Source organism: Dipodomys merriami, unplaced genomic scaffold, assembly GCF_024711535.1.
Source record: "Dipodomys merriami isolate MVZ:Mamm:240054 unplaced genomic scaffold, mDipMer1.0.p SCAF_8, whole genome shotgun sequence".
NCBI classification, from domain to species: domain Eukaryota; kingdom Metazoa; phylum Chordata; class Mammalia; order Rodentia; family Heteromyidae; genus Dipodomys; species Dipodomys merriami.
The window spans coordinates 33,758,308-33,828,409 of record NW_027206401.1 but is presented as its reverse complement, the minus strand read 5'-3'; the positions used below and the strand labels follow the sequence as shown (position 1 = coordinate 33,828,409).

The 70,102-nt window shown below is 48.0% G+C and overlaps 2 protein-coding genes across 5 annotated transcripts; one reads left to right on the top strand and one right to left on the bottom strand.

The window, feature by feature from the left end:
- The first annotated feature begins 11,349 nt into the window (after positions 1-11,349).
- Positions 11,350-27,596, top strand: Mtres1 (mitochondrial transcription rescue factor 1). Of its 3 annotated transcripts, none has more exons than XM_070011040.1 (4): positions 11,350-11,414; positions 17,055-17,530; positions 19,811-19,883; positions 27,180-27,596. In XM_070011040.1, exons 2-4 carry the CDS (start codon positions 17,067-17,069, stop codon positions 27,357-27,359), a joined length of 717 nt encoding a protein of 238 aa, XP_069867141.1. In that variant the 5' UTR covers positions 11,350-11,414; positions 17,055-17,066; the 3' UTR covers positions 27,360-27,596. The 3 variants fall into 3 exon arrangements, with proteins under 3 accessions (XP_069867141.1, XP_069867143.1, XP_069867142.1); XM_070011042.1 differs by lacking the exon at positions 11,350-11,414 and adding an exon at positions 13,131-13,251; XM_070011041.1 differs by lacking the exon at positions 11,350-11,414 and adding an exon at positions 13,288-13,512.
- Positions 27,597-38,496: 10,900 nt separating this feature from the next.
- On the bottom strand, positions 38,497-67,398 carry Bend3 (BEN domain containing 3). Of its 2 annotated transcripts, none has more exons than XM_070010161.1 (4): positions 67,186-67,398; positions 54,433-54,480; positions 53,043-53,245; positions 38,497-44,328 (listed from the first exon to the last, which is right to left on the bottom strand). In XM_070010161.1, exons 2-4 carry the CDS (start codon positions 54,467-54,469, stop codon positions 42,085-42,087), a joined length of 2,484 nt encoding a protein of 827 aa, XP_069866262.1. In that variant the 5' UTR covers positions 54,470-54,480; positions 67,186-67,398; the 3' UTR covers positions 38,497-42,084. The 2 variants fall into 2 exon arrangements, with proteins under 2 accessions (XP_069866262.1, XP_069866263.1); XM_070010162.1 differs by lacking the exon at positions 67,186-67,398 and adding an exon at positions 66,119-66,357.
- Between the last annotated feature and the right edge of the window lie 2,704 nt (positions 67,399-70,102).

Genomic DNA, 70,102 nt, shown 5'->3' with positions numbered 1-70,102 from the left:
CCCCTGCTGGCCACAGACACTCTCTACTCTTATTGTCCAAAAAATCTCTCCCTTATGCTATATAGAAAGTCTTTTGCAAGGTGCTGGTGTGGTGGTTCATGCCTATAATCCTAGCACTCAGGAGGTTGAGATCTGAGGATCACAGTTCAAAGCCAGCCCAAGTAGGAAAGTCTGTGGGACTCTGATTTCCAATAAACCACCAGAAAACCGGAAGTGGTGCTGTGGCTCAACTGGTAGAGCACCTAGCCTTGAGCTGAAGAGCTCAGGGACTGCGCCCAGACCCAGAGTTCAAGCCCCATGATGGACCAAAAAAAAAAAAGTCCTGAATTTTGAAGCCTAAGGAAGCTAATACGCCACACATTCCTTTTACAGTTTGTTCCCCTTTGCACTGTATAGTTAGTTGCTCAGATTATGGTGGGTCTTAAACCTCATCAAACAAGAAAACAAATGGAAATAGAAAGAATTGTGACTTTTTTTTTTGTCAGTCGTGGGGCTTGAATTCTGGGTCTGTCCACTGTGCCTCAGCTCTTCAGTTCAAGGCTAGCACACTCTACCACTTGAGCCACAGCGCCACTTCCGGCTTTTTCTGTTTATGTGGTGCTGAGGAATCGAACCCAGGGCCTCATGCATGTGAGGCAAGCACGTTACTGCTGAGCCACCTTCCCAGCCCCTGTGACTTTATTTTTTGTCTCTTCTTTTACAGTGCTGGGGATTGAACCTAGAGCCTCATTTTTACCCCTGAGCTAATCCCAACACTGTGACTATTTTTAAATGCATCTTAGGGCTTATTGCTGTTGTTTTAGAAATGAAGTAAAAAGGAAATTTTAATCTCTTCAGCCAAATTTTCAATCCTTTCTTGTCATTGTTTTATAAATGACGTGAGAAGACAGGCTCTCCAGGAAGCTGATGGGATTAAATAAAGGACCCTTGACTTCTGTCCACACTGATGTTTCATGTCTCTTTTTAGGGATTTAGCCTACAGATCAACTCCAGCAAATTCAAAAGGATTTATGTTCGAGGGTTCATTGCAGCATGTTTGTAACAGTAAAGGACTAGAGATCACCTAATTATCTAAAAATAGAGGTATACAGAAATGACAGCATGTCTGCATTATAAAATATTATGAAGTTATTGAAATGCTACTCGCACAATATGTATCATGGAAGAAGGATATATATATAATTGTGTATAATATTGTATTATACAGTGGTAGAGTGCTTGCCTTGCATGTATGAGGCCCTGCATTTGATTCCTTAGCACCACATAAGCAGAAAAACCCAGAAGTGGCACTGTGGCTCACGTGGTGCTAGCCTCAAGCTGAAATGCTGAGGGACAGCACCCAGGCCCAGAGTTCAAGCCCCGTGACCAACAAAATAAATAAATAAAATAATAAAAGCTGTGTGCTCGTGGTTCATGCCCCAGATCCTAGCTCTGAGATGTGAGGATCATAGTTCAAAGCCAAACCAGCAGAAAAGTGTCTGAGATTTTTTTTTTTTTTTTTCGGTCGTGGGGCTTGAACTCTGGGCCTGGGTGCTGTCCCTCAGCTCTTCAGCTCAAGGCAAGCGCTCTACCACTTGAGCTACAGCGCCACTTCCGGTTTTCTAGTGGTTTATTGGAGATAGGAGTCTCACGGTCTTTCCTGCCCGGGCTGGCTTTGAACCGCGATTCTCAGATCTCAGCCTCCTGAGTAGCTAGGATTACAGGTGTGAGCCACCGGCGCCCGGCTGTGTCTGAGACTTTTATCTCCAATGAATCACTGAAAAGTGAAGTTGTAGGCTTGTAGCATAAATGAAGCTGATGCTCAAGAGGTAGAATGCTAGCCTTGTACAAAAAAATAAAAAGCTCAAGGGCAGCACTCTGGCCACGTTCAAACTCCAGGATTGGCACAAATAAATAAACCAACAAGTAAATATTTTTTTTAAAGTCCAGTGCCAGTGGCTCATGCCTGTAATCCTAGTTACCCAGGAGACTGAAATCTAAGGATCCCAGTTCAAAGCCATCCCAGGCAAGAAAGTTCATGAGACTCTTATTTCCAATAAATTATTTTAAAAAGAAAAAAAAAAGCCAGAAGTGGAGCTGTGGCTCAAATGGTAGACCACTAGCTTTGAGCATAAAAGAAGCTATGGACAGCTCCCAGGGCCTGAGTTCAAGCCACAGGACTGGCTAATAATAGTACTAATAGTAGTAAGTAAATAACAAGAGAGCCAGGGGCTGGTGGCTCACACCTGTAATCCTAGCTACTCAGAAGGCTAAGATCTGAGGATTCCTGTTCAAAGCCAGCAGGCAGGTAAGTCATGATACTCTTATCTCCAATTGACTACTGAAAAGTCAGAAGTGGAGCTGTGGGTCAAGTGGTAGAGCACCAGACTGAGCAGAAAAAGCTAAGGGACCTGAGTTCAAGCCCCACTACTGGCACACACAAAAAAAAAAAAAACAGTCAGAGCTGGGCACCAGTGACTCATGCCTAAAATCCTAGCTCCTCAGGAGGATGAGATCTGAGGATCCCAGTTCCAAGCCAGCCCAGGCAGGAAAGTCCCTGTGAGACTCTTATCTTGCTAGGCAAGCACTCTACTACGCAGCCACATTCCCAGCCCTTGTTCATTTGTTTTTATGTGTTTTCAAGACAGGCCTGAGCCTGTCCAAGGCAGACCTTGAACTCTGGATCTCTTAAATGCTGGAATTTCAGGAGTGTTTCATGTCAGGCCTATTTGCAGACTTTGAGAAGTCCCTTCCAAATCCCTTACAATTCTAGGATGCACTCAGTATGGAAAGCAGACACTGGGTCTATCTGGTTTAATATAGTAAGCTTTCACTCTTAGGAAACATTTTGTTCTAGTCACCCAGCAAAATATGATCAAATGAATTTAATTAGTTGAGGTAAAGAATGAATCCATAAATTTCTAATTTTAAAAAAAAGTTCCCAAAATTCTTTTGTATATTTCTTTGTCAGATAAAAATAAGACAAGCCAGGCACCGCTGGATCACTCTTGTAATCCTAGCTACTCAGGAGGCTGAGATCTAAGGATCACAGTTCAAAGCCAGCCTGGGCAGGAAATTTCGTGAGACTCTTTTTTTTTTTTTTTTTTTTTTTTTGTCAGTCGTGGGGCTTGAACTCTGGGCCTGGGCGCTGTCCCTCAGCTCTTCAGCTCAAAGCAAGCGCTCTACCACTTGAGCTACAGCGCCACTTCCGGTTTTCTGGTGGTTTTATTGGAGATAGGAGTCTCACGGTCTCTCCTGCCCGGCTGGCTTTGAACCGCGATCCTCAGATCTCAGCCTCCTGAGTAGCTAGGATTACAGGCGTGAACCACCAGCGCCCGGCTCGTGAGACTCTTATCTCCAATGAACCACTGGAAAATTGGAAGTGGCGCTGTGGCTCAAGTGGTAGAGCACTTGCCTTGAAGAGCTGAGGGACAGTGCCCAGGCCCAGAGTTCAAGCCCCACACCGACCAAAAAAAAAAGTGTGTGTGTGTGTGTGTGTGTGTGTGTGTGTGTGTGTAGCTTGAACTCAGGGCCTGGCCCTATCCCTGAGCATTTTTGCTCAAAGTTATCACCTTGCCATTTGAACCACAGCTTTATTTCTAATTTTTTTTTAGAAGTTTATTGAAGAAAAGGTTCTCACAGACTTTCTTGCCTTGGCTGGCTTCAAAATGGGATCCTCAATCTCAGTTTCCTTAGTAGCTAGGAGTACAGGCATGAGACTTCAGCACGGGCTCATTGTCAGAAATCTTGATCATAACAACATAGCGGTTCTGCAGAAAGGTGAGAAAAGTTAATTTACAAATAAGGTGCATGAATTATGGGCATTTCACCAGCATCCTTCATATATGATCTGTGGTTTCCTCACTGTTGAACTTGCTACCCCATCCTCCACCCTCACCCCTCAGCAACAAACTGCCTTTGCTCTTTCTGTTCTCAGACCCTAGGGAACCTGCTGGTCTCTCCCATCTTGAAAATAGCCTGGGTTCAACAGAGAACCACCTCCTCTCCAGGCTCGCCTAACTTCCAATCCATTTTAGGTCCATTATAAAGTTTTAGAATAGTAGCTTCCCATGTCTCCCGCAAAGTGACCTTCTTCCAGATGGCTCAAACCTGTAATCCTCACTATTCCAGAGGCTGAGATCCGTAGATCCTGGTTCAAAACCAGCCAAGCAAACAAATTTGAGGCTTTTTATCACCAATTAACCTGCACAAAGCTTGAAGTAGATGCATGGCTCAAGTGGTAGAGCATCAGCCTTGAGCAAAGAAAAAGCTAAGTGAGTTCTAAGCTGGGAATGTGGCTTACTGGTAGAGTGGTTGCCTAGCATGCATGAAGCCCTGGGTTAGATTTCTCAGTACCACACACATAGAAAAAGCTGGAAGTGGCACTGTGGCTCAAGAGGTAGAGTGCTAGCCTTGAGCAAAAATGCTCAGGGACAGTGCCCAGACCCTGACTTCAAACCCCATACCAAAAAAAAAAAAAAAAAAAGGCGCCAGTGGCTCACACCTGAATCCTAGCTACTCAGGAGATTGAGATCTGAGCATTGAGGTTCAAAGTCAGCCGAGGCAGGAGAGGCCATGTAACTCTTTTTTTGGGGGGGGGGAGGGGTCCAGTCGTGAGGCCTGAACTCTGGGTCTGGGTGCTGCCCCTCAGCTCTTCAGCTCAAGGCTAGCACTCTACCACTTGAGCCACAGCACCACTTCCGGGTTTTTTCTTTTTGCTTATGTGGTGCTGAGGAATCGAACCCAGGGCCTCACGCATGCAAGGCAAGCACTCTACCACTGAGCCACCTTCCCAGCCCCTCCATAAGACTCTTATCTCCAATAAAACACCAGAAAACCAGAAGTGGTATTGTGGCTCAAGTGGTAGAACACTGGCTTTGAGCTGAAGAGCTTAAGGACAGTGTCCAGCCTAGAGTTCAAGCCCCATGACCGACAAAAAAAAAAAAAAGTCATAATAACAACCCCTAAAAGAGAAGAGGAGAGGGTAAGATTTTTGTAACAATAGCCAGGAAATAAGAAGCAAAACTGGTTGGACTTACTTAAGAGATTCACCAGGAAGAGAGAAAGAAGCAAGTTAAAGGATAGCAAAGGCACCTGGAAAAGCCAGGGATAATCTTGCTGAGTGCCAGATACATGCCAGCTGGGTGCTAAATCTGCCCACATGTTCATGCCTCCTTCTCCTGCATAACACACTGACCAAAGCCGTATAAAGGAGATTATTTAAACGAGACTCTGATACTGTAAAGATTTCCAAATTCACGAACCAGGCACAAAACTGTTCCTGCCTCTCCCTTACTGACCCTCCCAATCACACCTTCACCTTCTCAGCACAGCCCACTTCTCAGCCTTCTAAGTAGCCAGCATTACAGGAATGAGTCACCAGCACCTAGACATTATGTTTTATTTTATTTGTGGAGCCTGAACTCTGGGCCTGGGTGCTGTCCCTCAGCTCTTCAGCTCAAGGCTAGCGCTCTACCACTTGAGCCACAGCACCACTTCCAGCTTTTTCTGCTTATGTGGTGCTGAGGAATCGAATCCAGGGCCTCATGCATGCAAGGCAAGCGCTCTACCACTGAGCCACCTTCCTGGCCCTATTATTTATTTTTGATGCCTATTTTAAGACTTAAACTCAAGGGCTGGGAAGTTGGCTCAGTGGTAGAGCGCTTGCCTTGCATGCCTGAGGCCCTGGGTTCGATTCCTCAGCACCACATAAGCAAAAAGAAAAAACCCAGAAGTGGTGCTGTGACTCAAGTGGTAGAGCGCTAGCCTTGAGCTGAAGAGCTGAAGGACAGTGTCCAGGCCCAGAGTTCAGGCCCCACGACCAGACTCCAAAAAAAAAAAAAAAAGACTTAAACTCGAGGACTGAGCACTGACCCTGAGTTTTTTCACTCAGGGCTGGCATTCTTTCTCTTGAACCACTCTACTTCTAACTTTTCAGTAGTTAACTGGCAAGAAGGGTCTCATAGACTTTCCTGCCTTGGCTGGCTTTGAACCACAATCCTAAATCTCAGCCTCCTGAGTAGCTAGGATTACAGGTGCCCAACTCAATGTGTAAGGTTTTGTTTTTGCTAGTTCAGAGGTTTAAACTCAGGGCCTGGACCCTGTCCCTGAGCATTTTGCTCAAGGTTAGTTCTCTACTACTTGGAGTCACAGGGCCACTTCCTGTTTTCTGGTGGTTAATTGCAGAGAAGACTCTCATGGACTTTCCTGCCACAGTTGACTTTGAACTGTGATCCTCAGATCTCAGCCTCCTGAGTGGCTAGGATTACAAGTGTGAGCCAGATGACTTTGAACTGTGATCCTCAGATCTCAGCCTCCTGAGTGGCTAGGATTACAAGTGTGAGCCACCAACATCCAGGTCAATGTGCAAGTTGTTTTTTTTTTTTTAATGTATATTTCATTACAACACACATCCCAGACAGGCAGATGCTTGGACACCTGAGGAGGTGCTTGCTCCCTATACTAACAAAGCTGTGCTGGGGACAGGCGGCATTCACAGCACTATGCCCTCACACTCTACATCATCTACCCCATTCACATCCTGGATTGTACGGACAGACATAGTCTCAGTTCTACACGTGACAATTAAAACTGCGTGGCAGTGGATCTGAGTCCTTTTTTTTTTTTTTTTTTGTCGGTCATGAGGCCTGAACTCTGGGCCTGGGCACTGTCCCTCAGCTCTTCAGCTCAAGGCTAGCGCTCTACCACTTGAGCCACAGCGCCACTTCTGGCTTTTTCTGCATATGTGGTGCTGAGGAATTGAACCCAGGGCTTCATGCATGCAAGGCAAGCACTCTACCACTGAGCCACCTTCCCAGCCCCTCATTGAGTCCTTTGTGACTGCCTGTATTCTCATTCTCCCACAGCCAGAGCCATCATTTTGCCTACCCTTGTTTAAAAGAAAACAGTATCTTACAGTTGGACCAAGCAATCCTCCGTTTAGATGAAAAGCAAAGATGCATTTCTGATCTTACTTTAACGACTTATCCAAAGTTCTACATTTACTTAGTTGTCTTGCATTTTTAGGATTTGTTCATGTATAATACAACTACTCTACTCTTCTCCAATTTTTCTTTCCTTTAGAAAAAATGAAATCTTTATGACCATGACATAGGGGTAGGTTCTATGTAAACTTTAATTATATAAATTTGAGTCAAATGAAATAGCTATTGTTTAATTTTAAAAGATGGTGGTTCACACCTGTAATCCCATCTACTCAGGAGGTTGAGAATTGAAGATCACAGTTGGAAATCAGCCAGGGTAGGAAAGTCTATGAGACTCTTATCTCCCATTCACTAGCAAAAAGTGCGAAGTGGAGCTATGGTAGAGGACCAGCCTTGAGCAAAAAAGCCACAAGAGTGCATGAGACCAAGTCCGAGCCTCAGTACTAGCACACACACACACACACACACACACACACACACACACACACACACACACAGTATAAATCCACATGACATATGAATTATTGCAGTCATCCTTCAACCTTATGGATTACTGTAACAATGCAAACAATGAAAAGCCCCTGTTACCTGGACAATAATCACCCAAATACAAAGCTTAGAAGTTGTGGAACAGTGCCAGTTGCTGGTGGCTCACCGTATAATCCTAGTTACACAGTAGTCTGAGATCTGAAGATACAGATCAAAGCCAACTGGGGCGGCAAAGTCCTTGAGATTCTTATCTCTAATTACCCAGCAGAATTGGGGAAGTAGTGCTGTGGCTCAAAGTGGTAGAGCACTAGCCTTGAGCAAAAGAAACTCGGGGACAGCACCAGGCCCTGAATTCAAACCCCACAACCAACAGCAACAACAATAAAAAGAGGTTGTGGAATAGAGAAAAGCATGGCTCCAGTGGCAGAGTAAGCATGCCGAGTGAGTGTAAGGCCAAGAGTTCAAATCCAGGTACATCAAAACAATTTTAAGAAAAAAGAAGTTGTAAAATATCAAGAGACTGAATGGAAATTATACAAATTATAGACTCAAGCCCTGAGCATATAGAAAACATGAAACCACATAGTTCAAAGCACTGAAGAGACTTCTCTCTAGCCACAGAACTTTTCACTTCCATTTTACCTGTGAGCACTAATTTCTGGTTCATCCTTTAGCCTGGGTGGAAGACAAGTGAAAGGTACACTTCTTTATTTTATTTTATTTTCTGCCAGTCCTGGGGCTTGAACTCAGAGCCTGGGCACTGTCCCTGAGTTTGTTTTGTTCAAGGCTAGCACTCTACCATTTGAGCCACAACACCACTTCCAGATTTTTCTGTTTACTGAGGAATTGAACCCAAGGCTTCATGCATGCTAGGCAAGCACTCTACCACTCAGCCACATTCCCAGCCCCAAAGGGACATTTATAAAGAAAGCTGCCGCTTTCCTGATAGAATACTTAAGGAGCTATTTGGAGGTTTCTTGGTCTTGTTCATCTTTTTCTGTTCAAGGCTTCTCTTCTACCCTCTGAGCCATTCCTCTACTTCCAGCCCTGGTGGATCAATTAGAGATGGAAAGTTTCAGCTTTGTCCTGGCTAGCTCCAAACCACGATCCTCATATCTCAGCCTCCTAAGTAGCTAGGAATTACAGACATATGTCACCAGTGCCCAGGAAATGTATAGTTTCAAATGCTTGTCTTATTTTAGAAGGTTAGAAGAAAGAAAACCAGGAAGTTACATTAGCTAAACACTCAGCTAAAGACATTAGAAAAATACAACAAAATAAAACCAAAAGAAGTAAATAAAAGCTGGGTGCTGTTGGCTCATGCCTATAATCCTAGCTACTCAGAAGCTGAGATCCCAGGGTTGCAGTTCAAAGCCAACAGGAAAATCTGTGAACCTCTCATCTCCAATTAACCACCAGAAGATTGGACGTGAAGCTGTTGCTCAAAGTGGTAGAACACTAGCCTTGAGCAGCAAAGTTCAGGGATAGTGCTCAGGCCCTGAGTTCAATGACCAAAAAAAAAAAAAAAAAGTAAAAAGAAATATTAAAGAGGGGGCTGGGAGTGTGGCTTAGTGGTAGAGTGCTTGCCTAACATGCATGAAGCTCTGGATTCGATTCCTCAGTATCACATAAACAGAAAAGGCCAGAAGTGGTGCCGTGGCTCAAGTGGTAGAATGCTGTCCTTGAGCAAAATAAAAGCTCATGGATAGTACACCAGGCCTTGAGTTCAAGCCCCAGGACTGGTAAGCGTCTACCTAGCATTTATTTGTTCTTTGGTGACCCTGTTGTCTTGATCTTACCCAGGCTAGCCTTGTACTGACAGGTAACAACAAGCCAGAAGCGATGGGAAAATGCAAAGGATTTGGTATCTTAAGATTTCTGAGAGAGGGGCTGGGAAGGTGGCTCAGTGGTAGAGCGCTTGCCTTGCATGCATGAGGTCCTGGGTTCGATTCCTCAGCACCACATAAGCAAAAAGAAAAAAGCCAGAAGTGGCGCTGTGGCACTGTGGCTCAAGTGGTAGAGTGCTAGCCTTGAGCTGAAGAGCTGAGGGATAGTGCCCAAGCCCAGAGTTCAGGCCCCATGAAAGGACCCCATCCCCCCCCCAAAAAAAAGATTTTTGAGAGAACTTAAGCTTCCTGACATACTTAAGTGGCCCACCTAGATAACAGAATGTCACAAAGTGGGTTTTTGAGAACTCCACCCAACTAAGGATTAATGCTAGGCTTCTTTCCAGTTGAAAGTGCATCAACAGTTCCTACAAGAGCAAATCTTTATGTAGGCCAATAAACTGTGCCATAGAGGTTTAATGTAATTCGGTAAAACTTCCCAACCCTTGAAATGCAGACTCTGCTCCCCAGCTGGTCCTGGGAGGGACCTAACACAGTTCCTTATGCTTCAATAAAAACCTGTGCTGGTGAAAACTTGTCCTTTTCACTCTAGAGATGACCTGAATTATGTATTCCCTCAAACATCAATAATCTCAACTGAACTAACATGAAGTTATCATTTTAACGCTAGAAACACGTTTTTGTTTTTCTGGTCCTGGGGCTTGAACTCAAGTCCTGGGCACTCTACCTGAGCCACAGTTCCACTTCTGGCTTTTTTGGTAGCATATTGGAGATAAGAATCTCTCAGACATTTCTGCTCAGACTAGCTTTAACCATGATCTTCAGATCTCAGCCTCCTGAGTAGCTAGGATTACAAGTGTGAGACTGGCTTACAATTATGTATGCATGTATGTATGTATGTATACATGTATGTATGTATGTATGCATGCATGCATGCATGTATGTCAGACATGGGGCTGGAACTTAGGGCCTAGGCACTGTCCCTGAGCTCTTTCACTAAGGCTAGTACTCTACCACTTTGAGCCACAGCTCTACCTTTGGTAGTTGATTGGAGATAAAGAATCTCATGGGCTTTCCTGTCAGACTGGCTTTGAAAAGTGATCTTCAGATTTCAGCCTCCTGAGTATCTAGGATTACAGAAGTGAGCAACTGGAGCCCAGCTAGAAATGATTTTCTAACTGCTGTTTCTTGTGGTACAAGTACCACCAAGAAGCCATTGGGTGAAGCTGAACATCAGTGCCTGTGTCAGACTGGTGTGCAGAGCCCAGAATAGAATGTTCTGAAAGCAAGAAACAAAATTGCTATTTCTAATTTAGTAGAAATTAGAGCATATAGAAGCATATATGCCTGCGAGCATTCATGTCAACATTTATGAAACTTTATGCTATAGGTTGACCCACAGAAATCCTTCCTTTAGTGTCTGCTTCATCTAATTGCCTCTCAGGTTGCTTACAGAGGCCCACTGTTTTCACCAAACTTCCAGGCTTTTTCTGTTATGCAATCATTTACTGCATCATACATCAATGGGACACGTGTGTGTCACTCTTCTTTAAGTGGCTTTATTTCTTAGAGGATGTTAACTTTTTTTTTTTTTTTTTGAGGAGTAATACAGGTCCTGGGGCTTAACTCCTGGCCTGGGCGCTGTCCCTGAGCGGCTTTTGCTCAAGGCTATCGCTCAACCACTAGAGCCACAGCACCACCTCTGGCTATGAGTAGTCTCTTGGAGAGAAGAGGCTAATGGACTGCCCTGCCCGGGCTGGCTTTGAGCCATGGTCTTCAGATCTCAGCCTCCTGAGTAGGTAGGCTCGCAGGCATGAGCCACCCGCACCCGGTTAAACTTTTAAGTCTTCAGTCCTCTCGGGTTTCGTACATCGTTCATAGTCAGTTTCAAAGATGTTCAAAGACAAGTTCAATCGGGATTTAAACCTAAACTTTCAGGAGCCACGTGGGTGGGGGAATCCTCCCAGCCCCTCTCCCTGCGCGGTCCTCCGAGACACAGCGTCCAGCAGGGGGCACTGCGTCGCCGCCGCCGCCGCCGTGCTCGTGCGTCCTGCCCCCGTCGCTCTCGCGCGCCGCTACCGCCGGAAGGGGCGGGGCAAAGGCCAAGGCTGGGGCCGCGGGGAGGGAGGGGCGGCCCGGCGGCCCTGATGTCCAGGTGAGTGCGCCCCTACTGGCATGCTGCGCCCCCGGCCCGCGCCCCTCCGTGGCTTCACGGCACTCAGGTCCGCCCCGCCCGTCCCCCGCCCTCGGTCGGGCCGGGGAAGCACGTGAGTGCGGCGTCCTGCGGTGTGCCGCGAGGCCTGGGGCGGCCCGCTGACCCCGGGCCGGGCCGGGCCGGGCGGGGCCTCCTGCGGGCCGGGCCGCAGCGCGCTGGCCGCCCACGCGGATCGGGGCCGGCAGCTGGGGTGTCCGGCTTCACCGACCTTGGGGACCTGGGGCGGGTGGGCCGGTGTCTGCCGGCCGCCCCGAAGTCTGCAGAGAGGAGACGGGTCGCTGCGGCGACCTGGCCGGAGTCACAGCGCACGCCTCCCCGGGCCCTGCAGGGGGGTCGGGGCCCGGAGCGAGGGCCGAACCCCAGCGCCCTGCGGCCCGGCGGCGTCGCCTTCACAGCTCGTCCAGGATCTCCGCGGAAACCTGCTGAGGGGCCTAAACTCGCGTCCACGCCTCCGACACGGATCCCTCTCCGATTCCGCTCAGCTCTGGAATTCCGGGGCTCCCGTGCTCTCTAGATCAGGTCCCCACTCGGAGGCGCATCGCCCTGGGGAATCTAAGCCGCCGGCCCAGCCATCCGGCGCATCCACGAGATCTTTTCTGGATTTATTCAGATGTAGCAGTCCTACTTGGATTGCAACAGAGATTTTTCTTTGATTTTTTTTTTTTTTTACATTGGTGGGTTTTTTTTGTTGTTTTTTTTGTTGTTTTTTTTTTTGTTGTTTTGTTTTTTGGTACAGGTCCTGGGGGCGGAACTCAAAACCTAGATCTGCCGCTGAGCTTCCATTTACTCAAGGCTAGCACTCTACCACTTTGAGCCACAGTCTGGCCTTTATTTATTTATTTATTTGGTAGTTTAGTGGAGATAAGAGTCTCCGGAATTTTCCTGCCCAGGCTGGCTTTGAACCGCGATCCTCACATCTCAGCCTCTTGAGTAGCTAGGATTACAGTCCTGAGCCTCTGGTGCTCAGCTTTGCTTTTGTGTTTTTGAGGCACAGTCTCACGTGTAGCCCAGGTTAGTTTACAGCGTGTCCGCCTCCTTCCTTAGCCTCCCCAAGAGCTGGAATTACACCATTTGGGAAGTGGGGGGCAGTTGTGGGGCTTGAATTCTGGGCCTGGGCCCTTCAGTTCAAGGCTAGCGTTCTGCCACTTGACCCACAGCCCCACTCACGGTTTCCTGGTGGTTTATTGGAAATCAGCCCGGGCTGGCTTTGAGATCTCAGCCTCCTAAGTAGCTAAGATTGTAGGCAATAAGCCACTGGCACCCAGCGTGTAAATTTTTTTTATATCTTTTTTTTTTAATTCTGCCAGTCCTGGGACTTGAACTCAGGACTTGGACACTGTCCCTGAAATTCTTTTGCTCAAAGCTAGTACTCTACCACTTGAGCCACAGTGCTACTTCTGGTTTTTTCTGTTTACGTAGTACTGAGGAATCAAAGCCAGGACTTCATCATGTTAGGCAAACACTTTAGCCACTAAGCCACATTTCCAGCCTGAGCAAATTTTTTTTTTTTTTTTTTTTTTTTGTCGGTCGTGGGGCTTGAACTCTGGGCCTGGGCGCTGTCCCTCAGCTCTTCAGCTCAAGGCAAGCGCTCTACCACTTGAGCTACAGCGCCACTTCCGGTTTTCTGGTGGTTTATTGGAGATAGGAGTCTCACGGTCTCTCCTGCCCGGGCTGGCTTTGAACCGCGATCCTCAGATCTCAGCCTCCTGAGTAGCTAGGATTACAGGCGTGAGCCACCAGCGCCCGGCCAAATTTTTAATTAAGCATTTACCTTGGGGTAGGTATCTGGGTAACTTGGACTTCAGCAGAGGAATCAAATAGTGGTGAAGAATCAAACTTGTGGGCATTATATTTTTGTGAGGAACAGTCACTTCAAACAAAAGCATTCTGCACATTATTCAAATACATGTGATGGGAGAAAAAAAAAACTAAAGGAGACTGATAGGGCAAAAGAAAAAATAGAATTGAAGTAGGTGAGCCTCACTGAGAGGCCTGTAAGACTAAGAAAGTGAGGAGTTGACATTGCAGGTATCATCTGGTAAGTGTTCTAGGCCCAGCTGGAACAAGTCTAGTATGGTTTGAATGTGATTTCTCCATTTTGTGTGTGTGTGTGTGGGAGTGTTGTACCACTTTGTCCCCAGTGCTTCAGTGTTGAGAGGTAGGACCTGGGGAGGTGATTGGGGTATGAGGGCTCTGCTGTGGTGTACAGATTGATCCACTCACGGATTAATGAGTTATTTGGGGAGTGACTTTGTTTTAAAACTCATGGCAAGCTTTCTGAGGCATGCTTGCTCTGTGTCTGGCATATGTCCATGTTCCTGGACTTCCCCAGCCTTGAGAACTGTGAGCTGAATAAGCATCTGTTCTTTGTAAATTGCCCATGCTGTAGCATTCAGTTGTAGCAGCAGAAAACAAAGATAATCAATCCATTGTATGTGGGGGGTATGAAGGCCAGTGTGAGTGGAGGTAAGTGGCCAAACATAAGAGGAGGAGGAGAGTGCTCAGTGTTTTTGTAAAGTTTTGAGGAAACAAAGTATGATTTTGAATGCTGTCATGCCTGGTCCAAATGACCTATTTATTTATGCTTGAACTCTTTGGCTTCGCTCATCTAAGCCACGCTCCCAACTTGCAGCTTTTGCTGGTTAGTTGGAAATAAGAATCTTGAGGCTAGGCTGGGCATGGTAGCTCATGCCTCTAATTCTAGCTACTCAGGAGGCTGAGATCTGAAGATCAGGTTCAAAGCCAACCCAGGCAAGAAAGTCTGTGAGACTCTTATCTCCAATAAACCACTAGAACTAGAAGTGGCACTATGGGTCAAGTGGTAGAGCGCTAGTCCTGAACTGAAGAGCAAAGGGACATTGCCTAGGCCCAGAGTTCAAGCCCCACGACCAACCAAAAAAAGAAAAAAGAATCTTCAGGAGAATATGGCTTAGTGGTAGAGTGCTTGCCTAACATGCATGAAGCCCTGGGTTCAATTCCTCAGTACCACATAAACAGAAAAGGCCAGAAGTGGCATTGTGGCTCAAGTGGTAGAGTGCTAGCCTTGAGCAAAAGAGGCTCAGGGACAGTGCCTAGCCCCCCCCCCCCCCCCCCGAGTTCAAGCCCCAGGACTGGCCAAAAAGAGAGAAGAAAAAGAAAGGGGGGAGAGAGAGAGAGAGAGAGAGAGAGAGAGAAAGGAAGGAAGGAAGGGAGGGAGGAAGGAAGGAGAGAGAAAGGAGAAAAGAAAATTATCTTGGGGATTTGTTGCCAGAGCTAGCTTTGAATCAAGATCCTCAGGTCTCAGCCTCCTGAGTAGCTAGGATTAAAGCTGTGAGCCACAGTGCTCAACTAAAGCTAGGACTGTTTCCCAAGATTGCATGCACTCAGGACTGACAGAAGAGGCTTAGCTTCTGCCTCTGGCCATGGGCATTTCCATCCCCCTGGGTGTCTCTTATTTTGGGGTGGTCCTCCCTCTCACTCCCCTGCCCCTGAAACACTCCATTCTTTCTAGTATTACAGCTGATGAAGTTAGCTTTGTTCAAGAAAAAAAATTACTATAGAAATTAGGAATATTTATAAAGTCTACAAACTCCCGAAATAGGCCTTTTTTGTTTCTTTTTCACAGCTGAGTATCAAATCCAGGGCCACACACATGCTAAGCCAGCACTCTGCCGCTGAGCTATATTGCTAGCAAGAGATAAGCTCTTTTCTTTGTCCTTGATTTTATAAAATTAAATTATTTCTTTGAATAAATTTTGTTCAGTCTATTGAATTACAATGTATATATATATATATATGTATATATGCCTCCATATATACATATATGTAACTTGTTGCAGCATTTCTCTTGAACATGATTCAGGTAGTTTCTAGTTATTTTAAAGTACTCTAAATTTTTAAGGCATTTTAAAATTATTTCAACAGCAACACAAAAAAAAGATTTAGACTGGGACCACACAAGAGTTGTAGAATAAGAGTTGAGCTGTGTTGTCTGTTCATGTATACAGGAAAATAAGTAGTGTGTGCAAAACATAATTGTTATCAACTATGTGGTTGATGGAAAGTAAAACTATGTGGTTGATGGAAGGGAAAAAAATAGTAAAAATTATTACCAAAGACATCAGTTCTAAAGTATAATGGACACAGCTGGGCGCCAGTGGCTCACGCGTGTAATCCTAACTACTCAGGAGGCTGAGATCTCAGGATCACGGTTCAAAGCTAGCCTGGGCAGGAAAGGCTGAGAGACTTTTTTTTGGGGGGGGGGGAGGGGTCTGGTCATGGGGCTTGAACTCTGGGCCTGGGTGCTGTCCCTCAGCTCTTCAGCTCAAGGCTAGCACTCTACCACTTGAGCCACAGCGCCACTATCGGCTTTTTTTCTTTTTGCTCATGTGGTGCTGAGGAATCAAACCCAGGGCCTCATGCATGCAAGGCAAGCGCTCTACCACTGAGCCCCCTTCCCAGGCCTGCTGAGAGACTCTTATCTCCAATAAACCACTCAAAAACTGGAAGTGGCGCGGTGAGTCAAGTGGCAGAATGCTAGCCTTGAGCTAAAGAGCTCAGGGACAGCACCAAGGCCCAGAGTTCAAGTCCCACAACCAAAAATAAAATAAAATAAAAGTTTTAATCAGTGCAGTCATATTAAGGGTACATTATATAAAAGGTGAACTGAGTAACTTGAGGGTGGGGTTGGAATGGGGAAATGGAGGATGATGGAAGGGGTGACATTAAGAAGCAGTATCCTCATAGCCAGACATATGGAATTGAAACCTTTGTACAACCACTATTCATTGGCTTTTGAAATCAGTGCCTTAGTACCTCCGGAAGTGATTGCCTAATTTGTTTATTTTTTCCAGTCCTGGCATTTGAACTCAGCGCCTGGCCACAGTCCCTGAGTTTCTTTTGCTCAAGGCTAGCACTCTACCACTTGACAGCACCACTTCCAGCTTTTTCTGTGTATGTGCTACTGAGGAATCGAACCCAGGGCTTCATGCTTGCTAGCAAGCACTATACCAGTAAGCTGCATTCCCAGCCCTAATTGCCTAAATTTTGTGCCTCAGGTCCCTTCCTCTCTGCTAAAGGCTCTGTTCAGCAGTGGGAAGGAGACTTAAAAGGAGACAGATGATCTGATGCAATTCTTTATTGCTGACTTATTTACTGGGGTTGGAGGTTGCAAGGAAGTTTAGATTCACTGAATTTCTGAAGTCATGATCTGCCATCCTCGGACTGGCAGTGTCACTGTGGCAAGGATAGAGTGTGTGCCAGAAACAATTTTTCTGTCCAGATTTTTCTGTCTTTCATCATTGAAATTACTGTTAGCCATTTTTCTTTCAGTAACAATCTGAACTCAGTTAATAGAAGCAAAAGCATTTTTTCCACACATACTTGTACCCTCTGGACCCTCATGACAGCCCTATGAGCTAAGCCTTTACATTTGTCGCAAGGAGGCAGCATGGCACGGTGTGAGGCTCTTGCCCTGTATCTTGCTGATACAGCCTGGCATAGGGGAGCATAAAGTCCAGTGTAACAGCAGAGGGCTTGTGGCACATATGGTTGTAAGAATAATCTGACACTGAAGTAAAACTGAATTATTGTCTGTTTCAGGTCTTATGCAGCATGGCTGTGACAGGTGTCCGATTGCTCAGTGGTGCTCTAAGGAAGTCAGACACCTGGATCCGACTGTGGGGTGTGCTTCAAGGAACACCTTCACACAGACTGTATGTTTCCTGGAACCGACACTTATATCTTTCTAGCACCAAGTTAAATGCACCATATTATAACACACTTTCCCAACATAGTTTTTCTCTCAGACTTCCTGGGCTTTTAGTATCTCCAGAACATATTCCATGTTCTATAAGACTCAAAAGCAATATAAGCTCTAAGAAATCTGCTAAAAAGACTCTGCAAAAAGCAGATGAGGCGGACTCTGATGATGAGGGTGCTCGCAGCGAGAGGAGTGAGCAGGAAGAGGAGCTTGAGGAGGACCCCAGTGTGCCCAAGGACTACAAAGACCTGGACAAAGTCGTGCAGTCTTTTCGGTATGATGTCATCCTGAAGACTGGCCTTGATATTGGGAGAAAGTGAGTATGGCGTGTTTCATTGTGAACTCACTGGTCTGCTTATTTTAATGCATCACTACAAATCATTCAACCCTTATGACAGTAAGGAATAACCACAGATATGAAAGGGCTGTGTGAAAATTTACTTCAGTTATTTCATTGTATAGATGAAAAAACTGATCCCCATAGGCCATATTTCCTTTGGTTCTAAGACACAGTTGAGTATCTGATGAGTCATTGAGAGAGAGAGAGAGAGAGAGAGAGAGAGAGAGAGAGAGTGTGTGTGTGTGTGTGTGTGTGTGTGTGTGTGTGTGTGTGTGTGTGTGTGTGTGTGTGTGTGTGTGTGTGTGTGTGTGTGTGTGTGTGTGTGTGTGTGTGTGTGTGTGTGTGTGTGTGTGTGTGTGTGTGTGTGTGTGTTGGGTGGAACCAGGACACCAAGAAAAAGAATCACATATTACATATACTACATATATATCAGGTGAAAAAGCACTTGGATTTCACAAATACTAAAGTGTGAGAATGTATCTTCCAAAGTCAACAAGAGAAATAGAAGGTAGTGGTTAAGAAGGCAGATTCTTTTTTCTGGCAGCATTGGACTTTGAATTCAAGGCCTTGCAGTTGCTAGGCAAGCACTCTATCATTTTACTCATACCTCCAGCTCTGTTTGCTTTACACTATTTTTTTTCTTTTCTTTTTCTTGCCAGTCCTGGGGCTTGAACTCAAGGCCTAAACACTATCCCTGAGCTTCTTTGGCTCAAGCCTAGCACTCTCCCACTTGAGCCATAGCTTCACTTCTGGCTTTTTTTGCTTATGTGGTACTGAGGAATCAAATCTAGGGCTTCTTGCATGCTAGGTAAAACACTCTACCACAAAGCCACATTCCCATCCCCAGGGACTAATCATTTGGTCTGTGCTTCCCTCCCTCCTGGGTAGCTGGGATAACAACTATACACAACCTGTGCATAGCCTGGCCGTTTTTGTTTTTGTTTTTTGGTGTCCATATGGGGGCTTGAATTCAGGACTTCATGCTTTTGCTCAGCTTTTCTTTCTTTGTTTTTCTAAACTAATTTTAATGTTTTTTTCCTCTTAATTTTCTTCCTTTATGCTTTATTTATTTACTTATTTTTGTCAGTGTTGGAGCTTAAACTCAGGGCCTGGACCCTGTCATTGAACCTCTCTGTGCTCAAGACTAATGTTCTACCACTTGAGCCATAGCACCACTTCTGGGTTTTTCTGTTTATGTGGTATTGAGTAATGGAACCCAGGGCTTCATACATGCTAGGTAAGCACTCTACCACTAAACCACATTCCCAGTCATTATTTAATTTTTGTTAAATGGTACCAAAGAATCAAACCCTTTTACTGAGAAATCGAACCCAGGGCTTCTTGTGTGCTTGGCAAGCATTCTACCACTAAACCACATTCTCAGCCTTTTCTTTTTCTGTTTGGTGTTGGTCCCAAGGCTGGTGCTCTTCCTTTTAAGCCACAACTCAACTTCTGGCTTTTTATTTTTTTGCCAGTCCTGGGGCTTGAACTCAGAACCAGGCACTGTCCCTCAGATTCTCTTTTCAAGGCTAGTACTCTACCACTTGAGCCACAGCACCACTTCTGGCCTTTTCTGTTTATGTGGTACTGAAGAATTGAACCCAAGCTTCATGCATGCTAGGCAAACACTCTACTACTAAGCTACATTCCCAGCCCTTCTTTTGCTGCTTAACTGGAGATGATTCTATTTCATAGACTTTCCTGCCTGGGCTGGCTTTGAACCACGATCCTCCAAGACTCACTATCTGATTTTACTGTTCTTTTGCTCTTCATTTTTTTGTTTTTTGTTTTTTTTTTTCTTTCTATCCTGGGGCTTGCACTCAGGGCCTGGGCACTGTCCCTGAGCTTCTTTGCTCTAGGCTAGCACTCTACCACTTGAGCCACAGCACCACTTCCAGCTTTTTCTGTTTATATGGTACTGAGGAATGGAATCCAGGGCTTCATACAAGCCAGGCAAGCACTCTACCACTAAGCCACATTCCCAGCCTTGAATATATTTCTGTATTGGTTTTGTTTTTGTTTTTTGGTCAGTCATGGGGCTTGAACTATAGGCCTGGGTGCTGTCCTTGAGCTCTTCAGCTCAAGGTTAGAGCTCTAGCACTTGAGCCACAGTGCACTCTGGCTTTTTCTGTTTATGTGGTGCTGAGGAATCAAACCCAGGGCCTCATGCATGTGAGGCAAGCACTCTACCGCTGAGCCACCTTCCCAGCCCCTATATTTCTGTATTTTAAAATGCTTTTCTTTTTTTTTTAATAGCAAAGTAGAAGATGCATTCTACAATGGTGAACTGAGACTGAATGGGGAAAAGTTATGGAAGAAAAGCAGAACGGTGAGAAATTAAACATATAATGAGAGCCAGATAGTTTTGGTTTCTGTCTGCACTCTGTGGTGCATCAGATCTTCTATTCTCCCTGGCCCTGGCCCATCTGATGGAATCTGACAGCAGGCTTTATCACAGGCCACTTTCTCCTTTGCACCCTTAATGACCCTGTGATGAAGAAGTCTTTGGCATAAGCCACTTTGGGGACTGGCAAAAATCTATCAATGTTAGCCTCCATGGAATCGCAGATTACAAGGAAGTATTTGACATGTAAAGGTATTACCGGAGCAGATGTGTGACTCTGTTCACTTCAGCAGTATTCATGAGCACCGGCTGAGGCATTCCTTTGCATGCAGGGAAGCATGCATAAAGATTTACTTTCTGACAGGTCCAGGTCAATAACAATTGAGAAAAATAAGTTTCTTATAAAGAAGTGTATTTCCAGGAAGTGACACTGTGGCTTAAGTGGTAGAGCACTAGTCTTGAGCACAGAGAGGCTCTGGGACAGAGCCCAGACCCTGAATTCAAGCCCCAAGGGAGAGAGAGAGAGAGAGAGAGAGAGAGAGAGAGAGAGAGAGAGAGTATAAAGAAGTTATTTCCAGTATCCACTTTGGCAACACGAAAACACCAAAGGTTGAGGGAAAGTTCCATTGTTTGTAAAAACAAAACTAGATATTAGAATGGATATTGGAAGTGCCTTATTTTCTTTTTTTTGTTGAAGATATTTTTAGCCAGGTGCCATTGACTCATTGACTCAGGAGGCTGAGAACTGGAGGATTAAAATTTGAGGTCAGGGCTAGGAGTGTGGCTTAGGTGGTAGAGTGCTTGCCTAGCATGATGAAGCCTGGGTTCAATTCCTCAGTCCCACATAAACAAAAATAGCCAGAAGTGGCACTATGTTTCACGTGATAGAATGCTAGCCTTGAGCAAAAAGAAGCTCAGGGACATGCTGGTGCCGGTGGCTCACACCTGTAATCCTAGCTCTCAGGAGGCTGAGATTTGAGGATCATGGTTCAAAGCCAGCCCAGGCAGTAAAGTCTGTAAGACTCTTATCTCCAATAAACTTCCAGAAAACTGAAGTGGCGCTGTGGCTCAAAGTGGTAGAGCATTAGCCTTGAGTGAAAAAGTTCAGAAACAGGAGCTGGGAAGTTGGCTTAGTGGTAGAGCGCTTGCCTTGCATGCATGAGGCCCTGGGTTCCATTCCTCAGCACCACATAAGAAAAAAAAGCCGGAAGTGGCGCTGTGGCTCAAGTGCTAGAGCGCTAGCCTTGAGCTGAAGAACTGAGGGACAGCGCCCAAGCCCAGAGTTCAGGCCCCACGACCGGACCCAAAAAAAAAAAAAAAAAAGAAAGAAAAAAAGTTCAGAAACAGTGCCTAGCCCTGAGTTCAAGCCCCATAACCACCACCAACAACAAAAAGTTTGGCAGCATCAGACTTATGATACTAGAAGGCATTTCTTGATCAGTGTTGTAAGAAGCAATGTTCTAGAGGCTAGACACCCTTTTTGAGATTTTTTTCTTTAATATTTCAAATTTTCTTTGGGGTTGGAGGACCTGAGCCACCTCTTGTTGCTCTGGTCCATAGACAGTGATGCTGTCCTATGGGGGAGAAGGGGAGCAGGAAGCATTCCTTCAGTTTGCTCCCATGTTAAAAGGTATTTGCAGCTGGTTTCATGCATAGAAAGAGTGGGACACATTCCCCCCATGATTCTCAGCCCTCAGTCACCAGGTCCATCCCTCTGGACAGCCTTGAGCTGACAAGCTCAGACTGCTCTGTCAGCCATTGTTCAGTGAGCTGTACAAAACCAGATAGGCCCTTCTCTACCCTTAATTGCTTTCTCCTGCTTGTAGCCTGGCCCCCTTTCCTCAGCCCCAGTCTTCTAAGGGCAAGATGTGTTCTTAGAGTAAGAAATGATTACTCCCAGAACACCTTGCCTCTCTGCTGGGACCTCATTTATAAACCCAAAAGCCTATTTTTCTCCCCCTGCTTTGAGATATTGTTAACTACAGTCTAATTGCTACTGCTTCATTCTGCCTTGGGTGTTTTGTTGTCTCGGCTGCCATCCAGATTTCTCCTGAGGGTCAGCAAAGGCAGAGGCCAGCATTAACACGCAGCTGCCTCGTTACTAGGAGGCCCGGTAGCCATAGAAACTGCAGCTAAGGGGAGATTTGAAATGTAGATATTTGGAACAGCCACTAATCCCAGCCAGTGTTTTTGTGCTTTGTGTCTGCTAAAGGACAGTGTCTCGGAGGGGAATAAAGAACGCCTCGCCTTCCTTGGCCTGCTCCATGGAGCCCGCGCCTGGCTCTGGCCCTGGAGGGTCAGGCGCTGTCTGATGCTGCAGCTCCAGCCCTGGCTACCTCCAGCTGTAAAAGCTTTTCTGTGCTCTGTGAACCAGGTGGGGCCCATGCTACCGAAGCTGCCAGCCATTTGTTAACTTCCAGGTGGGGTGAGGAACCATGTGTGAGCCAGTCCTTCCTGAACTCCCCTCTCCCTGAGCTGAGCTGGGCAAAGGAGGTACAGGCCTTCCCTAGTACCTGCCCCTTAAAGAGCCGAACAGCCCACTCGCTGCCCTTTTAAGGGTGAAACTCTGTCTGTAAAAGGTACACAAGAAGGGTTGCCTTTCTTTGTGTGTGGCATGTGTATGTTACCTATTAGAATGAATTTTACTAAGATGGTGCTCAAAAGTCTCACTTGCTAAGTAGGTACTCTACCTCTTGAGCTGCTCCATGAGCCTTTTTTTTTGGGGGGGGGGGTCCAGTCGTGGGGCCTGAACTCTGGGCCTCGGCACTGTCCCTCAGCTCTTCAGCTCAAGGCTAACGCTCTACCACTTGCGCCACAGCGCCACTTCTGGCTTTTTTCCTTTTGCTTATATGGTGCTAAGGAATCGAACCCAGGGCCTCATGCATGCAAGGCAAGCGCTCTACCACTGAGCCACCTTCCCAGCCCCTTTGTGTATTACTTTCAAAATAGGGTCTCTCTTTATGCCCTAGCCAGGCTGGACTGGGATTCTCCTATTGATCTGTCCCTAAGTCTCTGAGGAGGACAGGCAGAAATGGGTGTGAGCCACCATGCCCAGCCATTGATTGAGATAGAGTCTTGTGGAATTTTTTTGTCTGTCTGGTCTTGAACTACAGCCCCCCAATCTCACTTCTTAAGAGCGAGAATTGCAGGCTTGAGCCACTGTGCTCAGTTTATTTTCTTTCTTTTTTTTATTTTTTTTCATCTTTTGTGCTAGTCCTAAGCACTGTCCCTGAGCTCCTTTTGCTCAAGGTTAGCACTTTACCACTTGCGCCACAGCACCACTTCCAGCTTTTTCTGAGTAGTTTATTGGCAATAGACTACCTTTCTATCCAGGCTTGCTTTGAATCACAGTCCTCAGATTTCAGCCTCCTGATTTGCTGGAATTATAGGTATAAGCCATCAGCACCTTACTTAATTTACTTTTTTCTTTTCTTTTTTTTTTTTTTGTCGGTCATGGGGCCTGAACTCTGGGCCTGGGCGCTGTCCCTCAGTTCTTCAGCTCAAGGCTAGCGCTCTGCCACTTGAGCCACAGCGCCACTTTGGCTTTTTCTGCTTATGTGGTGCTGAGGAATGGAACCCAGGGCCTCATGCATGCAAGGCAAGTGCTCTACTACTGAGCCACCTTCCCAGCCCTTACTTTTCTTTTTTTTTTTTTTTTTGGGGAGGGGGGTGGTGGTCATGGGTCTTGAACTTTGGACCTGGGCACTATCCCTGCACTCTTCAGCTCAAGGCTAGCGCTCTACCACTTGAGCCACAATACCTCTTCCAGGTTTCTGGAGATAAGAGTCTCACAGACTTTTCTTCCTGAGCTGGCTTCGAACCTGAGATCCTCAGATCTCAACCTCCTGAGTAGCTAGGATTACAGGCGTTAGTCACCAGCAACTGGCTATTTTTCTTTTTTAAAAAAGCAGAGTTTGGGGGCTGGGAATGTGGCTCAGTGGTAGAGCGCTTGCCTTGCAATGCATGAAGCCCTGGGTTCGATTCCTTAGCACCACATAAGCAAAAAAAAAAAAGAAAAGAAAAAAAAAAGCCGGAAGAAATGTACTCATTACCTTGCCATGTAATTGTAACCTCTCTGTACGGTATTTTCACAATTAAAAAAAAACACTTTAAAAAAAAAAAAACAGAGTTTGGGCTGGGAAGGTGGCTCAGTGGTAGAGTGCTTGCCTTGCATGCATGAGGCCCTGGGATCGATTCCTTAGCACCACATAAGCAAAAAGAAAAAAGCCAGAAGTGGTGCTGTGGCGCAAGTGGTAGAGTGCTAGCCTTGAGCTGAAGAGCTGAGGGACAGCACCCAGGCCCAGAGTTCAGGCCCCACAACCGGACCCCCTCCCCCACAAAAAAAAAAAAAACAAAGTTTGTAACCAGGATAGTCTTGGACTCATGATCTTCCTAGCTCAGCCTCTAAATGGTGGGATTCCAGCCCCAGCAAGTGTTATATTTCTGTACAATGATTTTTTAAATGTCTATACTAGTCAATTTGGCTATGTTTTTGGATTTGGTCCAGTGGAAGTGCTGCAGAGCAGAGACCCTCCAGATAATACCTGGGTGGGCCCACACTTTCCACTTAAGGGAGAAAGCAATCTGGATATGTAGACATGGCATGAGCTTCTTATTTCTCAGCCCAGAGGGAGCAAGTTACTAGTTTAAAATCTGCCTCTGCATGAATTTTACAGGAGCTACTCTGGGCCTCCAAGACAGACCAGGTAGAGTCACAGCCAGCAACTATACATGCCCACAGTACAAACTCAGTCAGTATTGGCCTGCTTGAGTGGGTAAGAGAGCAGATACAGGCTTGCTTTCATGAGATATAAATGTTTTGACACTCTACAAAGTTATAGCTGCCCAGAGAACATAGTTGGGAACTAGGGTTAGTCAGTGCTTGACACCATGCTTCTTAAGCTGAATCTTAAGCTGAATCTCTGTAGTCTTTTGCTTGCTACCCTACATTTTTTGTTTGCTTTTTATTTGTTGGGTATTTGTCTTTTTGTAGGGGTTATATGTGTGTCTGCAGGTCCTGGGGCTTGAATTCAGGGCCTGAGCACTGGCTCACTCTCCCTCTTCTTATCCCTTACCCTTTTCTTCTTTCTCCCCTACCCTCGCCCTGTCTCCCCCTCCCTCTCTCTGCCCCTTCCTCTTTTTCTCACCCCTTCCTTTTCCCCTCCCTTCCTCTCTCTCTCTCCTCTCTCCCTCTCTGTGTATACCAGTATGGAGCTTGAGCTCCAAGACTTGCATTCTTGCTTGGCTCAAGGCTAGCAGCTCTCTACCACTTGAGCCACACTTGCACTTATCTGACTTTTGTTTTAGTGAAGTAATGGCACATGGCATCCAGGTCTGCAAAGGCCTTCCTTGAGTCTCTGGGAAGATCTTCTGACTTCCTGAGCTGCTTCGACTGTCAGTCTGTCCACAAGCTTGGCATAGGCCTGATCCTCACTGTTAGTCCTTGGAGTCCACATGAGCAGTCCAAGGCATCCCTTGACTAACTCAGCCCACAACTTCCTTCAGTACGAGAGTGGCTTTCACTTGGAAGCTATCTGACCCATGCGGTCGACACGTGACTATCCTCTTTTGGTCATGGGGCCTGAACTCTGGGCCTGCGCACTGTCCCTCAGCTCTTCCGCTCAAGGCTAGCACTCTACCACTTGAACCACAGCACCATTTCCGGCTTTTTTCTTTTTGCTTATATGGTGCTGAGGAATCGAACCCAGGGCCTCAGGCATGCAAGGCAAGCGCTCTACCACTGAGCCACCTTCCCAGCCCCCTTAAGATAATCTTACTGTGCAGCCCTGGCTGACCTCATACTCACGATCCTCCTGCCTCAGATTCCTGTGTGCTGGGATTACAAAACACCCAGCTTCCCTTGTCTTCTCCTTTATTTGCATTCCATCTTTTTATTTATTTAGTTAGTTTTTTTTTTTTCCAGTCATAGGGCTTGAACTCAGGATGTGGGTGCTGTCCCTGAGCTCTTTTGATCAAGGTTAGTGTTCTACCGCTTTGAGCCACAGCTCCACAGCCAATTTTTGAGTGATTAATTGGAAATAAGAGTCTAACAGGGCCTTTTCTGCCTCATTTCTCAGCCTCCTGAGTAGCTCGGATTACAGGTATGAGCCACTAGTGCCCAGCTTGCATTCCATCTTTGAATTGAGGCTTGTTGGTCTTAGTGATCATGTAGCTTCCTAGGAGCTAGCCAACACTGGCAAAGCAGCGTCCTTGCTTCCATTTCTCAGCAGCTGACCACTGTCTGCATTGACTGGCTTTCCAGCACACTGCCCCTCCCTGTTTCACGTAAGTCATGTATGTTAAAAATTGATGAGGAAGTGGCGCTGTAGCTCAAGTGGTAGAGTGCTCGCCTTGAGCTGAAGAGCTGAGGGACAGTGCCCAGGCCCAGAGTTCAAGCCCCACGACCGACCAAAAAAATTAAAAAAAAAAAAAAAGACAATTTTGCCGGGTGCTGGTGGCTCACGCCTGTAATCCTAGCTACTCAGGAGGCTGAGATCTGAGGATCACGGTTCAAAGCCAGCCAGGGCAGGAGAGACCGTGAGACTCCTATCTCCAATAAACCACCAGAAAACCGGAAGTGGTGCTGTAGCTCAAGTGGTAGAGCGCTCGCCTTGAGCTGAAGAGCTGAGGGACAGCACCCAGGCCCAGAGTTCAAGCCCCACGACCGACAAAAAAAAAAAAAAAAATTGATGAAAGGGCCCAGTGCCAGTAGCTCATACCTGTAATCCTAGCTACTCAGGAAGCTGAGATCTGAGGATCATGGTTCAAAAACAAATACCAGGAAGCTAAAACATGTCTTAGAGGAGTGAGGGTTCAAGGGGTGGACAAATTGAGGGGAAGAGTGTGCAAATACAATCAGGGTGCATATATGAAAATGGAACTAGGAAAGCAGGGTAGGTGGGTATAGACGCAGGGAAAAACATGGAAGGGATGACTGATCAAGATGCACTGTACACAGAACCTGAAGTGTTGAGTTGAAACCCCTTTCTACAGCTTTTTAAAGATAATAAGAAATGAATTTTCAAGACAGAAACAAAGCACCAGATCGTGGAGGGCAGCCAGCGAAGGGACTGCGTGGAGGTCACCTCCCGGTGGGGACAGAGTCACCTTGCACATACTGCTCTGGGCCCTGTTTTGCGGTTTGCCAGTCTTCCAGAAACAGATGTTCAAGTATTTCCTTCCATAACCCAATGGATACTGCACTGGCCATGCACGGGAATATTTGAAGGGGTCTGGGTTTCCCAACACATAATGAAAGTCCCACGTTCTTTTCCTTTTCAGGTGAAAGTAGGCGATACTTTGGATCTTCTCATCGGAGAGGGTAAGGAAGCAGAAACCGAGGTGGTGATGCGGGTTCTCCTGAAAAAGGTGTCTGAAGAGAAAACGGAAAGTGAAAAATACCGTGTCGTGCTCCGCCGGTGGAAGAAGCTACAGTTGCCAAAGAAGAGCCGGTCTAAATGAGCGGGGCTCCCGGGGCACGCTCCTCAGAGCCGCTCCCAGAGCGGGCCACATCCCAGAGGATCTTTCCCCTTGTGCACCAGCTGCGCCCCTGGTGGAGGCTGGGGCTCCCGCCCACCCACGTCTGAGAGCCTTTTGAGAGGACTGCATGCCTGAGGGACTGGGCGCGCGTGACCTGCCCGCCCTTCCCAGCCATCTACCTCGGAGTCTGCGCAATAAACTGCCCTGGTTGTCTCTTCATGTTTTCATTCAAACCTCTTCCCCGTCTGGGGCCGGCTTTACCAACTGCAGGCTGCAAGGGCACAGGCCAAGTGGGGGCTGCCATGCAGGTTATTGAAGGGTCTTCAGGAAAGAGGGAGCCCTTTCTCCCCTCTGGTCTGTCTTCAGAAGTCCGGACCAGTGATTCCCTCCCACTCGGAATTACTTGTGGGAGGCAAGGCAGCAGGCAAAAGCATGGAGGCTTTTTTGGGAATGGCCCTCAAGCTAAGAGTGGTTTACCATTTCTGGAACATTCTTTAAAATAGTGGGGGCTGGGATGGTGGCTCAGTGGTAAAGTGCTTGCCTCACATGCATGTGGTCGGTCCCGGATTCAATTCCTCAGCACCACATAAGCAGAAAAGGCTGGAAGTGGTGCTGTGGCTCAAAGTGGTAGAGCGCTAGCCTTGAGCTGAGGGACAGCGCCCACAGCCAGAGTTCAGACCCCACAACTTACAAAAAAAATGTGTGTTTATGTACACATAGTCACAACAATAGAGACTGTGTATGACCTACAAAAGCCTGAAACATTTACTATTTGGCCCCTGATTTAGGATAGAAGCAGAGGGTTTAATTTAAGGTAGAAGTGGGAAGTCCACAGGTCTTACAAAGAGACTAGAGAATCAAATGTTATCAAAGGAATCAGACTGAAACCTTGAGTGTGCCCACACATTCTGTGGCATCATGAGGTGGTCTGCGTGGAACAAGTTGCAGGCTGCAGCACCCGGAAGCTGCCATGCTAAGAAAAGGTGAGCTGGACTTCCTGTCAAACTGGCCCATGCTTTCATGAGCTCCAGTGCTGCTGCAAGCCTGGGCAGATTGAAGGGAAGGGAATCGTCCATAGCTCAATGCAGCTGATGGGGCCAGTGAGTCTGGTCACACACACACACACATACATACCTCTTTTTTTCATAAGACTTTACTTGAAAACAAAATTCTCTTAGGTGAAATACAGTGTGGTGTACTTGGGAGCTTTTCATGTTTTGCCACTTGTTTTATTGGATTTACTGAGTCATCAGCAAAAATATGTTGAATTTCCACATGGCGTAGTTATAATGTAGGAGATTATGCCCATACTTTTTCTACCTTCACTCTCCTTTTCCCCACTTCCTCCCTTTTCTGGGGGGGGGAAGGGGGTCCGGTCATGGGGCCTGAACTCTGGGCCTGGGCGCTGTCCCTCAGCTCTTCAGCTCAAGGCTAGTGCTCGACCACTTGAGCCACAGCCACTTCTGGCTTTTTTTCTTTTTGCTTATGTGGTGCTGGGGAATCGAACCCAGGGCCTCATGCATGCAAGGCAAGCGCTCTACCACTGAGCCACCTTCCCAGCCCCCCACTTCCTCTCTTGTCTTTGCATTAGGAAAGTGATTAGAAAGCCTATGAAGTGTGGTGGGTGAGGCCACCCAGTCCAGCGGGCCTCTGCTACCGTTAGCAAGGGGGTCACTCAGCCATGGCTTTACCTGCTGTCCTCACTGGACAAGTTAGGGGTCAGGATACTGAATGTGCTGCCTTGTGTCTCGGAGGAGAAAGAATGTTACACAAGGTAAGGAACAGAGAGGGCAGGACATGAGGGGAGGGTTTGGGAAGAGTAAGGGCTTAATACAGGATCTATGTGTCCCAGGTTGGCCTCTAACTCCCTCAGGCTCAGCTTCCAGAGTGTTGGAACTACAGGCATGTGCCACCACTCTGACTCAGGAAGGGCCATTTGAAAGACTGCTGCGCTGCGGCCTCTTGGTAATTAGTACCTCCATGCTACTTGGTAGGTTTGATCCATTCCCTATTTCTGTTTTGAAAATCAAACTAAGCAAAGGACTTCAGATAACAGGATGCTGGTTTGGTCATGCATGTGGCAAAACACCTGATCAATGTATCTGTATGCAGTGCAAGGGACTTGTTACATGTTCATGAAATGATAAAGGGCTTTAGGAACAACTCAAAGAATTATGGAGCCCTTGCCACGAAGTCATAACGGAGCTGGACAGCATCTTCTGATCTCCCAGCAAGGCCTCCAGCAAAAATGACCAGCAATGCAAGTCAGGAGCCACTGGCTCATTCCTATAATACTAATCACTCATGAGGCTCAGATCTAGGGATCATAGTTCAAAACTATCCCAGGTAGGAAAGCCTGTGAGATCTTATCTCCACTTAACCAGCAAAAAGCCAGAAGTAGAGCTGTGGTTCAAATGGTAGAGCCTGAGTTCAAGCTTCAGGACTGGCGCGCACTCACACACACACATACACGGCTAAAGAAACATTTGGACATACTCTATTAGTTCTCAACATGGGGCAAGCGCCCTTTGGGGACATTTGGCAATGTCTGGAGGTATTTTGAGTTGTCACAGGAAGCAGGGTGCTAGAGACACCAAGGAGGTAGACCTAGGATGATCCTGAGGTGCAGATGGCCCCTACAAGAAGGAGGGTCTAAGCAAAAATAGGTCAAGTGTTGAGTTGACAAGAGAGTGTGGTTTTGGTTTTGGTTTGATTGGCTTAAATGTTCAGGAGAGCCTGAAAATGCTTCTGGTATGTGCTGGCAGTTTTAAAAGAACAATTTAAGGTTATGTCTAAAATCTCTCTAGGAGATATGCTGCATTGCATTACCCTGACATAGATTTACATAGCTGGGAAGACAACCATTCTGAGAAAACAATGTTTTGGGAAAACTTCTGTTTTTTCCCTTGCTTAGTGATAAGAGGGTGGCCCAGGCTGGCCTGGAACTTGTGATTTTCCTTCCTCTACCTCTGGAGTGATGGGATTACAGATAACCACACCACCAACCTGCAAGGATAAACCTTAAGTCTTCTTTATTTGTGCAATAAAGGTTGGAGAAACAAAAACTTTTTTCAAGAAGCTAACAGAGACCTAGGTGCCGGTGAGTCACGCCTATGATCCTCGTTACTCAGGAGCCTGAGATCTGAGGATGGTGGTTGGAAGCCAACCCAGGCAGGGAAGACCAGAAAAAAAACTGGAAGTGGAGCTGTGACTCAAGTGGTAGAGCTCTAGCCTTGAGCAAAAAAGCTTAGTGACGTGGGCTGGGTTGTAGCTCAGTGGCAAAGCACTTACCTAGTAAGTTTGATCCCTAGTATCCAAAAAGAAAAGACAAGCTGGGCAGTGGTGGCTCACGCCTGTAATCCCAGCCACTCAGGTTGCTGAGACCTGAGGATCACTGGTCAAAGGCAGCCGGGTGTGAAAGGCCTTGAGACTTTTATCTCCAATTAATCACAGAGCACTAGCCTTGAGCAAAAAGGAATTTAGGGACATCACCCAGGCCTGGAATTCAAGACTCCTGAGGCAGAAAAGAAAAAACAACAAAGGAATTTTAAGGTCTGTCTTACCTTACCAAAGCTCTGTCCTTTAGAAAGGTAAAGCTTACCTGCCACAGCTCTGTCTTACCTTGGTTGTAAAACTCTGGCTTTCAAAAAGCTCCCATTAGACAACCAGTCCCCAGGTCCAGGCGGCTCTCAGAGAGAGAAGGATGTTTGGTGCATCCTTCTCCCTGCCCTCCTTACCTTGAGCCACACCAGTGTTTAACTTAGAAATCATCAAACACTGTAAAACAGGGCCAGGTTGTTACTTTTGGAGAAGCAGTTGTTAAACATTTAACCAACACCCAGTGCAAGAGTTCTCCCATTAGCAAAAACCTTGGCCACTCCACACATTACTCATTCTTGAAGACAGTAGATTAACTTGCTTTCTTGCTTGTTAATCTACCTGCCAGCCATTTGATAGCAGCTACCACACCACTTACTGCTTGAAAATTTTCAGAGAGATCTGAAACAGGATGCAGGACTGTGTGTGTGTGTGCAGGGCTGTGTGTGTGTGTGTGTGTGTGAGAGAGAGAGAGAGAGAGAGAGAGAGATAACTGGGGCTTGAATTTAGGGCCTGGATGCTGTCCCTGAGCTACTTTGCTCAAGGCTAATGCTCTACCACTTGAGCTAGTGCTCCAATTCTAGTTTTTTGGTGGTTAATTGGTGATGAGTCTCTTCAGTTTGTCTGCCTTGGCTGGCTTCAGACCTCAGTCCTTGGATCTCACCCTTCTGAATAGCTGGGATTACAGGCCTGAGCCATTGGTGCCTGGCTTTTCTTTTTTTTTTTTTTTGGTTCAGTCGTAGGGCCTGAACTCTGGGCCTGGGCGCTGTCCCTCAGCTCTTCAGCTCAAGGCTAGCGCTCTACCACTTGAGCTACAGCACCACTTCCGGCTTTTTCCTTTTTGCTTATATGGTGCTGAGGAATCGAACCCAGGGCCTCAGGCATGCAAGGCAAGTGCTCTACCACTGAGCCACCTTCCCAGCCCCTGGCTTTTCTTTTTTTAAACCTATACCCCTGTGCACAGAGTGTGCTTGTGCTGAGCTCTCAGCTTGTTAAAGCCAAGGAGTTAAGCTTCTTTCTAATCTCTTATGTCAGAAATGGCACAGACTAAATGCCAGACCAGGGCTATTGCCTTCTCCAATCAGCAGTCAGCACTTAGCAAGCACCTTCAGTCTTGAGAGAAACAGAGTCAGGAAATCTTGCAGTCTTGCAGGTGTGCCTTAGGCCACAATCCAGCCCAATTCCCTGTGCAAATGCCTCCACCGAGAAGCCTCTCGTGCACTGAGGGAGGAGCCAAGGCCCCTGTCCAGTTTCTCCCACACATCCTTGAAAATCAGCCTCAGGCAAGAAATGACAGATTTGTGCTTTTTACTACTGGGACCTTCTCGCCCAACTCAAGACTGAGATATCAGCAAGAGGGTGGGGGCTTGGTGGAATTAGGAAGCACTGCCCAGAGATGGCTGGCCTTCCAAATACATTTGTTGAATAAATGAATATCCTTTAAAGGCAGACGATTCCTACTGCATTCCTTATTCTATTTTCTGTTTCTGCTTTCTGCTTTCTTCAGCCTTTTTCTGTCTATAAAACCAACCTCCTAGAAATCTACTTATTACCTGACATTTAATTGCACCCCTCTGTATATCACCTTTATAATAACAGTTTAAAATTTTTAATTCATGCCCACTCCCCCCCCCCAAAAAAAAACCTAACCTCCTCCATTCAGCTCACTACAAGACTTATTCTATTTTATGGAATGATATGTTCTCCAACTCTAAAAATGAAAATACTCAAGCCAGATGCCAGTGGCATGTCTATAATCCTAGCTAACTCAGTAGGCTGAGATGGTTCGAAGTCCCCGCAAAAAAAAAATCTGTGTCAGGTCTGCTCCTGGATGGCGAGCAGACTCCACCTTCCTCACAGCAAAGTCTCCACCCAGTACCTACGTTACCTAGGCAACTGGCACACGAGGAAGAGGTCACATCTGCATCCCCTGAGGTCACATCTGAATTTGATGTGGCCACACCTTTCTCTGCCCATACCCTAGATAAGGCCTAACCCAGGCCCAGACGCCCTCTTTCCCAGCTCTCTCTCTTTCCCAGCTCTTTCCCAGGCCTTTCCCAGCTGCGTGGAGGGCCAACATGGCAAACTGCCAGCCAGAACGATGAATAAACCTACTCCTTACCTGAGTACCACGTGCATGGTGTGGTTCTTACTCAGTAACCTCTTTTTAAAAACCTAACAATCTGAAACTCTTATCTCCAATTTTAATCAGCCCAAGTGGTAGAGCACTGACTTTGAGCAAAAAAGTTAAGGGGGAACATGAGGTTCTGAGATCAAGCCTCAGTATCAGCACACACAAAAAAAATAATATGTCAGTTAAGATCATTGACTAGGTCAGGCATGGTGTGCATCCCTGGAATCCCAACTTCTAGGATGGCAGAAGTAGGAAGATGGATGTGTAAAACCTGTCTGCATAGGCCCGTGTAAAAAACAGACTAAGGCAAAAAGGGCTTCTGGGGAGTATGGTTCAATCAGTAGCACACCATGCCCTGATTTCAAATACCACGATCACCAACCAAAAAGAAAAAGCAATTATTAGACTAAAAAAACAAATGTACAAACTGAAGGGTTTCCTAAGTCAGAAATGTTTACTAGGGCAGCCCCAGAAGTCTAGAAATAGTGGATACCAGCAAAACTCCAAGTTAAATTCCTGGATAGCAGGCGACAGAGATGGACTTCCTCTGTACAGCTACACGTCTGTAGCACGGAAACCAAGAGCATCATCTGGGATGCTGACCTCGAGTCTGCCAGCTAACTACCGTAGCTAAGTTATCCAATTTATAGAGTGGCATCCATTTCCCCATGCGTAGCATGGGCTTCTGTGAGGGTTAAATGAAATAACACACGTTCAGCCCTCAGCACATCCCAGACCCATTACAAGTACTGGACAATAGGAGCTGTTTCTGGAAACAGATCCTTTGTAACCCATGGGTCCCATCTGAATCCCCAGCTGTGGCACTGCAGGGGCTGCTGGGAAATGGCTGTGGTGCTCACTGCTTGCTCTCTGCCTCTCCAGGACACTATTCACCATCTGAGACCCGAAGGCTCTACTTAGGAGAACAAATGAATTCTTCTTTTTTTTTTTTTTTTAAATCAGTCATGGGGCTTGAACTCTGGGCTTGGGCACTGTCCCTCAGCTCTTTAGCTCAAGGCAAGCGCTCTATGGCTTGAGCCACAGCGCCACTTCCGGTTTTCTGGTGGTTTATTGGAGATGAGTCTCATGGACTTTCCTTGCCCGGGCTGGCTTTGAACCTCGATCCTCAGATCTCAGCCTCCTCAGTAGCTAGGATTACAGGAGTGAGCCACCAGCACCCTGCTAAATGAATTATTCTTGAAATAAACTCCATAGCCTTCCCTGTGCAGAAATGGTCTTATCAAATACCATCGAATCTGTTCACTGAGCAGGAAACCTTGATGCAGAAGCATTTGTAAACCTGCATCTTCCCACTCACTGCTCTGAAAGTTTATCTACTTGTCTAAGCTAAGCTCCAGCTATGCAACAGTCAAGTTTATACACTTATTTCAGCTCATATTTATTTCTAGTGAAACCTTAGCATTCAATGTGGGCTACACACGCAGTGCATTGTTGGCTATGTGCTTCTCTCACTGGGCCCCTGGGCCCCAGGCGCCTGTGGATCACACCTGTAATCCTAACTGCTCAGGAGGCTGAGGGCAGGAAAGTCCTTAGACTCTATAAACTCCAATTAACCACTCAAAAACAACAACAACAACAAAATAGAAGCCAAAATGGAGCTGTGGTTCAAGTGGTACATTGCCAGCCTTGAGTGAAAAAAGCTAAAGACAGTGCTTAAGTCCTGAGTTAAAGCCCCAGGACCGCACCAAAAAAAGAAAAAAGAAATGTAGTAGGGCTGGTGGCTCACAGCTATAATCCTAGCTACTCAGGAGAATGAGATCTAAGGATCGCAGTTCAAAGCCAGGAGCCGGGCAGGAAAAGCCGGAGAGACTCTCATCTCCACTAAACCACTCAGAAAACAGGAAGTGGCGCTGTGGCTTAAGTGATAGAGTGTTATAGCCTTGAGCTAAAGAGCTGAGGGACAGTGCCCAGGCTGAGTTCAAGCCCCACAGCCAACAACAACAACAACAAAAAGTACACACTTTCCTGCCTAGGCTGGCTTTGAACTGTGAGCCTCAGATCTTAGCCTCTGAATAGCTGGGATTACAGGTGTGAACCACCAATGTCCCACCCTGAGACCTTCATCTCCAACCAATCACTAAGAAGCTGGAAGTAGAGCTAAAGCTCAAGTGCTAGAGCAGTAGCCTTGAGAAAAAAGAAAAAAAAAAAAAAAAAAGGAAACAGCTGCTGGGCGCCAGTGGCTCACGCCTGTATAATCCTAGCTCTTCAGGAGGCTGAGATCTGAGGATCGAGGTTCAAAGCCAGCTGGGGGGGGGGAGCAGGAAAGTCCGTGACACTCTTATCTCCAATAAACCACTAGAAAACCGGAAGTGGCGCAGTAGCTCAAGTGGTAGAGCGCTCCTTGAGCTGAAGAGCTGAGGGACAACGTTCAGGCCCAGTTCAAGCCCCACGACCAAAAAAAGAAAAAAAGAAAAAAAAACTCAAGGATAGCCCTCAGGTACTGAATTCAAGCTCCAGGCAAAGAAAAATAAATAAATAAAAGCAAACTCGTGCCTCTCGGGTAGAGTATTACCCTGGAATTCTCACTCAATAAACCTGGAGACCCAAGGCTGTAGTGGATGCTTTTATCACCCAGATTCCTTTACCTGCACAGGGATGTCCTAGCTGCTGAGAGCCCCCTGGGGCCCTGATCCTGACCAAAGGGAGTCAACCTTACCAGAAACCCATCTGCCCCAGGCAAGACCAACCGGTCCCTTTGCTCCATCTGGGCCTGGGTCTGCCATGTATTGCACTCCTCCAAGCCTGCACTCCTCCAAGCCTGCACTCCTGGCTCCCAAAGCACCCCCGCCCCCAACATGTGTGCCTCAGCCAGCCTGCCGGACAATAAATACCCTGCTCTGCCTGTGCTCTCAGGGTGCCTGGAGACAGAAGCTACTCAGAACTAAAAATGTCCTCTCATTGTTGCACAATTTGTTAGTCACTGGTCCCTACAATATCTTGCCCTGGGCAGGTCTAAAACCAGCACATGTATATCTAAGATCAGAGAAGCAGAGGCTTAAAGGATGTGGTGACAAAGGTCACAACTGTTTGTGGATCTGAATATGAACGTAAGTATGTTCAATTCCTGGCACTATTTGCAAAGTACATAAACTTGGGCAAGAAACCTATTTCTCTCTGCTTCCTTACCATAAGCCAGAAGGAGCTCACTCTTGTAATCCTAGCTACTTGGGATCAGAGTGAGAATGGGAGGTTTACAGGCCAACGCAGCCACCCCTCCCCTCAAAAAAGACTAGCTTCATAGAAGGGAAGATGGACGCAGTGGCTCATGCCTGTGATCCCAGCAAGCGCAAGAAGCCCAATGTAGCAGATCCCAGAAACAAGGCCCTATTCTAAAAATATCCAGTGAAAAAATAGGGATGCAGTCACAGCTCAGCAGTAGACCACAGCTCAGCAAGTGCAAGACCTGCATTCAAATCCCAAATACCATCCGATAAAAAGTTTAAAAAAATATATCTAAAACTAAGAGTGTTCAAGATACTGGGTACTACGCCTGTAATCCTAGCTACTCAGGAGGCTGAGATCTGTGGATCGAGGTTCAAGGCCAGCCTGGGCAGGAAAGTCCGTGAAACTCTTATCTCTAATAAACCACCTGAAAACTGGAGTAGTACTGTGGCTCAAGTGGTAGAGCGCTAGCTTTGAACTGAAGAGCTGAGGGACAGCGCTCTGGCCCAGAGTTCAAGGCCCACGACCGACAAAAGAAAAAAAAAAAAAGATACTGGGTTCCTATGAGTCAGCTGAGACAGCTATATGCCATTGGAGCACTGCCTTTCTCTCTGGTTTTTGCAGTTAGAAACATACCTCGGGTTTGAGAAAGATGAGAAATCCTGCCGGGATGGCACTGCTCACAGCAGCTCTGCACCTTGGTGCCATTTCACCCGCAGACAGCAACTGTTCCTCCCCTCCTCACCTGGCGCCAAGGATTTGGGATTTCCTGGGCGTTCTAAAGATGACTCTGTGATCACATGTAACCTGCCGTGGAGTTATTTCTGAGAACGAATAAATATGCTTTCACATAACAAAATACCATGAACTTCCCTTTTATGTTTTTTTACGATGAAAAGACCTGTTGCCAGAATTTAGTCTATCTCCAATCCTTGCTGAAACTGCTTAGTAGACTTAGCATTGGAGACCCAGCCTCTAGTGAGAGCTGACCTGCTAATAAGGCTCAGAGCACAGACATGTCAGTCTTGTGGTTTGAGGCTATCAAATTGGAAATAGGGAGCTGGACACTGGGTGTGATAACACAGTTCCAGCACTTAGGAGGGGGAGGCAGGTTGCAAGTTCAAGGACAGCCTAGGTTACGTAATGAGTCATAGTCTGCCCCCATCCCCCCCCCCAAAAAAAAAGGAGAGGGAGAAAATAAATTAGTAGACTGGGTGAGGCCCTGGGTTCAACTCCCCATCATTCACCCCCCCCCCAAAAAAAGGTAAAGGGCTGGGAATGTGGCTCAAAATGGAGACCCAAGGCTGAACAAGCCTGAGTCCTCAGATCAATCAATTCCTAATACAGCAACAATAAATCAGACACAAAATTCAGAAATAAACCAACACCGGCTTTAACAAAATGTTCCAATTTAGCCAAGCACTGGTGGCTCACAGCTGTAATCTTAGCTGCTCTTAGCTAATCTTTCCTCTCTGAGCTGGCTTAAAGTCCATGAGACTCATCTCCCCAATTAGCCAGCAGAAGGCCAGATGTGCGCGTGGGAACGCACACGCGCACGCATGCACACACACACACACACACACACACACACACACACACACACACACACACACACACACACACACACACACACACACAAAAGCTCCAATTAGAACTCACATCCCACTTTCTATGATCCCGGGGCCAAAACCCTTCTCTGACAGCTGCACACAATTTTTACTTTGAAACATCACTGTTACTTATTTAATAGTTAGCCCGGGAGAAGAAGGGGTTGAGAGAAAGCACTCATCTTTTTGTTATCAGCAAACTCTGCAGCTCTGAAAACTATATCCCATTTCACCCAAAATGAAAAAAATAAAGGGTCAAAGCCTGCTAGTTTGGCACTGGACCAAGAAAAGGTAAAAGGTCAAATGAGCTTCCCAATGCAGGCCGGAAGTAACTGTGTAGAAAGAGGATTGGAGGATTTATTTAGTGACTTCGTAGTCACTCAGCTATAGCCAAATTGAAACCCTGTGAACTGCTCCCAACACCCAGCGTGGAAGTCCAGAGGCCGAGTCCCCAGAACATCCACACACTCCCCTGGGACGGACGGACGGACGGACAGACAGACCAAGCCGCGTTCTGACAGACCAGTGGCCTGAGGAAATAAGAGGTTAAGAGACCATTGTTTTTCTATTTTTATAATATTTTATATAACTCATAAAACAGTGCTTGTATAAAAATTCACACAGGGTTGCTAGAGAGCATACAATTTCCAAAAATGTCCTGGGTTTTTGTTACATTCAGTTTTCTAAGGATGCACTCAAATAAACGGTGAAATGCAGACATTATGTGGTATTATCTTTGGTAAAACTATTCTCATTATTTTGTCTCCTCACAGTATTAACTCTGATATCCACTTTGTGCAGGGTCTGCTCTTTCTAGGATGTCAGAAAAACATTAAGGCTGGACCTACAACAGGCAAAGGTTTCCAAACCACAGCCACAGCCCTGAGCCCTGCCCCCCACTTCAAGCCTGTCCATCTCCAGACAAGCAGGGTAAGAGCTTGATGACCTCCAACCTCCCTCCCAACAGGACAGGAAGTGGGAATGGGGACTGAGGCCATCTTTACAGGACCAAAGTGGCCATGCTGTGGTCAAGCCAGTGGCTAATAGAGCCACCACTAAGTAGATCCCATTGGTTGATGATTGCTGCTGACCACCCTCCCCCCCCCACCCCAAACTTAAATGGAAAGATGGGTTTGGGCTGACATTGAAGGGGGAGGGCACACTAGTGCTAATGACACTAGACGTGACTTATTCCCTGTCAAAGTTAGTCATCATGTAGACACGGCCACGTGAACTGAAGCAGGATTCGAACAGCTTGTACATTCATGTCTATTTTCATACATTCTTTAACAATTTACTAACAGGAAACCATGACCACTACCACCTACTGTGACTATTTTACTTAACATCAGAATGTGTCTGTGCTAATTCTTTAAGAGTCCTCAGGATAGAGGCAAAAAAATAATCATCCAAAACACAAACAAGTAAAAACCAAAGAAACAATTTGAGGGTACAGACAGGAGGAAAAATGGGAAAGAACCAAGGAAGGGGTGACATTGACCAAGAAGCATTGTACTCATAACCTGACTTACAGAACTGTAACCCCTTTGTACAACTACTTAATAAAAAATAAAAATAAAAACCAAACAACCTAGACGGGGGGGGGGGGGGGGGGCGGGGGGGGAGTAAAGGGGTTGCCAACAGATCTTACGGAACATTAGATTCTGAAAAAAAAAAGTAAGACTTCTGTACTTCTATTGCTTCATGTTAAAACAAACAAACAAACAAACAACATGTCCACTGGAGCCACCTGTATGGATGGAGAAGTGAGGACGCCATACAGACAGAACACAGCCCAGGGGACAGGAAGTGGCTCCCAGAGTGCATCTGCCTCTTTACTGAAAGAACTGTAGGATTTTTTGGGGGGTGGGGGTGGGGGAAGAGGAGAGGCCCTACATGGGAAACACCAAAATAGTTTCCAAAATGTTAACATGTTCTAGGCTACAAAAAGACATTTAATTCCTTGAACCTGTTGATTTCTCTAATATGAGTAGACAGGAATTAAGAAGTAAAATGATTGTGCTTCTGAAGCTACAAGGTCACAGTCCACCCTCTAGAAAACAGGAGCTTTCACATGGCTTGGAATCCTAGAAACCGGGACAAACTCCACGGGGCCCCCACCAGCCATCTTTGGGTAGGGCACGTGCATGTGTGCATGTGTGCATGTGTGTATGGTGAAGAACTAAGGCATAGAGAAAGGTCCAAGTAAGGGAGGAAATGAGTCTCCTGACTGCCATCATTTCTTTCCAGGCACAAAGTCTAGCTTGTTATTCATACAGCACTGGCCTTCTTTCTTGCTGAAGGTTTTAAGGAGAGATGTGTGTGTGCGCACATGGGTGTACCTGTGTGCACATGGGAACAGGCATGGAGTAAAGGGTGGGGGGTTTGAGGTGATTGTGAGACTCATGAAGTCACTGCAAATTTCTCAACTTCAATAATTCAGGTTTACAGTGTCAGTCAAAATCATCTGCCAATGTCATTGGACAGCAGCTTTACATGGTTCAAATTTCTGTCTTTTAAAAATGCCCCACAGATTCAGGCAAACTTGTCATATAGCCACTGGAACTAAAGTTCTTAGGTACGTGAAGAAAGTTCACAGATCATCTCTATTATTTCTGCATTTTCAGGTAGCAAAATATTCAACAATTAGGTTATTAACTCTGTAGCCTCACACATAGGCTTTGTGATTCTCATGGGTGAGACAAGTAGTTTTCTGGTAAGATGCACTGTTTGCAGTACACTGCTTCTTTTTCCTCTTGGACACTAGGTCCTCGTGCAGACTAGGTAAAAGGACTGGGCCTGATGGGGAGTTCCCAGTTAGTGGTCCTGGAGCGCAAGCAGCAGGGAGAAAGAGATGTGCACCTAATTGCCAGGAGAGGGGCCAAGGTAGGACAGGAGAACCTTCTAGGGGGTCTGAGGCGGGGCAGAAAGGAGACACAAGAGCCTGGTGTGAGATGACTTACATCCTTCCAATACTAGGTGTCCTCAAGAGGGCTCCAGGCCTGGGCCCATCCCAGGGAGTAAGGACGTGCTGCTGATGGAAGGAGCCAACAGTGAAGTCTGAGGGACTCACCACACAGCTTCCAGCTTCCAGAACCCCAATTGTGTACAAATACCCACATGGAAAGTAAACAGTTCTCAGTGGACCCAAAGGGGCCCAGCTTTAAATCAGACAGAAAACCCAATGCCCACACGCATTGCTTTCCAAGAAAATGTGTCTGCCCCTCTAAACCCAAATCCACGCATAGAGAGGTTGGGGGGGGAGGGGGTCATGGGAAGACACCATGACAGGAAAACACTGTGCACGCGTGCTTCCACGTCTATCTACATTCATCTCATCATCCAGTGTTCTCGTCTACAGACTGAGCACATTCTACCTGAGGCAAGGGCGCACAGGCCACACTGCCCACAATCCTCCTGGGGCCATGGTGGAAGGGAAAACTGGCCCCTGGTTGGGCAGGCCTTTATGCTGTGGCTCCTCCCTCTCCTACCACCCAAAGGGCACCCTGACTCTTCCCAAGTCAGATGTCAACTCTACGGTGAGAAACACCAGTACTCTGTGTGCCACTGGAAGCTACCATTATCTACCATGTTTGAACATGGCACTGAAAAAAAGTTTTTTTTGATAAAACTGAAATTTTTTTTAAAAATCACAGCAAATGAAGTCATCTCACAGTACTTCATCTCAAATACTTAAAAAAAATTTTCTTCCCTAAAATGGCCCCCAAGAGCTCAATGATACTTTTTTTTTTTTTAAGGGTTTCACGTATTTTTTTTTTTTTTTAAGGGAGGAGTAAAAAATGGAAGATGCAAAAATGGAAGGAGGAACAGGTTGCCTGGTTTGCCTTCTGAATTGTGAGAACTGGCGAGGGCTGGCCAGGCCAGAGGAGAGGCGGCCACTGGACCCGGCCCTCTGCTCACAGCTTGACATCCCCCCCCCCCCCCAACCCGGCCTGCGCCACCCAGGGAACACAGCACAAAGAATACAAGAGACCAAACTCAAGGCTTCTTTCTTGTGGTTGGGTGGGTGTTTAGGTGTGCAAATGGAGGAAGCCACTCCCCGCTGACATAAGGTGCCTGCCCGTGGATGCCATGCGTGTGCTCCAAAGTGACACTCCAGTCCCCAGGGCGCCCAGGCTCAGCCTCCAGGGCCCCACGTCTCTGGGCAGCCCCTCCCCGGGGCCGGTCACTTCTCGACCTTCTTGGCCTTCTTGAGGATGTCGCACTTTTTCCGGTTGGGGCGGCGACACCGCTCGTCGATGCTGGGGATACATTCGTAATGCCACACCTCCTCCATCTTCTCCACGGGGTAGACGGCCTCCACGTAGTGGCGGATGAGGCGCAGGCGCGTGGGGTCCAGCTGCTTCTTGTTGCAGGCCCCGGAATGGTTGTACTGCAGCCGCAGGTTCTCGGCGGTGAAGAGTTCGGGGAAGAGCCTGACCAGGAGGCGGGCGGCGAAGTTGCCCACGGAGAGGCTCTGCTGCACGATCTCGCGCACCTCCTTGTCGGACAGCAGGTAGGGGGAAGGCACGGGGAAGTCGGGCGAGGGCACCACCAGCTCCTCCAGGGGGATCTTACAGAAGTCTTTGCTGCTCCTTTCCGGGGGCAGCGGGGGCCCCTCGAACTCCTCCCGGAACTTCTCGGGCTTGACCGGATATCCGGCCAGGTCGGCGCCCTCGGGGCCCGGCACGTGCACCTTGCGCTGCTGCTGGTAGGAGCGCCGCTGCTCCGTGTCGCGCCGGCGGCAGCGCTCGTCCAGCTTGCCCACGAACTCCAGCGTCCACACGCGGTCGTTCTTGGCCCGCGGGTAGAGCAGCTGCACGTAGTGGCGGATCAGCTTGATGCGGGTGGGGTCCAGCTGCTTCTTGCCCAGGGAGCCGCTGCAGTTGTACTGCTTGCGCAGGTTCTCGTGGGTGAAGAGCTCGGGGAACAGGTGCACCAGGAGGCGGGAGGCGAAGTTGCCGATGGACAGGCTGCTCTCGTAGATGCTGCGCAGCTGCTCCTTGCTCAGCAGGCAGTCGGCACCCGGCACCTCGAAGTCCGGCTGCGGGATGTCCAGCTTGTCGAAGTCGATGGGCACCAGCCAGATCTTCTTGGAGCGCCGTCCGGGTCGCTCGCCCTCGAAGCTGTCCTCCACCTTGACCACGGAGATGTCGGGCAGGCCGAAGGAGTCGTAGCAGTCGTCTCTGGCGGCGTCGCCGTCGCTGCCCGCCTCCAGCCCCAGCCCCTCCAGCTCGTCGTTGAGGCGCTGGGCGCACTGTTGCCGCCAGGCCTCCTCTTCCTGCATGTCGGGGAAGTAGATCTCCGTGTAGTTGCGGATGATCTGCAGCCGCTGCGGGTCCAGCTCCTGCTTGCCGCCCTCCCCGTAGCAGCTGTACTGCTCGCCCAGCTTGCGGTGGTCAAAGAGCTCTGGGAAGAGCCGGTGCAGGAGGAACACGGCGAACTCTCCCGGGGAGGACACTTCGTCCAGGAATTCCGTGAGGTCCTGCGTGTCCACCACGTGGTCGGAGGCGATGGTGCTGCTGCGGTCCAGAGACAGGGCCTCCTCCTGGTCCTTGTTGTCCAGGAAGTGGCCGCCGTCCACCTGTTCCACCTCAAAGAAGTTGGGGACCTGGCCGCTGGGCTTGCTGTCCTCCATCTCTCGCTGGGCCCAGAAGCGGCTGAAGAAGTCGTTGAGCTGCGGCAGGCACTCGGCCTGCCACACGGCCGTGTCCTTCACCGACGGGTAGTACACTTCCACGTAGTTGCGGATCAGCTGCAGGTGCAGCGACTCCAGCTTCCGCTTGGTGGCGAAGCCGCAGGCGCTGCAGCCCCGGGAGAAGTCCACGTCGCTGAAGAGCTCCGGGAAGAGCTGCACCAGCAGGCGGCAGGCCAGGTCGCCCCCCGACAGGCTCTGGTCCACGATCTGCTTGAGCTCGGCGGCGGTGAGCTGGTACTCCGGGGGTGGCTGGAATTTGGCCACCAGCTCGGTGGGGCTCACCTGCTTCTTGATGCGGCTCACCTCCAGGGAGAGCAGGTCCACCTTGCTGTGCAGCTGGGACATGTTGGACGTGAGCGTGTTGAGCATGTAGAACATCTTCTGGATGAGGAAGTAGATGTTGGGCTCGCCATCCGCGGCCGCCCCGGAACCGCCACCGTCCCGCTTGGGGGCCTCGCTGGGCAGCCGCAGCGGGGAGGGGCTGCTGCTGGAGTTGGCCTTCTCCAAGAGCTCGTAGGTGCTGAGCAGGTCCGCCGTGGGGGGGTTCTTCTTCTCCATGATCTTGTGAGAGATGCTGTACAGGGGCTTCTTGTAGGAAGGGGCGGTGGCATCGTTGCAGGGCTCCTCCTCGCCGGGCCACGCAGCGGCGCTGCTCCTGCTCCTAGCAGCTTGCTCTCCGTTGCTCTGGCAGGGCGAGCTGCTCTCCCGGGTCTGCATGCCCGCCAGGAGAGCCTGCAAAACAACGTTCCCCCAGCGTTAGTGCGGAGTTAACTACGCTAATATGCTGAGGGCCAGGCCCCGCCCAGGGTCGGCGCTTCCCTCATCCCAAACACCCGGGAATGGATCACTAATATCCATGCGCACCATGGTGCCAAACCCCAAGGAAGGGCTCCAGCTGGACCCGGAAGGCACACCTTCCTAGAGAACACCATGGCTGGACTTCCTGCACCGCAACCTGGCAGGAGGTAGGGCACAGATGCTGGCAAGGCCAAGGAAAGAAGTACTGGTCCAATGACAGGAGAGAGGCCACAGAAACACATGGGGCCCCTGAGGCTGCTGGCCATGGGCAGGTCAGCTCACTCCTGTCTCTAGAAGCCCCCGAAGACAGCCAGAGGGTCGTTTCAGTTTCCGTGCCTTTGGGACAGCAGGGAGGCCTACGGGGAAGATTTCTCGACAGTGCACCAGGCCATGCACAGAACTAGGGTCTGCTGCCGACTCTGTGCTGCCCAGACTCACTCTTACCTCAAGTCAGAAATGGGCTGGCCCAGAGCACCACAGCTTGTGCACTGTGACATCCTGTAAGCCATAGGGCTTCTGGGGCTTATAGGTCTGTCTCCTTGCTGAGTCAGCAGCCTTCCTTAGCCAAAATGCTCCAAACCTCCTTAGACCAAGGTTCTGGGAGAGATTGAAACTCCACCTTCTCAATTCACCCAAGATGACACATCCAGAGGTCTATTCTTGGAGGCTCAAGCTACCCTTCAAAGCTTCAGCTGTGAAGCCAAGCTCCATCATCACCTGGGAACCAGAGCTCGCACAGCTTTCCTTAACCTCTTGGCAGACTCGGCGGGGAGGGGGGGAGGTGCACCGGCTGCTACTGGGGCTTAGACTCAGGGCCTCCAGCTCTCTCTTCGCTTTATGGTTTAAGGTTAGAGTTTTTACCAGGTGATCTGCACCTCTACTTCTGGCTTTTGGCTAGCTAACTGGAGATAAAAAGTCTTGCATTTGACTGTCCGGGCTGGCTTCAAATATGGATCCTTATATTTCAGCTTCCTAAGTATCTAAGATTACCATCACTCTACTGTATGGTTTAATAGATTTAATTTCTCTGTATATGGAGGACAGGTGATGTGTGACAGAAGTTCAGAACAATTTGGTAGAGAAGGCTGGGTAGAGTGAATGCTTGCATGTACAAGTTCAATGCCCAGTACCACAAAATAAACAAAAAAACACAAACTTCAAAATCAATTTTTGTAAATAAGGATAGTTTTAAATGATTCTGAACAGCCTATCTATATGCAAAACGAGTATCAGTTATAGTCCAAACTTTACACTTTATACAAAATTAACTTAAAATGGACCATAGACTTAATCCAAAGGGAAGAGGAGACATTGTCCAAAAAGAAATGTACTTGCCAGGCACTGATAGCTTATGCCCGTATTCCTAGGTACTCAGGAGGCTGAAATCTGAGGATCACAGTTTCACGCCAGCCCGGGCAGAAAAAGTCCCCTTAAGATTCTTATCTCCAACTAGAAAACTGGTAGTGCCATGGCGTAAAGCAATAGAATGCCAGCCTTGAGCAAAAACCTCAGGGACAGTGCCCAGGCCCTAAATTCAAGCCCCACAACCAACAACAAAAAAAGGAATGGTTCAAAGCCAGCCTAGTCTGGGCAGGAAAGTCCATGGGACTCTTATCTCCAACTAACTAAAAGCCAGAAGTAGAGATATGGCTCAAGTGGTAGAGCACAAGCCTTGAGCAGAAAAGCTAAGAGACAACACCCAGGCAAGGGGACTGGGGGAGGGAGAGGGAAAATATAAACATATAAAAAGGATGCTCATTAGTAGTTTCATGCAAATTAAAGCCACATCACTCCCACCAGGATGAATGTAACCAAAAAGACAGATGATACTGATGCCGGAGAAACAAGACTCACACACCCTGCTGGAGGCAATGCAAAATGGGACAAACACTTTGGGACACAGTTTTGCAAAATGTCTTTAAAAGTATACATGGATCATATGATGTAGTTATATTGTGTCTCAGATTTTATTTACCAAGCACAACAGAAGACTGTGCACACAAGTGTTTATGGAGGCCATATTTGGAAATAGCGCCAAACTGGAAAGAAATGAAGCTTTTATCAAAATAAATAATATAAATTATTAGATTCATGCAATATAACTGTACTCGGACATTTAAAAAAAAAAAAAGTCAGGCCTGGGAAAGTGACTTAGTGGTAGAGTGCTTGCCTAGCATGCATGAAGCCCTGGGTTTGATTCCTCAATACCACATAAACAGAAAAAGCCCGAAGAGGCTCAAGTGGTAGAGGGCTAACCTTGAGCACAAAGAAGCTCAGGGACAGTGCCCAGGTCCTGAATACAAACCCCAGGGCTGGCAAAAAAAAAAAAAAAGTCATAGGTGACAGATTGCAAAAATAACTATGCTGGGTGAAAGAAGCCACAAGAGAATCACAAAAACCAAGGCTGGTGCTGTGGCTTAGTGGTGGAGCACTTTCCTAGCATGTACAAGCCACGGAGTTTAATCCTCAGCATGCTCCTTGTGAAGAAGCCATGCTATAGGATATGTATAAAATTCTACATTATGTAAATATAACTATAGTACAGAAAACAGTTAGAGTAGCCTGGGGGTGGCCAAGAGGATACGAGGGGAAAAGGGAAATGAGAGCTTTAGTAGTTAATCTATCTATAACTGATGATTGGTACACACATCAAAGCTCATCGATGTGTGTACTTTAAATTGTACTTGTCACGGTATTTCAGTTATACCCTGATAAACCTGTTTTTGACAAGTTGAATTTGACACAGAAACCATACTGGAATATATTTTGGTAAGGTTTATTAAGCAGTCAGGCTAATTAGTGAGCACTGGCAGCATCGGGGGAGCATGGAGACTTGAAGCTCAAAGCCTTTGCTTCCACTGATATGTGTATGCCTCGGGTAAACAGAGACAGGACTGGAACAAGAACCAAGTGCAGCTTGGGATGCTTCTTCCACACCTGGGTATATATGCGCTCTTTCTGTCTTTTTCTCCCTCCCTCCCTCCCTCCCTCTCTCTCTCTCTCTCTCTCTCTCACACACACACACACACACACACACACACCCTGAGAAACAGGAAGAGGAGTGGGCAGAGCAGAAAACCTTGACCCCCTAATGCAATGTGCTTTGAACTATAGGTTATTAGAAGACAAAATGGTCCACTGGTCATTATCACTGTAAGAAAAAAAGAGAGAAGGAAAGAAGTAAAAAATCAAAGAGAAGGAAAAAAAAAAGAAACAGAACTCAAAGCAGAGCATGCTGAACAAAGTAAATAAATCCTGGCACACCTTGCCTTATTTCCATCTGAGTCTCTACGTACCTAGACTGTGCAGGTATCCCACGGCGGAGCAGCTGCACTGCTCTGGGAGGTGGGCTCAGACCTGTGATCCTGCTGCCAGAACTGCCCTAACAAACTCACAACGCCTCACTGGCTCATGCCGCACACTGCATTCTCCTCTTAGCAATTTCTCCACCATACAGTTGTATTACTTCAAAATAATGCTGAAGGTGCCAGGGATCATGGGATTACTATGAGGCTTTACCAATACTTAACCACCTTAGAAGCTATTTTAGAAAAGGACGCTTACAAGCAGTCCCTTTGGTATTTAAAGTAGAATTTTGTACGGTAAGTCACATACTCTGCAGCAAGAGTATGTGTTCGAGAGTTGGCTGTGTACAGCACCAGCCTTGATCAAAAAAGCTAAGGGACAGCACCCAGGCCCCAAGTTCAAGCCCTAGTAGCAGCGCGTGTGCGCGCACACACACACACACACAAGTATAGGGAAAAGTTACAAGGGAACTGGCTGAATACTAACAACTGCACTGACCACATCCCACAGAGGCAGGAGAGGCAACTAGAAATGGCTTTGGCAGCTGTCAGCCTCCTTAATACAAAACATTCAATTTCTAAGGCATGTTAGGAGCATTGCTGTCAACAGAAACTCTGACTCTACTGCTTGAACAAAAGCTGGAACAACAGTAGAGGGCAACGTTTCCCACCCCCAGAAACCTCTACTACACAACCCAACATCCAAACAACACAAGCCCCAGAGAACAGCTTCTTCCACATCCTCACACTGACGTCCTGTCAGCTCAGAGCTCTGATTCATTCCACAAACGCTGCCAAGGCGACGATGGGCTGGCTGCACTCGCTGCCAATGATAAAATCTCAGCTCAGCTGTCTAGGAGTATCAAGAAATCTTTAAATCTGGGCTACTTGGCACAGGTATCTGGTTGACACTGTTCCCAATTCTCCGAGGCTCCTCTTCCAACCATATGGGGACTCTGCGGCACAGCTCAGCTCTGCAATGCCAGCAGCTCGCTTAGATCTTGATTGAACACCTGTAGACTCACCAAGGAATGCCCCAATTTCTCAGCTGGAAAATGGAGTGGAATGAAGAGAGGGTGATGCTGTGATCTAGTCAGGGGTAAGCAGATCATCAAAGAAGGATCCAGGCCTCCTTGACAGTCTCATCCTAGAGTCTGGACCACCACAGAGATGTTGTAAGTATCAGACATCTCTGTCAGGCCTCCAGAACCAAGAGCTGTCACTGAATGCAGTTCAAGGAGTGACTAAATGGTGCCCAGACAGTCAGCAAAGTGGAACACCAAGAAAGCAGCACGCCTTTGAGAAGCGGAAGAGTGGAGAATGAATGTGACCTCAAGGGCAGGCCACGCGCAACAGCAGCGAGGGGCTGCCACACCTTCCTGGGAGAATCTTTGAATTTTCAAAACAATTTCCCACTTTCAACAAAATCCTCCTTTTCTTCCTCCTTGTCAGTGACCAGAGCTACCTAGTAATATGTCTGGAAGAGTTATATGCCCCCAGTCCTAGAAAAAAAAACTATTCCCAGTGCCCAGACACTGAGCGAGGTCCTGGGCACAGAGGAATGAGACATGGTTCTTCTCTTATGGCCCTTCTTCTTAGGCCACCCCTCTGCTGCCAACAGCAAGTGGTGAGGGTTAAAAAAGTGCTAAGGAACCTCCAAAAGCAAAAACCTGGTAAGACAGCAACTACAATGAAAGGCGAAGAGGAAGACCAGAAGAGACAACAAAATAGTAGTGCACGAGGCCCCTGACAAACTTAAGCAGCCCTCAGGGCCACTAGCACAGTAATTAAGTGCATCTGGTCCAGAATGGAACAGGCTTGAGTGTGGGAACAGGCCCAGCATCTCTCTGCTCCTTACAGCCCCCTGGCTTGTCCCACAGATGCTCACATAGATCTGCATTGCAGGAGTGAGATAGAATGTCTTGTTATCCGACCTCGATGATGTTGTAGAATCAAAACAAACCAACCACTGGGTGCTGGTGGCTCATACCTGTAATCCTAGCTACTCAGGAGGTTGAGATCTGAAGATCACAGTTGAAAGCCAGTCCGAGCAAGAAAGTCTGAGACTCTTATTTCCAATTAACTATCAGAAAACCAGAAGTGGTGCTGTGGCTCAAGTGGTAAGAGTGCTAGCCTTGAGCTGAAGAGCTCAGGGACAGTGCCCAGGCCCAGAGTTCAAGACCCACCACTGACCAAAAAAACAAAAAAACAAAAACCCACAAGCAACCCAGGAGAGCAAACCTGGATTCTCTGCCTGGCATACAGCTCTGAGTATCACGATCACTACTGTGAAGGAAACACAATTACCAATAAAAACTCGGGTACTCACTTCCCACATCGGCTACGCTTGCCGGCTCTGCAGCCCTTTGGTGAAGGTGCCAAGTTGAGTCTTTTTTTGGTCGGTCTTGGGCTTGAACTCTGGGCTTGGGCGCTGTCCCTGCGCTCTTCAGCTCAAGGAGAGCACTCTACCACTTGAGCTACAGCGCCACTTCCGGGCTTTGAACTGTGATCCTCAGATCTCAGCCTTCTTAGGGGCTGGGAAGGTGGCTCAGTGGTAGAGCGCTTGCCTTGCATGCCTGAGGCCCTGGGTTCGATTCCCCAGCACCACATAAGCAAAAAGAAAAAAAGCTGGAAGTGGCGCTGTGGCTCAAGTGGTAGAGCGCTATCCTTGAGCTGAAGAGCTGAGGGACAGTGCCCAGGCCCAGAGTTCAGGCCCCACAACCGGGCCCCCCCCACCCCCCAAAAAATAAAAGATCTCAACCTCCTGAGTAGCTAGGATTACAGGCGTGAGCCACCAGCGCCCGGCTGTCCTTTTATTTTTTATATTAGCTTACATTAGTTATAGTCCTACATTAGACTTTTCCAGGGAGGGTTTATTTTTCTTACAGTATTTTCCTAGATATCACTCATAAGACACATCAGCACTGACTGCAGTTTGTACATGGTATACCTTTAGCACTGAAGTTACCATCCAAACCCTCCCGACCCCCATCCTGCCCTCTCTTCCTGAAGTGGAAGGCAAGGACAAAGATGGTGTATGGGAGGGGCTCGGCTAGAGGTGTCCAGGATGGCATCCAGCGGCCTCCCTCAGAACTTCACAGTGGCTGGCTCTGAAGGATGTGGAAAAGGGGGCTGAACACTGGACATGGGAATGGGAGTCAAAGTGGGTTCTGGGAAGGCAAACCATTTGTGAAGGCTGATGGGGTGGGCCCCAGGCCAGACCTTCCCATGGGCAAGCTCAGTGATTCCATAAGAAGCCCGAGCGGTGAGTGGGGCGATCCCTCACCAGTGTCTTCTCAGCAACTTTTGACATTTGCCACACATGGGGAATGAACGAGGTGACAGAGAGCAGAAAGCTGGGCGTCCCTCCTGACTCCTCACACCAGGAGCAAGGCTGCCCCACTTGCATGCTGGAGTTGGCTCCTCTGCCTGGAGAAGACACGAACTCCTTCCTCACTGGCTTGTTACATGGATTAAACCAAGTAAAATATGGAACAGGCTGCTACTTGTGGCCTGGGGCTAAAAACTGCCTTTGTTTTCTATTTTCTGAGGTGCTGGGGATTGAGGCCAAGATTGAGTTTCACCTCTACCCTGATAACTGCTAAAAAACTGATCTTCCATTCTTTTTCTTTCTTTATTTTTTGTCTGTCATGGGGCTTGAACTCTGGGCCTGGGCACTGTCCCTCAGCTCTTCAGCTCAAGGCAAGTGCTCTACCACTTGAGCTACAGCGCCACTTCCGGTTTTCTGGTGGTTTACTGGAGATAGAAGTCTCACAGTCTTTCCTGCCTGGGCTGGCTTTGAACTGTGATCCTCAGATCTCAGCCTCCTGAGTAGCTAGGATTACAGGCGTGAGCCACCAGCACCCGGCTATACTTACATTATTTTTATAGAATAGATAGGAGGATAGGGACATTCCCTTACATATACCAAATAATATTTAACAAAGTGATAAAACATCCAAATAGTCAGGTGCCAGTAACTCACACCTGTAATCTTAGCTACTGGGGAGGCTGAGCTCTGAGGATTCTAGTTCAAAGCCAGCCCTGGCCTAGTTACTCACGAGCCCAAGATCTGAGGATCTCAAGACAGGAAAGTCTGTAATATTCTTATTTCCAATTAACCATCAAAAAGCTGGTAGTAGAGCTGTGGCTCAACTTGTAGAGCGCTAGTCTGGAGCAAAAGAGCTCAAGACAGGGCCAAGACCCTGAGTTTAAGCCTCAGGATGAGCACAAAACATAAAATAAAGAATCCTTACCCAAAGTCAGGCTCAACATATATTTTTCTATTCCCCAGCCTAAAGGAGTTGGAGTAGATTGAATGTCTTCTGCATCCAACCCACTGAAAGACATTTTCAGTGCCATTTTAGTATATGAAACTCAGACAAGTCACATTAGAAATACTCAAAGGCATTTTTGCTCATTCTTCTCCAAACATTTCAGTGCCCAAATCTCCAAGTTCAAGGTTACTACCTCATCTCGATTCCCACCAGCCTTCATGTGACACCCAAGACAACTGCTCAACCATAAACGTACTAGACTTCTAGCCTACTGTGAGATCTGTTCTGAATGGCTATGCGCTACTGAAGGATTCAGCAACAACATAATCCATAGCAACTTTCTCTTTTCCTTTCTGCTAAAGAAGAAACTTCCTTCTTCATCATCACATTGTGACAACAAAAATGTATTGAAAAAAATATATATATATGGGCTGGGAAGGTGGCTCAGTGGTAGAGTGCTTGCCTTGCATGACAGAGGCCCTGGGTTCGATTCCTCAGCACCACATAAGCAAAGAGAGAAAAGCCAGAAGTGGCGCTGTGGCTCAAGTGGTAGAGCGCTAGCCTTGAGCTGAAGAGCTTAGGGAGAGTGCGCAGGCCCAGAGTTCAGGCCCCACGACCGGACTCAAAAAAAACAAAAAACAAAAAACAAAAATGTATTGAAAGAATAGAGAAGCTGGATACTGGCTCACTCCTATAATCCTAGCTACTCAGAAGGCTGAGATCTGAGGATCACAGTTCAAAACCAGCCCAGGCAGAAAAGTCCATGAAACTCTGCTCTCCAATTAAGCAGCAAAAAGCCTGTGGCTCAAGTGGTAGAGCACTAGTCTTGAGGGGAAAAAAAAAAAAAACCCTCAGGGATAGTACCAAGGCCATTAGTTCAAGCCCCAGGACTGGGAAAAAAAAAAATCTACTTTCTAGACACTGCAGCCGAGATGGAAGACTGTATATGAAACTCTTCTCAAGCCCAAGGAATTGTCAGTTGCATAGATGCCTTATTAGTCAAGAGATTTAGCCTTGGATCAGGGTAGCTTAGAGCCCAAACAGAGTGAAGGGTCTAGGCCCTCACCTCAGGTATCAGCCGCCTCCTCTTCACGCTGGGCACCGCGTCTGGGTGACCATCACTGCCCAGTTGCCTTCTCTTGCTGGAGTCATGGAGGGCAATGAAGACACTGTCCAGAGGGTTTTTCTCAGAAATCCTGGAATTCAACGAGCAGTCCAATGCTGCATCTTCAGCCTCTGTTTCCACCTTCACAATGTTATTTTTTAAAACTGTAACAGAGACAAAATAGAGCTGAGCAAGAGAGTCAGGCCCACCTGGAAAACCAGGGTTCCCTGAGCAACTAGGGCTGCCCTAATCACAATAATCCTGTGCTTTCCAATGATGTGATCTTTATCTTATGACACTAGTGCTGCTAGTGTCATTCAGAATGAGTTCTGAATGTCTCTTTTGGAGAGACATGGTAAGGTAAATAAGTATTTCCTAGCTTCTCAGAAAGCTGAGATCTGGAGGATACTGTTCCAAACTAGTCTAGGCAGAAAAGCCCGCAATGCTCCATCTCTAAGGTATCCAGCAAAAAGCTGGCTAGGTGGTATAGTACAGCTAAGCAAAGTGTGAGGCCCTGAGTTCCAACCCCAGTACGATCACAAAGAAGCAAGTTAACTCTGAAAAAATACATATGATGTGCTGGGTGCCAGTGGCTCACACCTGTAATCCTAGCTACTCAGGAGGCTGAGGTCTAAAGATCACAGTTAGAAGCCAGCTTGGGCAGAAAAGTTCCTAGTGAGACTCTTATCTCCAATTAACCACTTAAAAACCAGAAGTGGTACTGTGGCTCAAGTGGAAGAGTGCTAGCGATGAGCACAAAGACAGTGCTCAGCCCCTGAGTTCAAGTCCCACAACTGAAATACATATGATGCTTTTAACAAGAGCAAACAAAGTTCAACTGCAACTTAAGAAAAAAAAAAGCTAGCTGGGAATGTAGCTTAGTGGTAGAATGCTTGCCTAGCACGAAGCCTGGGTTTGACTCCTCAGTACCACATAAATAGAAAAAGCCAGAAGCACTGTGGCTCAAATGGTAGAACGCCAGCTTGAGCACAAAGAGGCTCAGGGATAGATAGAGCCCAGGCCCTAAGTTCAAGCCCTAAAACCAGCAAAACATAAAAGTGGGCCAGGGCGATGTCCCTGGGCTTCATTTGCTTAAGGCTAGTACTCTACCACTTGAGCCACAGTGCTACTTCCTGTTTTTTCCGTGATTAACTGGGGATGAGTCTCATGGACTTTCCTGCCTGGGCTGGCTTTGAACCATGGTCCTTAGAATCCAGCCTCCTGAGTAGCTAGGATTATAAGCATCAGCCTCCGGCACCTGGCTGGGGAGAGGACTTTTCATTATATAACTTTAAAATATTTTGAACTGTGTGACTGTGACCTATTCAAAAATATTAAAAATATAGTTTACCTTCATCTACATCTTCACTGAAATCAGTTGAGTTCATCTTCTATTCCACTATGAAAAGATAAAGACAAAGTTTTTGTTTATTGCATGAATTATTTAATGTTCTCAACATTCCCTAAGCCCAGCCTGGCACGGAGCTTCGAAGCAAAGGTAAAAGGTGATGAGCAACAGCATGGTGGAGGGACAGGCCCTCATGTCTTATACAGACTTAGGATCCACGCTGGGCCCCTTCCCCCGAGAATCTACAAGACTTCTCATGACTCAGAATATGGCCAGCCCAAGTGGAGATGTGCTGGGAGAGGAAAACACACCAGATTCAGACCTAGCAAGGCAAGGCAGCTCTGTGAGAAATGTTCTAGATTAATCACACATGAAATCTGGAAGACTACAGTTTGAGGCCAACCTGGGCACAATGTTTTCAGGATCCCAGTGCAACAGAAAAGTATATACACCTGTCATCCAAGCTATGGCAGGATGCAGAAATAAACAAAAGGATGACAGCCCAGGCTGACCTTACCTTAAAAAAACAGAGTGAGGGCTGGGAAGGTGGCTCAGTGGTAGAATGCTTGCCTTGCATGCCTGAGGCCCTGGGTTCCATTCCTCAGCACCACATAAGAAAAAAGAAAAAAGCCGGAAGTGGTGCTGTGGCTCAAGTGGTAGAGCATTAGCCTTGAGCTGAAGAACTGAGGGACAGCGCCCAGGCCCAGAGTTCAGGCCCCACAACCGGACCCAAAAAAAAAAAAAAAACAGTGAAAAAGGGCCAGCAGCATGGTTCAAGTTGGCCTGCCTGGTAAGCACGAGGCCCTAAATTCAAACTCCAGTACCATGTTTTGTTTTGACAAGGGAAGGAAGGAAGGAAGGAAGGAAGGAAGGAAGGAAGGAAGGAAGGAAGGAAGGAAGGAAGGAAGGAAGGAAGGAAGGAAGGAAGGAAGGAAGGGAGGGAAGGGAAGGAGGGAGGGAGGGAGGGAGGGAGGGAGGGAGGGAGGGAGGGAGGGAGGGAGGGAGGGAAATTTAAAATTACATGGCTGCACTAGTCTTCTTCGTAACCAACGAGGAGGGAGAGGCACTGTGGTGGTGCAGCGAAGGTTTTCAGAGCGCTCTACAACTGGGTCTAACAAACCAGGTAGGAATGAAGTAGGAAGCAGGAGGCGGCAGTTCTCTTTCCCAGACAGCAGGGAGCTGACATTGAAGTACTATTAAGCCTTTGGAGTTCCCAAAATTCCATGAACAAGGCCATCAATAGCATAAGGTACAATCAGATACAAGCATTCCAGTACATTCTAGGAGAGGCCTCAGAGTCTTATAGAGGTGGATGGAGGCTCAAGAAGGTAAAGAACTTGGGCTGGGAAGGTGGCTCAGTGGTAGAGCGCTTGCCTTGCAATGCATGAGGCCCTGGGTTTGATTCCCCAGCACCATATAAGCAAAAAGAAAAAAGCCGGACGTGGCGCTGTGGCTCAAGTGGTAGAGTGCTAGCCTTGAGCTGAAGAGCTAAGGGACAGTGCCCAGGCCCAGAGTTCAGGCCCCACAACCGGACCCAAAAAAAAAAAAAAAAAAGAAGGTAAAGAACTTGTGGAGATTCCCCTGGGGCCTGCAGTGTGGTGTGATAGACAGCTGTGGGGGCCAATGGGGTAGGGAAGTGGTCCTCTCCTCCTGCAGGATCAGCATGAAACTGAGAACATGAGAACACAGAAAGTCCCAGGGTATGAGACGAGAAGGAACCCTGGGAAGTACTTCAGGAGTAGAGGGTGGGGAAACGGCAGGACATAAAAGCAGCAGGAAGGAAAGGGTGGTCAGAAGCCCAAGTTTACTGGCAAGAACTCGGGGGTTTCTATAAAAATCACAACTCATAGCTAGTCCCCAAAGCTTGGAAATTTTCTTCTCTCTCTCTTTTTTTTTTGGTTGGTCATGGGGCTTGAACTCTGGGCTTGGGCACTGTCCCTCAACTCTTCAGCTCAAGGCGAGCGCTCTACCGCACCACTTCTAGTTTTCTAGTGGTTTATTGGAGATAAGAGTCTCATGAACTTTCCTGCCTGGCTTGGCTGGTTTTGAACCGTGATCTTCAGACCTCAGCTTCTTGAGTAGCTAGAATTACAGGTGTAAGCCACTGGCGCCCAGGTTCTTCTTCTTCTTTTGGCGAGGGTCCAGTCATGGGGCCTGAACTCTGGGCCTGGGCGCTGTCCCTCAGCTCTTCAGCTCAAGGCTAGCACTCTACCACTTGAGCCACAGCGCCACTTCCAGCTTTTTTCTTTTTGCTTATGTGGTGCTGAGGAATCGAACCCAGGGCCTCATGCATGCAAGGCAAGAGTCTACCACTGAGCCACCTCCCCAGCCCCCCCCCCTTTTTTTAACTTGGTGTAGGTCTTGAATTCTGGACCTTGTGCTGTCCCTGAGCAATTTTGCTCAAGGCTAGCTAGCACTTTACTACTTTAAGCCACAGCTCCACTTCTGGTTTTATTTTTTGTTTGTTGTTTTGTGGGTTGTGGAGCTTAAACTCAGGGCCTGGCCACTGTCCTGAGATCTTTTTACTCCACTTTCGTCTTCTTGGGTTTTTAGTGGTGGTAGTGGTGGTTGTGGGGCTTGAACTCAGGGACTTGGGCACTATCCCTGAGCTTTTTGCTCAAGGCAAGCATTCTACCACTTTGAGCCGCTGGTGCTACTTTTGGTTTTCTGGGTTAACTGGAGATAAAGAGTCTTATGGACTTTCCTGCCCAGCCTGACTTTGAACCCCTGATCTTTAGATCTCAGACTCCTGATTAAGGGTGTGAGCCACCAGCCAGTGTACACTATATGTGAACTACTAACTTGAAGGGAGGGATGGGTGGGGAAAGGAGAATGATGGAAGGGGTGACACTGACCAAGATGCACTGTACCTATAATCAGATCCTAGAATTGCAACCCTTTTGTTCAACTACTTGATCATAATTTAAAAAAATAAATAAAAGACACTCGGGCCAACTTGTGAGGGTGGGAAGCATGGTGTGGAAAGCGCGTAGCCATTACTAATTACTGACAAACCCAACTGGACTTGAAATAGGGGGACCTTTAATCACTTGGTTTTTTTCCATTATACAAAGCTAGGGGCTGGGAAGGTAGCTCAGTGGTAGAGCGCTTGCCTTGCATGCATGAGGCCCTGCATTCCATACCTCAACACCACATACACAGAAAAAGCCGGAAGTGGTGCTGTGGCTCAAGTGGTACAGCGCTAGCCTTGAGCTGAAGAGCTGAGGAACAACACCCAGGCCCAGAGTTCAGGCCCCACGACCGGACCCAAAAAAAAATAAATAAATAAAAATAAAAAAATAAAAATAAAATATTCTGGGTAGTAACTATAGAGGGCTCTAGATATTCACACACATATCCCTTCAGGGGAGGGGCCCAAAGGTGTAACTCCCCCAAACATGTAAAATACTACTTTATCAAAACACATTCCAAGCAGGGCCATACTGGCTCACACCTATAACCCTAGCTATTCAGGAGGCTGAGATCTGAGGATCACAGTTTGAAACCATACCGGGTAGAAAAGTCCCGGTGAGACTCTTACCTCCCATTAACCACTCAAAAGCCAGAAGTGGTGCTGTGGCTCAAAGCGGGAGGGCATAGCCTTGACTAAGAGCTCAGAGACAGTGCCTAGGCCCTGAGTTCAAACCCCATGACCAACAAAAAAATAACAACAATGAATTGCAGGAAATGGAAATATATTGTTGTTGTTATTTTGTTTTCCTTTTAGGGGGCACAGAAATGGTGGGAGGAAGGGTGAACAAATGCAGTTATGGTACTTAATATACACTACATTAAAAAAATGAACTATGCAACTTGTGAGCAGGGACAGGATGGGAAAACTATTGTACTCATTCCCTGACTTAAGAAATTATAACTCCCAGGCCAGGCACTGGTGGCTCATGCCTGTAATCCTAGCTACTCAGGAGGCTGAGATCTGGGGATCACGGTTCAATGCCAGCCTGAGTAGGAAAAGTGCGTGAGATTCTTATCTCCAATAAACCACTCAGAAAACCGGAAGTGGCACTGTGGCACAAGAGCTCAAGGACAGCACCCCAAGTCCTGAGTTCAAGCCCCAGAAACAGCACAAAATAATAATAATAATAATATTGATGCTGGGGCTAGTAGTATAGAAGAGTGGCACTGCACATGTTTATCATGCATAAGGCCTAGCCTAATCCCCAGCACTAAGAAAATAAAATATACAGGGATGGGAATGTGGCTTAGTGGTAGAGTGCTTGCCTAGCATGCATGAAGCCCTGGGTTCAATTCCTCAGTACCACATAAACAGAAAAGGCCAGAAGAGGTGTTGTGGCTCAAGTAGTAGAGTGTAAGCCTTGAGCAAAAGAAGCTCAGGGACAGTGCCCGGGCCCTGAGTTCAAGCCCCAGAACTAGGTGTGTGTGGGGGGGGGGGAACTGTCCCATTAGGAGATATGCCTCAGGGGCCAGGAATGGAGAGAGATGAGTACAGAAGAGGCCAGGCTCCGAGAGCGGCTCTGTGGCTCAAGCTGTAGAGTGCTGGCCTTGAGCAGAAGAGTCCAGGCTGAGGAAGAACCTTTTTCTGGGTTGCAAAAAAAGGAAGGAGTCTAGAAGGGCAGCTGTGAAGTGAGTAAGTATGGAATCATGCAGGGACCCGACTCTGGGAAACTCTCTTTAAGAAGTGGGGAGGGAAATGAAACCCTTCTCAAGCAGGGGCAGAGAGTGTGGTGATTTCTGGCAAAGCCCTTGGCCCACAGGATCCCTGTCCCTTCTGTGTAACTGGCCCTTTGGTTCCGGAGGAACACATTCTCTAGAGCTGCCCAAGGGCCACAGAATGGCCCAGGGCCCCCTTCAGAGAAGACACACTGCCTTTGTGACAGCTCAGGAGGCTAATCAGAGCTGCCAGAAGCTTGTGGCTGCCCCAAGTCACAAAGGACAAGCATCAGGCCCAGAAATGGGAAGTACTTGGGTTTCCTGAAACTTCAAGGTTCAATCCCAGTCAACTGACTCAGGTTTCTATCCAGTAGAATCAGATACAGTGGCCTGCCAGGCTGGAACTCACCAGGGGCCCAAGGTGGAGGTCAGGGAAGCTGTGACTACCCCCCATCCCATTCCTGACCTCAAACCCCTTGGGACAACTGTTCCTTACCCCTCCCCCACAGTTGTACCGTGAAGGATTGCTCACTACCAGACTCCTTTGAGAATGGGAGACTCAGAGTAGAAAAGTGACTAGAATCCAAACAATGGGGACATACACCTCACACTTGTAATCCTAGCCACTCAGGAGGCTGAGATGTGACGATCAGTTTGAAGCTAGCCTGGGAAGAAAAGTCTATGAGACTCTATGCCCAATCAACCAGCAAAAAGCTGGAAATGGAAATGTGGCTCAAGTGGTACAGTGCCAGTTTTGTATGGAAAAAGCAAAGGGATAGCACCCAGGCCCTGAGTTCAAGTCCCAAAATGGCTCCCCATCCCATTCCATGGCACCTGTGGGCAAGAAGCCAGGTGAGCCCTCAGAGGATCAAAGCAGGGACGATGTGCAGCAGCCTTGAAGAATTCCTTGCTGGGACTGGGAAGGTGGCTCAGTGGTAGAGTGCTTGTCTTGCATGTATGAGGCCCTGGGTTCGATTCCTCAGCACCACATAAGCAGAAAAAGCCAGAAGTGGTGCTGTGGCTCAAGTGGTAGAGTGCTAACCTTGAGCTGAAGAGCTGAGGGACAGCACCCAGGCCGAGAGTTCAAGCCCCAGGACAGACCAAAAAAAAAAAAAGAATTCCTTACTGAATGTCAGTCAAAAAATGCTGGCTTAAGATCAAAGAGACAAGTGGCACGTGGTCTCCCTGGTATGTGGATGTTAAATCTAAAATGCAAGGAGATATGGCAAAGTAAACAGGTCTCAACAAAGAACATCTGCTTAATTTGTCATATAATTTCTAAGTGACTCCATGTTCTTGACCTCATATATGGTCTGTGTGTGTGTGTGTGCACGCGCGCGTGCGCATGCACAATCTGAAGTTAGGAGGAAGGCACAGAATAGGAGGGAAATGGGGAAAATATACAACTGAGAGGCCCATCAGCAGCACTGCACATTGATGAAAACGAACTAAGCAACTCAAGGGTAGTGACAGGAGGGAGGGAATGAGAGGAAAAGGGAGCAGCTTACACTAAACAAAAGGAAAGAAATGTATATATCATCTGATATAGAAGAAATAGTTGTATTATCAAAGCTTATAGAATTCACAAACTTTATAGACCATGATAATGATAATTTGCCTCGTGGTTAAAATTTGTATGTGATTTTAAGTATCACTATCCCAAAATACTGGGAAATCTGTGAAATTTGTGTGTAATCACCTAATCTCAGTTTAAAAAAATTTTTTTTAAAAAGCTGGCTTTGTCAGGCTCATGCCTGTAATCCTAGCTACTCAGGAGGCTGAGATATGCGGATCATGGTTCTAAGCCAGCCCAGGCAGGAATGTCCAATTAACCACCAGAAAACTGAAGTGGTGCTGTGGCTCAAGTGGTAGAGCACTAGCCTTGACCTGAGGGACAAGGCCCAGGTCCAGAATTCAAGCTCCACCACCAACCAAAAAACATTAAATAAATAAAATGCTGGCTTTTAACATAGTCATTTATGAAGAGCTTTCAGCTCAGTTAGAACATCTAACAGATGCCTTGCCTAGCTCTCCATCTCAGCCTTGGTTTTTTCTTCTGTGCAACAGAGCTGACCACATCTACCTCATCATGGTTGTAAAAAGTAGAAAGAAAATGCCTGAAAAACACCACTCAGTGTGACTTATTATAAAGTTTGAAGGAAAAAAAATTTTAAGTGGATTTTAATGATATAACTTTTAAAGAACTGCAAAATTAAAATGGCTTAAAGGTTTATAAAAGTTTATTAACTTTTCTTCAAGTGAAAGAAACAAACTGGTGGGGGGGGGGAGGGGATTCACTGAATTCTCTCCCTGTGGACAAGAAGAATGTTCCCATGCCACAGGCTCTTGAGGCGTGGCATCGCGGGGTTCACAGGTCAGCTGAGCCTCGGAGATCTCAGCTCCTCGTCCACAGCAGTGGCATCTTGCCCTGGGGCCTTGCAGGACATGTCTGCAATTTGCTTTTATTTTTAGACACATCTGCAAATGCAGTTTGAAAAATACCAGTCCTCACAAGACCAGGACGATTTTCCCGAGTTTTCCTAAAGCTGCAATTGTTGCTACCTCTCTTATTCAGCCAGAGCCATAACCTCATCCTCCAGAAGGCGGCGAAGCGCAGCCACGATGCTGCTGCCCACCTGCAATTGGGTGTCCAACTCTTGGCCAGTGATTTCTGGATCTGACTAACTGCCACATCTCCCTTGACTAATAGGTTCTTCTTGCAGACTTGACTACCTCCTCACACTTGGTCTCCAGTATGGGAAGGAGAGCACATTCCTGCATGTACTGGGAACTGAGTAATTTTCATGTTCTTAGGAGGTACAGGGCTCCTAAGAACTACTCACTTGACTCACTATTCACCTGACTTCATCTTGTGACCCATGAGCTAATAAATTCTGGGCAAAGTCTGGTATAACTTGTACTTACTGAGCACCAGGCTTGCCTGTGTAATCACTTTGCTAGCTCCTTGCACACGCTAACAGATCCTTGCATAAGTGTGCTTTGTAAGACAGGTACTGGTGGCTCACACTAGTAATCTACTCAGGAGGCTGAGATCTGAGGATTGTGGTTCAAAGCCAGCCCAGGTAGGGAAATCTATGAAGCCCTTTTCTCCAATTAACTACAAAAAAAAAAAAAAAAAAAAAAAAAACTGGAAGTAGAGCTGTGGCTCAAAGTGGTAGAGTGTTAGTCTTGAGTTAAAGAGCTCAGGGACAGTGCCCAGGCCCTGAGTTCAAGCCCTATGACTGGCAAAAAAAAAAAAAAAAAAAAAAAAAAGAGTAATTTGTTCAGTGAAGCAATTCATGTTAGCTAGGCACTGGTAAATTATTGCCTATAATCCTAGCTAATCAGAAAGTTGAGATCTGAGATATCAGTTTGAAGCCAGCCTGGGCAGAAAAGTCTGTGAGAGTCTTATCTCCAATTTACCAGCAAAAAAAAGTTAGAAACTGAGGTGGGCTAACTTAGTACTCAACTTTTTTTTTTTTTTTTTGGGGGGGGGTTCGGTCGTGGGTCGTGGGGCCTGGGCACTGTCCCTCAGCTCAAGGTTAGCGCTCTACCACTTGAGCCATAGCGTCACTTCCGGCTTTTTTCTTTTTGCTTATGTGATGCTGAGGAATCGAACCCAGGGCCTCAGGCATGCAAGGCAAGCACTCTACCACTGAGCCACCTTCCAGCCCCAGTACTCAACTTCTTAAAAAAAAAAAAAAAAAAAGCCTATGAGTTTGAGGCCCTGAATTCAAGTCCCAGTGCTAGAACAAAAACAAATAAAAATACTAAAACAACTAACTTTAAATAGAATAAAAACAGAGGGAGTTATTGAGAAAACTGTTGTTATAAAGCAACTGTTTGTCAAAGTCTGGTTTTTAGACAAAATTCAGACTCACATGCCAAGCGGCAATTACCCCTCAGGGCCAATATAGCCCTGCCTTGTTTAACTTGCTAGAGACAGGATGCTAGCCTCTCTGCGTGGCCTGGGCGGGGCTGTAGCAGCTACTTCCAGGAATGACACAAGTAATGAAATATGGACTGAAATCATGATACTCAGAGACACTGGAGAAAGAAACTGAGAACAAGTTGATGCTCCTCCCAAAGCACATAAATACTCGTTTTTGGTATGTGTGTTTTTATGTTGAATTTGGTTTTCAAGCCAGGTGTAATCGTTCAACAATTCTGAACTTGAAAGGCTGAGACAGAAGGACAGACAGTAAGGCCAGTCTATGCTATGTAAGTAAGAGTCTGTCTCAAAAATATTTTTTTGCCAGGTGCCGGTGGCTCACGCCTGTAATCATAGTTACTCAGGAGACTGAGATCTGAGGATCACAGTTCAAAGCCAGCCTGGGCAGGAAAGTCCGTAAGACTCATCTCCAATAAACCACTAGAAAACCAGAAGTGGCGCTTTGGCACAAGCCATAGAGTGCTAGCCTTGAGCTGAAGAGCTTAGGGACAATGCCCAGGCCCAGAGTTCAAGCCCCACGACCCACAACAACAACAAAAAAGTCTCTCAGACTTTCCTGCCAGGGCTGGCTTTGAACAGCAATCCTCAGATCTCAGCCTCCTGAGTAGCTAGGATTATAGGCGTGAACACTGGTGCCTGGCATGACACTGTTATCTCCAATTAACCACCAAAAAGCTGGAAGTGGAGTTGTAGCTCAAGTGGTAGAGCTCTGGCCTTGAGCACAAAAGTTCAGAGACAGCACCCAGGCTCTCAGATCAAGCCCCCAGACTGGCAATAAATAAATAGATAAATAACTCTAAGTAAATTCTACTTAGTTCAGGAGTGCACTCACACGCATGCATACACACACACACACACACACACACACACATTCTCTCTCTCTGCAGAAAATCTTGTTTAGGTATATACAGTTCTATAAAAGTTGAACTAAAAAAAAAAAATTGAACTGTAGGGCTGGGAATGTGGCTTAGTGGTAGAGTGGGTAGCTAGCATGCATGAAGCTCTGGGTTCAATTCCTCTGTACCACATAAACAGAAAAAGCCAGAAGTGGCACTGTGGCTCAAGTGGTGGAGTGCTAGCCTTGAGCAAAAGGAGCTCAGGGACAGTGCCCAGTCCATGAGTTCAAGCCCTAGGACTGGCCAAAATAAAAGATGAACTGTAAGGGGCTGGGAAGGTGGCTCAGTGGTAAAGTGCTTGCCTTGCATGTCTAAGGCCCTGGGTTCGATTCCTCAGCACCACATAAGCAAAAAGAAAAAAAAAAAAGATGAACTGTAAATACAATTAAGTGGATAAAGTTCCACCATCACAGAGAAACTCTACAAAATAATTACCCCAAATAAGCTAGCCAATAATGAATACAATATAATTACTATTGATGACATCATAGATGTCAAAAGTAAGGGCCACAGAAAGTACTGACCTCCCATACACGAACATCAAATTCGTTTCACTGGTTAGCCATCAACCTTCATGTGTTTCTACACTGTATAAAGTATTTAAATTCTCATTGTGGTGGAATTTCTAGACAGCTCTAAAAAGTGCCAACTGGGACATTCCTGCACAGCATTAATTTCTCAAATTTGTGAGGGGGGCACCCAACATTACTTACCCTGCCACGCCTTAGCCAATGTAAGAGATGATTAGTTACCAAGAAGAGACCCCCAAATGGGGCATGGTGTTGCATGCCTATAATCCCAGCACTGGAGTGGGGAGGGGATGGGGCTGAAGCAGGAGGATTACAGGCTAGCTTGGGATACATAGTGAGACCTTGTTTCAAAGAAAAAAGAATGGAGATGGGTATCAGTGGCTCCCGCCTGTAATCCTACTTACTCAGGAGGCTGAGATCTGAGGATCTTGATTCTAAACTAGCCTGGGCAGGAACGTCAGAGACACTCTTCAATTAACCACCGGAAGTGGTGCTGTGGCTGGAGTAGTAGAGCGCTAGCCTTGAGCTGAAGAGCTGAGGGACAGCTCCCGGGCCCAGAGTTCAAGCCCCATGACCTCCACCACCACCACCACCAACAACAACAACAAAGGAACGCTTTCTTGGACTCCTAACTGGCTTCTCTTCTTGTTAGGTGACAAAAAAAGGGGAGGTGGGGGGGGGGGGAGGAGGGAGGAACACTTCTGCTTCTGGTTAAATATTTCTTCAATAAAGAAACGATTCCAGGCTGGGAAGGTGGCTCAGTGGTAGAGTGCTTGCCTTGCATGCCTGAAGCCCTGGGTTCGATTCCTCAGCATCACATAAGCAGAAAAAGCTGGAAGTGGCGCTGTGGCTCAAGTGGTAGAGCTCTATCTAGCCTTGAGCGGAAGAGCTGAGGGACAGTGCCCAAGCCCAGAGTTCAAGCCCCATGACCGACAAAAACAAAAAACAAAGCACGAAACGATTCATCAAAGCCCACGTTGGATGACAGGTTTTCTATGACAGATGGGTGGGGGCAGAGGGTCCTGGAGCTTGAACTCTGGGCCTGGGCTCTGTCCTTGAGTTTCTTTTGCTCAGGGCTAGTGCTCTACCACTCGTTCCACTTCCGGCTTTCTGAGTAGTTCCTTGAGATAAAGAATCTCAGGGAGACCTTCCTGCCTGGGCTGGCTTTGAACTGAGATCCTCAGACCTCAGCTTCCTAGGCAGAGCCAGAGCCCAGCTACCTTGACAAATCTAAAAGGCTGTTTTGTCGTGTGTCCCCGTCTCGGCCCCACCAGACCCAGTGGGTTTGAGTGCCAGGTACACACCTGCGTGAACCCATTCGGAGGAAGAACAGCGCCTCGGACCCCATCTTTTGCAATCCTAGAGGCTCTCCCGACTTACTTAGCAAACATTTATTTAAATGAGCACCTAACAAGTTATCAGACTTGAGAATGCCAGACTATGAAGAAGAAGAACGCTCGCGTGGACGCCGGGAGGCTCACCGGGCCCCGGAGGTGGGACACAGGGCCGGAGACACCTCCTCCAGCCCCGTCACAAGGCGGCCGCGGGGCTCGCCGCGTTCCTCGGCTGCCCGCAGCTCCGGCTTTCCCCCGACCTGCTGCCCCGTGCCACTCGGCACATTTGTAGAAACACCTCCAAAAGTTTCTTTAAGAAAGTGCAAAACTGCGTCCAACGTGCTTCACCTTAAGCCCTGCAGATAACCAGCATCCTTGCCTGCCCGGCCCCCGCTTCCAAACTCCTTCCAGACGGGCCATCAGACCGACTCCACGGACCTCGCTAACAACTCCTTGTTTACTAGATGAAAAGTGCACGGAAGACCTCGGCGCCGTGCCTGTGCCTGCACGGCACCGTCCAGTCCGCGCGCCAAGTCTGCGTGGGACCTCACGCCAAGCGCGGTCACGGGGGGCGTCGAGCGCCCCGGGCTCCGGTTCCCCCGCCGGCCGGCCGGGAAGGCCTTGCGCCAGGCCGGGTGCACACCCGAAGCGCCGGGCCCGCCTCCAGCTACGGGGCAGCGGGAACCACGCACCGCCGTGGGTCCGCCGGGATGGCGCCGCGCCCCCTGGCGGCGGGGTCCGACCTTTCCGCTCCCGGCCGCCGCCGCCACCGCCGGTCTGCCTCGCTCCATTTGCAGACACCGGGGGTAGCGTCCCTCCGAGCGGCGGCTCCCCGGCCTCCCGCTCCCCGCTCCCCGCTCGGCAGAGCCCCGAAGTCCCCGCCCCCTGCTCCGGCTCTGACACCCCCCCTCCTTCCACACGCGGCGCCGTCCCTCCCCGCCGCAGCCCGGCGGAGCTCGGGCACCCAAGAGCCGCCGCGGGCTCCGCACAGCCCTCCGGCGGCCCCGGCCGCTCCATCGCGGCCGCCCGGCGGGGGTGCGAGGCCGGCGCGCGGCGCGAGTGGGGCGGGCGGCGGCGGCGGCGCGGAGCGATCCACTGCGCGTTCCCCCCTCCGACGAGGCGCGCGGCGCGCGTGCTCCCCGGAACGCCATGGAGCCGCGGCGTTCCGAGCGGGCACAAAGGGGCGCGCGGCACAATGGGCGCGGCGAGTCCGTGGGCGCCGCGCTCGGGCGGCGCGGGTCCCGCACCGGGATGGGCGCTGCTCCTACGGGCGGGCGGGCGGGCGGGCTGCGGCGGCCCCCCCGCGTCCCTCCCCTGCGCCCGCCCCCACCCGGCGTGGATAGTGCGGCCGCCCTCCCGTCCCAGCGCCCCGCCGCCGCCGCGCGGCCCGCCCGGCCCGCCCGCCCGCCACTTACCTGGAACACGAGTTCTGTACTTTTGCGGAGCGGGTCGGCCCCGAGTTGGGGCGCCACGTGCGGGCGGGGTGGGGGCGCGGATCCAGGAGTGGGGGGCCACGCGCGCCGGGGACCTGGCCGGGGCGGCCCGCGGAGTTGCTGGGGGCGGCGTGTATTTTCCCCTCTCTTTGTGTGTGTCCGTGCGCTGCGCTCTCGCGTGACGTGACGGGACTCCGTGTGTCATTTCCGCACAAGGACACAGGAGCCCCCGCGGCAGTGGAATCGCAACCCCTCCGCCCCCACCGCGCCGCCCCTCCCCCTCAGCGGGGCACACGCGGGACGGCGGCGGCGCTCGGGCGGGATCGGCGCGGCGGGGCGCCGGGGCCGCGCACCGGGGCGCCGGCCGCGGCACGGCTCCGCTCCGCTCCACGTGGGCCCGCGCGGCGGGGCGGGAGGGCACCCACGGGGCGCCCGGCCCGCGCTAGCGAACAATGTGTCCGGCACGCCGAGTGCTGTGCCCCGCGTCCTGCCTCTGGAAACGTGCTTCCCAGACCCTAGACCACGGCCCGGAACGCCGCTTTTTCCACTTTTACCCCCCTGTGGGACGGCGATCGTGCGGGGCGTCTTCTCGCCTGGCGCCCGCACCTCTCCAATCCCTCCCCCCCCTTTTTTTTTGGACATTTTGGCTGTGGTCCCCGGACCCCACGGCGGGTCTTCCCGCGCCGGGCCAGGCACAAAGGCGTCGGGGCGCAGTGGCCCCGCGGAGCGGGCATGGAGTCCGGCGGGACGCTGGAGAGCGACCGGGCGCTGGCCCCTCCCCCGGCGCGCTGGCTGCCCTTCCCGGGAGCCCGGCCGCTGCAAGTCTTTCTACTCGCGGCTCCCAAGTTTGGGGATTTGAAGCTGCAGAGTTGGAGCTTCCGAAGCGCGCGTGGCCACCGAGTCGCATGCCGCAAATGCAAACTCGCCGGGTGTCCTCGGCGAGCGCTGAAAATAGAAAACTCCAATCAATCACCACTCCAGCGAGGGCGGCGAGTCTGCTTCCAACTCCCGGGCTGTAGATCCCCCCAGTTGACTAAACAGGGAACCTATCCCGCGGAAACTTCCCAAAACCTCGGGGTTGGGGGTGTGGGGAGGGAGAAGGCAGGGAAATCCAACTCAGCATTTATACCACGCTCGTGTTTTAATGTAAACAACGAAGATCTAATTCTCTTAAATAAAAAATAATAATAATAACCCTTCAGTTTGTAGGTGGAAGAGAGTAGAAAGAGAAACATGCAAATGACCCCATCTGCTGCTCACAGCTGACTGGCTGCCAGGAAGGGCCATGTGGCCCGGCCCGGCCCGGCCAGTGAATAGGTAGAATGGATTTTAAAAAGGATATGCTGAGTCCCAGCGGCGAGGGTTTGAATTAACCTATAGTTTCGGATTACCGTGTTCTTCTCCAAACCACTCCAGTTGGGAACTTAGTAACTTATTAAATTTATTTCAGGTTGGAAATAAATGGGAGGGGGGAGCGAACCTCCAGGATTCTCTTATTGAAAACTTTGAGCAGCTCGGTGGAACATTCTCCAGCTTGTTTTTGGATTTCAAGCTTGGGAAAGTCACGTCTGATTGCTATGCAAAATTAGCTAGGAGCCCGCAGAACTATACCCTGAATCCTGGGGCTGCTTTTCTGAAAGAATCAATATGTGCCTACTGTCATTCAAAACAGGATGATGAAAAGAATAGGGCCAAGATAGCCGCTCTTCAAATTCAAAAGACTCCAGTCACCTATCTACATTTAAAATAGGGCGGAGGGAGGAAGGGCGGAGGACCGCTGGAGGGGGAATGGTTAAACATTCCTGCCAGACTGCAGTGGAGGTACTTAGTTTCTGCCAGGAACTTGACTTTTACACTTGCTAAGTAAAACTATGACAGTGTATGACAGTAACAGTATATCTCTTGACTTAGTTAACAGACTAAACAGTTTTATTCCCACCTTCAATGTAATGTGAAAGTTGTCATTATGAGTTTAAAAGAAGTTGCATTTTCATTTGTTCAGTTTTCTAGGATTTCCCAGTTGAGTCTTAACAGTTGAGTCGTATTTTTTCATTAAAATTCCTTTATTGCTTTAAGAACATAAAATGAGGGGCTGGGAAGGTGGCTCAGTGGTAGAGTGCTTGCCTTGCATGCATGAGGCCCTGGGTTCGATTCCTCAGCACCACATAAGCAGAAAAAGCCAGTAGTGGAGCTGTGGCTCAAGTGGTGAGCGCTAGCCTTGAGCTGAAGAGCTGAGGGACAGCGCCCAGGCCCCACAACTGACAAAAAAAAAAAAAAAAGAATATAAAATGAGGGTTGGGAAAGTGGCTTGGTGGTAGAGTGCTTGCCTTGCATGTATGAGGCCCTTGGTTAGATTCCTCAGCACCACATAAACAGAAAAAGCCAGAAGTAGTGCTGTGGCTCAAGTGGTAGAGTGCTAGCCTTGAGCAAAAGCTCAGGGACAGTGCACAAGCCCCGATGTCAATCCCCAGGACTGCCAGAATATATACATGTGTGTATATATATATATATTTATTTATTTATATAAAATGAGAAAATGCAATTGTGCTACTGCATATACACTTTGTGAAAAATGACCAACAACTTGTGGGCAGGGATGAGAGGATGAGACTGGAGAAAGTAAAAGAAGGGGTGACATTATCCAAAAAATAGAAATATACTTATTACTTGATCTGTGAAATGGCAACCCAACTCTACAATGCCTTATATATATATATATATGCATATATATGCATACATATAATATTATAAGGTCTGCCAGGGCCTTGCAGGCCCTGTGCAGACACCTCCCTACCTCTTGGCTAAATTTCCACCCATACTGTTACCTAGGTAACTGGCACAGCTGGAAGCAGTCACCACCTCTGGCTACTTACATCCTGGGCTGTGTCAAGTCACGTGC

Excerpts from the sequence above, each read along its gene's own strand:
- Mtres1 (XM_070011040.1), top strand. The coding sequence starts at position 17,067 with ATGGCTGTGACAGGTGTCCGATTGCTCAGTGGTGCTCTAAGGAAGTCA. Across the intron at positions 17,531-19,810 it reads GGCCTTGATATTGGGAGAAA|CAAAGTAGAAGATGCATTCT; the intron begins GTGAGTATGGCG and ends TTTTTTTAATAG. Across the intron at positions 19,884-27,179 it reads TATGGAAGAAAAGCAGAACG|GTGAAAGTAGGCGATACTTT; the intron begins GTGAGAAATTAA and ends TTTCCTTTTCAG.
- Bend3 (XM_070010161.1), bottom strand. The coding sequence starts at position 54,469 with ATGAACTCAACTGATTTCAGTGAAGATGTAGATGAAG. Across the intron at positions 53,246-54,432 it reads CAGTGAAGATGTAGATGAAG|TTTTAAAAAATAACATTGTG; the intron begins GTAAACTATATT and ends TCTCTGTTACAG. Across the intron at positions 44,329-53,042 it reads GGAGGCGGCTGATACCTGAG|GCTCTCCTGGCGGGCATGCA; the intron begins GTGAGGGCCTAG and ends GTTGTTTTGCAG.